The following is a 60,948-nucleotide window of genomic DNA, read 5'->3' as shown; positions in this document are numbered from 1 at the left end:
AGCCTCCTGGAGCAGGACGATACTTGTGTCATATGGTTAGTAAAGCTAGTAGCACTTCACGCTAAGCCTGTCATGATGCTTTGTCTTGCTCGGTATATAACAGCAGCACACAATACTTTTTCATAATAGCACAGTGATCGTAGTCGCAAACATCACTTCTGACCTTGGAAAACTGTGCCACAGTGCGATGTTGGCATTTTGCGGAAATGCAGGGCCGGGAATAGGTTCAGTTTGTCCTCGCTGTCATCTGCTCGTCTCCTCCGTATGGATGTGCTTGGAGGACTGATGTTCCGTGGACGTCTTGTCACTTGATCAATTTATCTGCGGATAAGTTCATGTGAATCGGCAATAAGTGGACAGCGGAGTCTGCGGTGACTTAAAGGGGTTATAACACGAAAATTAAACGGATCTATTATTCTTGAAATGGATTGCTCATAGACTACGTAGTATATACACCAAGTTACGCAATTTTAGAGCTCTGGTAATTGCACTATTCAATTTACGAATTCGTATCATTTTCATCTGGCGACGAGGCAACACTGCCCAAGTTAGTCACATCATGGTGCCCATAAAGCATGTGACCATGAACGCTCTTTCATTCTAGGGGCCCCCATGATCACCCAAGCTCTCCTCGCCGTGGTACGATCAGAACCGCTCGCGCAACTCGGTAACTAAAATGCTTTTCTCGCTCTCGCCGCCGGCCCGTTGACCTTCCACCCTGCATGCGCCTGCGAGATATTCCCGGGCGACAGTGACCACAACGAGTTCGTCCGTAACTCGCCGTCACTGGAGTTCGTCGCCAGCGGGTCGCAGTCAAAATGAACAGCTTTCAACATCTCTTGATAGCAATCATACTCATCGCTGCTGCAATCAATGTCGAACACTTTGACAAGGCGAGCGATGTGGTAGACGTAATCATCACAAACCGCATGCTCGAAACGTGGAAGGTAAACGAGAAAACTGAAGCTCGAGACGCCAAAATAGCCAAATCTGTCAGTGCGTGCAAGGAGACATCGCGCTGGAGGCTGGCTGCAAAGCCAGCCTCCAGTTTTGCTTGGATCCGCCCCTCCGAGGGATTCACATTTAAGTGGATTTATCCACGAAACTATTGCGCCATTCTCAAAACAAATCTAGCAGGGTTACAGGAACATACAATGGGTCCTAGCAGTATAGCTATCTTATATTGTATTTTTGGCATGTCATTTCGCGCCAAACATTTTTGTTGACGTTGCCTGCACGTCATAAAAGTGTTTCTCGTATCCAATTAGACATTGTCGAAGGAACGAGGAAACTGCATAATAATGTCGCACACTGTTTACCTTAACCGTTTCTTTTTTTCTTCAGTTTTTGATCCTGAGTTGTTTTTTCTATATTTATTGCACGTACAGCCCAAGCTGCACATGTCTCCACAATCAGTCGCCATCCTTAAAAATGTGTACAATAAAAAAAATACATGCTGCCATCTCTGAGCAGCACCGCATGCTCAGAGAAAAAAATACATGCTCGGAACAAGCCTGGGATGTCCAAAAAGAGCCAAGGGGCGAGGTATAGTGCGCGGATGAGTTACACCCATCCTAAACGGTTTAGGAGCCCTAGGTGGACGAGCGAGGCTCGTTCCAAATGGGTTAAGGTGCACCAACACCTTCCACGTTGTTGAATCTTATGTAGTAGCATATGATCCTAAATTACCAGACTAGGTTACAGAAAGTAAAGAGTAAGAGGAGGACGGGACGTCATACCTTTTCATGTTCTCATTTTTTCGCCAGTCCTGTATTAAAAGGTTTTCATAGTAAAAGTGACGGTTGTATTTTATCTACCCTTTTGTTTCTTGCAATCTCCTGCCTACCAACTCAACCAGCAAAGTAATGCCCCCCCCCCCCCCCCCCCCCCCAACACACATCCAACCCACAATAGATATTTTTGGATACAAGATGCCATGAATGTGCTGTGCATGTGAACCAAGCTGACGGCAAATTTGCGGTCTGAGGGAATAAAGAGTTACAAAACTGACAAACATGGCAGTAGCATACTTTTCACTTTTGCACATGTACAAGAACCGCTAATTTCTATTAGAAAAGCGGAAAAGCCCAAGGCTATCAGGTTACTCACCGACAGCAACTACCAGGAAGAGAAAGGGGGGGTCATGATTGTGAGGGCAGCTGGTTTGTAGTGCTTGTGCTTTTCTGAAAGTTGCAAGTAAGACTTTTAAAGAAAAATGACCCAAACTATTGCAACAAAATATTCTTTCATTTCATTTCTCATACCAAAAAGGTTGGCATGAGGAACTTTGCCCAACTGACACGACGCAGAATCTGGTACTCATCTGCGTCGAAAAGCTTCTGTAAAGACGCGTCTACCACGCCGCAATCACTTTGAATCTCCAATCAATCTTTCACCCAGCAAGACCTTTCTTGTGGCTGTGGTGTACTGAAGGCACAAGTGCAAAGTGAGTGGAGGCATCTCCAAATGCCACTTAGCGGGCCCAGGACTTCACCGCCTCCACGCCAAAGTCTCCTCGAGCAGGACCATGCTTGTGTCTCTGCCGTGGTTTGGTTTAGTAAGGCTAGTGGCAATTCGCACTAAGCCTATCATGGTGTTATGTCTCACTCCGCACGTAACAGTGGCGCACAGTTCTTGTTCAAAGCAGCAAATGTCGATTTCGATCTTGGACAACAGTGCCACAGTGTGGTCACAAACATGTTCGGCTCGTCCTGGCTGTCATTTGCGTGTCTGCTCCTTCGTGTGGATGCGCTTGGGAGACGGACGAACCGCGGACATGATCAATCCGTCTGTGGATCAGTTCGTTGTGTGAATCAGCCATCAATGAAGAGTGCTGTTCATTTTGAACTTGATATAAATAGCCCTTTTGCAAAATCCCCCAAGCACGAAGATTTGTGCGAGACTGTCCCTCGCTTAGCCGCTCTGCCTTGAGATTGCATTGCCTTGTCGCTTGCCTCCTCTTAATCCTCTGTTTTTCGATTCCATTACCTGTCCTTATCTATTCCAATGTATATTTTATTGCTTCTAAGCATAGGCGTAGACTTCGGGGGGGCATCGAGGCTCATGCCCCCCCCTGGTGAGATCCGCAGGGGGGAGTGGGGGGCAGGGCAGGGCCTTACCCTCGGGCCCTGCCCTGCCCCCCTAAGATACAGCGGTGAGCTGTATCTTAGTTAAGTAAGCGGCAGTCGAAGGCATACGCTACAGTGCGAGTAAATGGAGCGAGCGTGGGTGGCCAAATCACAGCGCTCGGCTCTCGCATCACGATAGTTGATTTAGAGCTGTGCCTATCCCTATGACATGTGCGCAACTCTTCATAAACGGCTCCTCTCGACTGTACGCGGGTCTAATTGAACCAACACAAACAGCTAACAGTGCGATAGGAATCTGTAGCAATGGTAGTACTCATACCGGGAAACGACGCGCGAAGCGGCGTGTTGTCCGTCGGCACTCCCATCGAAAAAGGCAAAATAAAGACACAAATACTATATATATACACAAGAAATATTGTGCACAGAAGAGAATAGAAACCCTTAGAAGCGATAAAAAATACAAATAGATAAAAATATGTAATGGAATCGAAAAACAGGATTAAGAGAAGGCAAGCGACAAGGCAATGCGATCTCAAGGCAGAGCGGCCAGGCGAGGACAATCTCTCCCACAATTCCTCGCGGGCGGGCCGGGGCGCTCGGGAAAATAGCGAATCGTCTATTAACTGAGCAGCACCTTTCTGTAGGATGGCTAACCCAACCTAAAACCCCTGGATATGTTTGTGTTAGTTTCTTAAGTGGTGTCAAAGTGCCAGTGCACGAGGCCCATGCAGCACTTGGACGCAAATGGCAGTGTAGCCCTGAAATGAAAGGCATTTGGAAGTGAGTTGCATGTGTCTCTCGCGTTCATACAATTCAAGCTGAACCGTATGTATGCGATTTAGCGAGCGACGGCAATGAGCGATGGAGAGCTCTCATTGCTCGGTTTTTGTATTTCTAGAAAGCTTTGCTCATCGCCTCGGTCGCTTGCTCCCGTCGCTTTCACGTGGCTTCCCTCGTCGTGCAGCTGATCGAGCGGGTCGCCATCACTTTTCTTGTTGCTCGCTAAATTGCTTACATGTGTTTTATACTTTATAGTTGGTGGCACTTGCCAAAATGTGAAGCATGCATTTTATTCAGGGCTTTGCCCTTGCTGACTCTCAGACTGCTGGGATAACTTTGGGTTCCAGTGAAATACGACCACGTGATTTCTCCATTTGCTTATGAGCTGAGGAGGAAGTAGTTTAAAACACTTTTTTTTTCTGTTTCTTTTGAACTAGTCAATGCGCGTTTTTTTTTTCTCCTAACCTTTACAGTGAAGTACTGCCAGAGGGTTAGTAAATAAGTGCACCATACACAGAATTTTTTTTTATAAGAAGTCAGTGCCCCAGTCGAGAGAGAACTCGTTTATACTCTTCGCAAGCAACATCATCAATACAGGCCTTACTTCTAAAGGCGCACGTCACGCAATGTTTCGAGTAGTGTCCGAGGACGAAAATCGAACTTGAATCTAACCTCGCACAGTGGAAGCGAATACAAGCGCCATCACACTAACGGGTACCTTTAGCGGTCATGGGTTCCGCAAAACACACCGCCTAGCTGTCTGGTACCAAGCCGCCACCCGATTTGCAGAAATCAAGCTCCCTGATACACTCACCAAGTGTCTCGCTTGGCCCCCCTTGCCTCCGGTGGGACCTTTGCCTTTGGTTGCGTTCCCGCAATCTGAGTGCCCGTGCAGTGACAGGTCGGTTCCGTGGCTTCCTTGGCAAAAGCTCGAGGGTCATCCAATGCGGAAATCACCTGTGCGACAAGGAACCGCACACGTTCGCTTTCACGCCGACTGCACACAAGATGATCACGTTATAAACGCTCCGAACAGAAAGGATTCAAAAAGTAAAACGAGTGAGCGAGCACTCACCAATTAGACTCATATCCACAGCTGGTTTTATGGGCACGCCGGCACCTAGGGCACTTCCTTTTTCCAAGAACGTTCTTCGATGTTTGTTCCTAAAGTCTGAAAGCGCCCGAAAGTTGCGAAAGTTTTGAAACTAGCTTCGTTTTTGAAAGTTTTTGTGTTTTGTTACGATGGCGATGGCGATGCGGCGATGCTCGTTGGTTCCGAGTTCCGACCAAGTTTATTTGACGCAACGTGAATTTGCTTCTTTTATTCGACTTAAATTAAAACTTTAAGATAAAAAAAATTGTTTAAGATTTATAAAATTATTTGTAGTAAAGCATGTCGAAGCGCAATGTGTACTAAACTGGAGCTTGGCTTCGTCAGCTTCGTTTCAATTTGACATGGCGGCGACCACTATTGTGCCGTGTACCGTGCTCGACCTATTTGCTGTGCATTGGTTGTCCTGTTATCCACCTCTTGCGATCCTCATCAGCCCCAAGCATGCTGTCTAAGTATTGTGTCCTCGCCGGAAAGAATATCCAGTCTTCTTGGAAACGTTGCTTGAATGTCGTCGGCACCCACGAACCGACTGGGCAAGCCTCACGTCGTTGCTTGGTTCCTCCGCGTTTCCGGCGATGGATCCCCCAGCCCTGGCCTCAGCCCGACAGGACGTAGCCGGTGAAATACAATCTACGACAACGCGGTGCCTTTGGAATGCGATTGCTACGATCAGTGGCTCTTAAAACCTCAGTAGCCCCCCTTCAATAGTGAACTCTGCGATGTGAACGCCCTTACCTTCAGTGTCCGGAGACTGCTGCAAACCTCCGACGAGAGCGGACGTCTTCTCCGGGCTCCGCAAAGCCCAGAGAACTGTACGCGACTGTACGTGATCCTGGTATAAACATCGCTGCGCTCCGTCGGCCCGCCGCAGCACGTCCGTCGAGAGATCGGTTCGCTTGAGTCTCGTTCTGCGAGCGGCACGCCCGTTTCTGCTTCGAATATGGCTACAGCCGACATCGCCGCTTCGCAGCTCACCAATATCTCTGCGTCCATCCTGAGACAGGACATGAAAATCTCTCTAGAGCGAGACGACCAAGGTGGGAAATGGATCACCCCTGGAAAGCCCCGCAAATCTCGTCTTCCGGCCGACTTTGACCCTGAACTTCACGTAGTTATAGTGCATCTCCCAGTCCGTCCTGCTGGCGCAGCTGCGCTGCCTCTTGACAGTTTGCCGGCGTTCTTGCAAGCCGCACAGCTCCTTGCTCATACATGTACCGACGTGTCGCTCCACCTCCTGCAAAATAACCGTCCTCCGCACCCATCAGGAAGCGATCGTCAACTGGCTACTTCGCATCACCAATATCACCTTACAAAACATTTCCCCTCCCGTCCACTCCTACGTACCACCGACGAGATCATCAATGATCTGGAGTCTTATCAAGGTGACATCCTTCAAGCAAGGCGAGTAGGCACAACAGGTTCAGCCATCATCACCTTCATCGGAACCCATGTCCCTTACATAGTGTACTACCGCCACCTTGAATTTCGCTGCCGTCCCCACAAACCTCGAGCCCATCATTGCAACAGCTGTGTCGAGTACGGACACCGCACTCTGGCCTGCCCGGGCAACCAGCGACGCTGCCCCCCGTGTTCCACCACCCTGGCCCGCCCAGACGAACCCCATCCCTGTACTCCCTGGTTTGCGTTGCCTCAACTCGCAGTGTGGTTCTCAAGCAGGGCACTTGGTCCCGAATAAGCTGCTGCACCTTCACTCACTCCATGAGACGCATCCCTGAACAGTTCTAGCGGCATGTAAAGCGTGGATGCAGGATTCGGTTTATGGCAGTCACCTTGACAATTGCTACAGTGGAGCACACTGCTTACAGAAAGGATCGTGCTAAGAACTGTAGGGGTGTGCTGGTCGTGGTACCTTTTCTACTACCCTTTTGGCGACGCCACGACCTGGAGCTGGAACCTCTCACAAGCATGGCAAGGGGCTGCTATACTGTGCATGCTACCTGGCTTCCGTGAAAGCTGTGTCCTATGACCTGCCCAGCGAGCCACTGGTGCTCATTAACACAATTTAATTAAATGTGTGCATACTAGACGTCTTCAAGTTGAGTCGCTCGGAGTGCAGTGTATACCATGGAACCATTTCCAGTGGCCCCAAATACTCGACAGTTCGACGGTACAGTGTGCTCAGTCCACTTGTTCTCAACATGTTTATGAATTGTGATCCCTGCAATCAACTCCACTGCTGTTACGGACGACCTGATACTGGTGCCGCTTATCAGGTGGCCCAAGAAACCACCAGGGTTTGCAGAACAACATCGACAAGGTCTACTATAAACAGCCAGCTATGCTTCCTCGCACAGCCTGATGACAGTTTTGTTCAAAACGTGCGGAACACTGGGTTTTGTACTTAGCGTGTCCAGTAGACCAGGCCATAACAGACTTACGTGCCTTTCACCAGTGGCGTACCAACTTGGTTTTGAGTGGGGGGGGGGAACTAAACCCCCTTCCCCTCCCCTCCTCCCCCCCCGGGACTGAGGAGCGGTGCCCTTGGTATCCCTTGTGCGCTGCCAGCCAGTGTTTGCCCTGCCCAGTGGTGGCTGTTTTAGGGGGGGGGGGGGGGCAAAACACATGACTTGCCCCCCCCCCCCCCCCACTCTAAGAACTGGGGGACAAGCGCCCCCCTTGACCACCCGGTTGGTACGCCCATGCCTTTCACAGCCCTGGTCCTGCCACACCTAAAGTATTGCAGCTCCATATGAGACTCCTGTGAGGTTGATCTTGTAAGATCAGTTGAAAGTGTTCATCGAAGGGCAACTATACACTATTCTTCGGCAGCCAAGCTCACTCCGAATCACTCACTGCTTTGACATTGGCTAGAATTCTGGCCCTTCAATGGACGACCAGAGTTGATCTCAAGTGTGGCCCTCCAGCGGGTTGTCTTATTATGCCTCCTAAACAGCGTTGTGGAACTGCAAGTTCATGAGACAGCACTGAAGGGAGTTGTTTGCAAGAATTGGGCTGGTGCCTTTCAACCGTTTCGTACTGTAGAGCAACAGCCTTCCTTCTTGGTGTGGTCTTCACTGTTCTGGCAATCCCTTTATTTGCACTCACGCAAAACCCCCCTAACAATCATCACAAGCTCGAAAACATCTGTAGACAGGAAACTCCCTACCTTCACTCCCACTGAGGTAGAGCAGTGCCTATGTGCTTTAACGTGAATTGCAGACTTTTACTTGATTTCTATTTTGTGTTTCCCCCCACTTTTATTTGTTCCTTTTGCAGGGTACTGCGGGTTTCTTGGTATAGTCTTTGGCCTCTTTACTATAACGAATTGCTCTTAGCAGGATTAGACGATAAATGCACTTCTAACGCTTTTATCCTCTACTATGGTACTCTTTGGCACACAACTGTACTATTTTATTCAACCTAACGAAAAACGGGTTTTATGTCCGTTAAGTAAGAAACGGACAATTCGTCGTAATTCTGACGGACATCCGTCAGAATTACGACGAATTGTTTGTAAAATTACGGAAATTTTTTACAGTGTGGCATGGAGTTCTCCGCGGAATCTCTTATTAATGCTGTCAAAGACTATTTGTTTCTTTACAATAAGCGGCACCCCGACCACAAGGATGGGGGCAAAAAGCGGCAGGCCTAAAACGAGATCGGCGGCATTTTCGGCATGGCAGGTACGTACAATATCACGGTTGAGGGAGCGCACATATAGCCGTTGTTTTACGTTCCGAAGCACCATTACGTTTTCTTGTTTTTTCCTGCTGGCACCATTGATCAGAAAAACATTTCAGCCGGCTGGAAAAGCTGTTGATTACTATCCATTAAGTTGGCAGCGAGCCTGGCGACTCGTTGGTCGCTCAATCAGGTGTGAACACTGGTGGTCGCCAGTCGCTTGTCGCTAGTCGCTCCAGCGACTGTCCCAAGTCGCAAGTGTGAACGGGCCTTTATACAGAGTTTCAGGGATCCGTTTGTGACATACCATCGTGCCGTTTCGGATGCGCGAAACCAGTTCTCTAAAACTCTCAAATCTGTCCTGGAGTATAAAATATATTTCTAACCTAACCCAACCAGACGGGACGACCACACACAACATTCTACTGTATCCTTTTTTTCCCCACGTAACTAAGAGTTTTTTTTTTTTTTTATTTTACAGCGAAGCTGTATATGACTCGTTGATCGGGTTTTTTCATGTCCATCGATAGAACGGTAGTCGATAGAATAGTCGACAAAAAACATCACGCGCACTTTATCAGCGTTCGGACGTGACTCATCCGTTATCATGTGGCTTTGACACTTGTTTCAATAGAAAAAAAACAGGTGTCACAATTACATGATTTGGGATAAGGCGCTCGCGAACAATGCGAAGCACGTAGCCCTCCCCGTTTGCGTTTCTCAGTAGAGGCAGCGGTCGCGTAGCCTGCAGCGGCAAAGGCAGAGTACGAAATGAGGAGTGACGTCACTAGTCCCTCTAACAATTCGAAACACGTAGCGCTCCCCGCATGCGTTTCGCGGTAAAGATTGCGGTTGCATAAGCTGACACGGCAACGGCAGCGTACGAAGTCTTTCGTATATAACAACGTTGTTGTAGAGTGCATTTGCTTTACTTAAGTCAATCATTTGGCATAGACCCCAAGCAGCACATAGTTGGCCAAGCATTGGCCAATGGCTGGCAATGGTCCTTTGGCCAGTGGCCAGACAGTGGCCAGAGTTTGGCCGATGACTGGCCTTTCTCTGGCCATTGGCCAATGGCCACTGACCATCTGCCATTGGCCAAGCGTTGGCCCATGGAAGGCCGCTCTTTGGCCACTGGCCACAAGACCATCCCCAGCCATTGGCCATTTCTTGGTCAAAATCTGTGCTGCTTAGGACGTTTTTTTTATGTTTACAAACATGTACTGCCATTTGCGTTTCTGTAGCTACTTTCTTGTCGCACCGTCTTTGCAGGCCTGTTGAGATTATTATGTCACCAGTGCTAGAAATTATAAATGCTACACGGACAACAAACTTTGAGATTTAACGAAGGCCTTCGGCTGTACGATATTACATCTTGGAGGAGACCAATTGGTTTACAAGAATACTCGAAACATTTTAACAGATCTCGCACTCCTTCATTCTGTTGGGGTCCCCCTTGAAAATTGGATGGCTGAATGCTTCATCTACATTTCGAGTAGCGGAATTAAGATGGCCTTAATTTCTTCATGATTTTCATAAAGTTATTTTGAACGTCAAAGACTGGAGCACCACCTTGTGGCGTTTGCCATAAAAAGGGTCTACAGCGCAGTGGGCAATCGTTGCCGCTGCTTCGCTGTCCAACCCTTTTCGCAGCGTGGATTGGACACTCAACGTTTTTAATATCCATCCTTTTAAAGGAATAATGTAAAAATAAACGAGCCGAACAATATAACTACTATTTGTCAAGCTTCAACGTGCCCCGAAAGTTCTTGAGATCACCTAGATATGGCAATTACTCGCTCCTGCCGGCTCCAAGCATCCCAGAAAATCATAAATCATGACGATACGCTACCCATTTCCATATCTTTAAAGAAAAATACAAAACAATCAAAGTTCGCACCACACCGAGGGCATCTCCGGCAATGGGAGGAGCGTATTCCGAAACCAGGACCCCTGTCAGCCAATAGCAAGCGAAGGATCCTCGCGCCTCCGACCGGTGGAACCGCAGGGTGGGATCTCGAATGCGCGCGGCTCGCAGACCATGCAGCCCGAACTACACTCTAAGAAAAAAAGTATGAGAAAGGTAGCAACAGCGACTGTTCTCCTTGTTGCGGAGCAGTTGCCCAGAGAAGGGAGGAACGGCGGTTCGGATGAATAGAGGAGGACGAGTCCCTCCGTGTTGAGTTGGCGCAGGGGTAAAACATCGCGCTACTGACCAAGTGGTCACAGGTTCGATCCTCAAAAGAGCGGGCATTTTTTTTTTTTTTCGTCAAGTTTTTTTTAATTTTTATTTACCAAAACACACATAAACAAACCCAGACCGATGAAAGGAAAATCAAAGTCCTTATTATTCACCGAGACGTTTTCCTCCTTCTCCAGGTAGACCGGAGAAAGCTTTCGCCCTCCCGACTTTCGGTTTCGTTTTTCGAGCACATCGCGCACGTTGTTTAATAAATTAATGTTGAGTTGATTGAGCTTCAGCGGCAGCGAAGGCCGCCTGTAATTCCGTCTTCTAGTCCAAACGTGCAGAACATTTCGGTTGCATTGACGTTTTTACCACTAATTTTATCAAACGAGCTAACGAAGCCGCTAAAAACAGCGAAGTTCCGGAGCAGTGCCAGCAGCGCTACATACACTGGGTAAGACAGCCGTCTCCGATTTGCGGGACACACGCGGAACTACAGCAGCAAAACCACAAGGAACTGTGTCGACGTTTTCGACATTTTGGAAATCGCGGGAACTGCGTCCAAGGCAGGTAGGTTTTCCTGCCGGCTGCCTGGGTGCCTTCCGTGCTGAGTTCGGTTCTGTTGTCCCGTGCCGAGTGCCAACCGGCGTTCAACGTGATTCTGTATTTCTGCGTGTCAGCAACATCGTCAACATGGTTCTGTATTTCTGCGTGTCAGCGACATCGTGATGGCAGTGTTGTGGGTTGTGAACAGAAGAATGGAATTATCACCGATGTGACCGTGTGTGGTGTAACAACCAGATGAGATGACGTAAACTGTCGGGCATTGATGCCGCTGGTCGGGCCGTGATCGGAGGGGGCGGGGTGTCGCAGGATGACATTCCGCTTTACATTAAAGAGTTTAAACCCATTTGAGGGATTAGGTGCAGTCGATCGACGTGTGGAAAGTCATGTTGGAACGCTGGTCTGAACGGTAAGCTCCTGCCGTACAGTGGCCAATGTGACTGTCGGTCCCCCAGAGCGATTGCGCTCTGGGGAAAAGACTGAACAGTACGAAGGTATGACGGAAAGTACGTATATTTACAATGGAAGTTTAGCACAAAAAAAACGCTATCCTTTATTTTACTGTTTAAATATATTACGGTTCCTGTAGAAACTGCCCTCCAAGTGGCGCGCTGGGATGAGCGCTAGACGTTTTCGAGCTCGCAACGGCGTAGCTCCGTACACTTAACAGTTGCCGCAAGTCGCGGCTTTGACTGCATTCAACTTGATCGAAAAGCGATTTCTCTGCCCGTGAAGCATCACTTCCAGCTGAGTGAATATCCTGTTGTGTCTTGGAAGTGGGACACCAGCCGAGTAGTAACAACAACTTGGTTTTATTGACAGCCAGCCGTAAGACCGCGCATACCGCTGGTCCTAAAACACTCTCCGTGTCAAAAGTCGTGCTGTGCTTATATCAGCAAAGAGGACGAGAGGGAAGGGGGGCGGCGCCCTAGCTTAGACACGTGGCGATGACATAGCTGATTGCTATCGGAATACAAACACTACATATCCGCTCTACAAAGATTAATTCAAGACGGCAATTGCAGCCGTGCGCGAACAGCACAAATAGAAAAACAATCACTACAATATAAATACTGGCTACGAAGGGCCGTGCGGGAAAACAAACTCATGGCTTCGAACCACATTGGAGCGGCTCGATTTATTGGCTTTCAAATAATTACGGCATGATCGAGCGTTTTCTTTTTAATAAGAGATTCATCCCCTGAGCCATTAAAAGTAGTCTCAGATGTATGACATCGCTGGAAAAAAATGAACATGTTCGGAATATATTTTATTGCTTAGGGAGTCACCAAAAAATTCCGTACGTTCAAAACGACCAGTATAAAAGACGGAAACGCAGGGCTCGGGAGTAGTGATCGGGGTAGTGTGCTGTTGTATTGATGTTTGTATGTGCGATGCCTGTATATGCGCTCAATATATGTTCACCTGATGCTTGTAGTGTGCGCGTTGAGTGTGCGTAACGTGTCTACAGGGATAGAGATTCCCGAAGAGAAGGAAACGCAATGTGGCGTTAGAAAATAGTTTTTTTTTTGTTGTAAAATATGAATTGGACGGTACCTAGCGCCACCTAGCCTAGCTACTCGCGATTACTCTGCTTGACCCTGCCATCTGGTGGCAAGCGATTTAACATCCTTTTACGCTACGCGGCTACGCCATAATTTCGTGTTACCGTGCTGAGATGAGCCAAGAGGTTGCTTCGGATTTGCTTTTTTTTTGAAAGCGGCTTTTGGTTTTGCCGGCCAATGGTTTTCACTCCTCCGTCATGTGCGGTTGACGCAACGGTTGACGAAGGAATTGTGGCTCGAGGACTAGCAAAGGTAAAACAAAGTGCGCGAACTGGTTGCCGTTTGTCTTCGTTGAACATCGCAGTGCTGGCGATGGGAAGACTGAGTGACTGCATGCATTCGAAACGTAAGTTTCTTTACCTGCAGGGGTAAAGAAACTTCGGAAATAAATACAGTTCGCGGAAAGCTCGTGTTACGTTTTTATTTGGTGCTCCTCTCGCTTCGTACAATAGACTTAGTGTTCTCGTTAAGCCTTATCGAGCTCGATTCGCTCGATTCGTGGCCGCCATAATGAGATGCAGTCGACGGAGGAACGTTTGCTCCCCTGCTTAAAGGACGAAAGTTTCTCCCTTTCTGAAGGAACATATGTGTCAAGAGCGTTCCTCCCTTTAGGGAGGACTATACTGACCCTTTTTTCTAAGAGTGTACGATCCAAGCCAGGGAGCGCGCGCTCGAGAGCCTGACGACTGCGCACATCACGCCCCCCGAAGACCAAAGCAAACATTATGCGCTGTTTTTGTGACGATGATTGCAGTATTATATTCCCTCTCCGCGAAAAGTAGAATTTTCTTTTAATATCATTTTTTGCTTTCTTCAGGTACTAAACTCTACACATTTTGTTCCTTGCATCGTAGTAGATGAAGTCGGAGTGCTCGATCTTTGATCGCTTTTTTAATAGGAAAAGCAGTCGCGCATCGTCATGATTCATATATCTCTAGGATGCTTAGAGCTCTCAGAGTGGGTTTGCGTCATATTTAGGGGATTTCAGAAACCTACTCAGGGCACCTTTAACATTATGACTACTTTTTATCGAAAGTAATTTGCCACAAGTAACCCATGAAACTAATTACAGTACAGCGATTGAATCGTCATATCTGAATTAGGACATCCTGAAGTAAAACGTGAGATGTAGATGCTTTTTCGCTGACAAGAGTGTTTAAAAACAGCAAAATCATTGGTGAAACCACTTGCAAGGAAGAAAAAGGTGAGCAAAAAAGCTTGTTTTGTGTTTTTGGCGGTGGCCGGTGTTGGTAGCGAGGTTGTGGTCCGACAGGTGTTGTGGGGCACCGGCGCAAGGCTGTGTAGATGACCTTGAATGCCGCTGGTGGCGATGCCTTGCCTTGCCAGGGTCAGGAAAGGAGCGGCAGCCTCTGCTGCAGGCGTCGTCGTGGCCAAGAAGTAGACGTCGGGTTCATCCGCGAATGCAACCCGATAGGTATTCACTCGAGGGAGAAATCCCTGGGATTTCTCTCGGCGCGCACGTATCACGAGACGAAAACGCGAGGCTTTTGCGCATTTCAAAGCATGATGTTTTTGTCGCGCGATGCGCCTGCCGTGGAGAAATCCCCAGGATTTCTCCCTCGTGTGAATACCCCTTAAAACAGCAGGTGCCCGCGTGTTCGTGGGCCCCGTCGAGGGCGACGACGGGGAACCGGTGACTGTCTGACTTGTTAAATCCAAATCACAGGGTCAACTGTTCCCAAGCTGTACTAGCACGAGCTGAGCACGCGCCACTGCGAGTCAGGCACGGGCTTCTCTTTTTTAGAATTCGTCCCCGTACGACAGCGGAACTCAGAATACAACAGCCTGTTTGTAAGCAAGGTCAAACTTTAATAAAACAAGACATGATTGTTCCGAATTACCACAAGATATTTTCTTTCAACTTGGTATAATTTGAATATTCGTACACAATCTGCACTTGTGCAAGGTGGCTCCTTCGATTTACATGCGCCTCCTCCACCAGCTGCACTCAGCGCACATTGCCGTTTTCAATTTACAGGGGTAGCCTATGTCAAACCACGAACGGAAGCGCATTGCTCTCCTATTTACTCCACTGTACTACACTTTTTGCACAGGTGCAGCCTTGTGCAGGTAAATCGAAGGAGCCTAGTGTCTTCTAACAACCCAGAATGGCAGACTCGTCGTCGAGTCGTCGTTTCAACCAACGAGATCTGGATTGATCCCATTTCAGCCCGTTTCGCTTTCTGGCGAGGAATATTTAAACTTTTATTTCTGTCTGGTCGCGCGTTATCGTAGGGAGGGTGCGTAGCAGTTGTCAACGGAACTTAGCAGCACTGAGTAACTCAAGGCGTCCCTACCCGTCTTACGATTTACGGGCCGCCAGAATAAAACAGAATGCACCTGCGTTCCCAGGGAACTCAATGTTTTTGGTACGGTACAGTGTTAATTGAAAGCCGGCATCTATCACTGCTTCTTTAATAACCTCTTCGGTGACGTTAGCCATGTTAAAGTCGGCGCTTGCCATAGCGAAACTTTTCAGACCACCGATACCACCCAGAAGGAACAAGCCGCCGGGTTTAACGAGTGATCCAACGTTCTTAACAACACTTCGAAAGGATTCGTGGTCCGCCGTGGCACCTTCCAGGCAGTTGCAGGAAAGAACGACGTCGAAGGTTTCTTTGTGTTCTTCGGGGAGCACTCCAGGTTCCAGGACATTGCAGGGAACCACCTTCCGGATGGAGGAACGCGTGCGCTCTATTATGTCCGACGCACCCTTCTTGACGTCGCTGTAAAGCAGAATAAGAACGTGGCGATGAAGTTGTATGTTGTTACCAGGGATGGGCAAAATACATGCAAATATGTATCGAAATACAAATACAAAATAGTTCGTCAAAATTGTATTTCATTACAAATCTAATTACAAAAAGCATTTAAATAAAAGATACAAATACAACCAAATGTATTTGGTCCCCTCCAAATACTTTTCCAAATACATTCCTCAAAATGTGCGTCAGCGACTTCAGGGCACAACGGGTTTTTGGGTATCTCATTTTAATTTTGCATCGCACACTCGGGAGTTAGTGTGCGAGGCTCTTGTAGCGTAATAGAAATATAATCACAAAAAATGTAATCAGTGAAAAAAGTACACAGCTTCAAGCAGCTTTTTTTGTCGATTACATTTTGGTATAGACCAGAGGTGCACAACATACGGCCCGAGGGCCGCATGCGGCCCGCGGCCCGGCTCAGTACAGAAATGCCCTTAAGCACGAAACACATGTACGACGAAACCGTCCGATCCGACGTCCGACCGCGCAATACGACGGTCGGAGGCGAAGCTTTTCAACGCTCTCCGATGCTACGAACACCCTCTCCCTCCAAGGCCATTCCGGCAGTCCGCACGTCGGATCGGAAGGTTTTGTCGTACATGTGTTTCGCGCTTTACTATGCCATTCTATCCATTGAGCGCCCGCTCCGCTTGGCAAGCAGCAGTGAAACCCTTTGACCTACTTCTTTGTCTTCGACGAAGTAACTACGATTTCTCAATTCACATTTTCCCTCTTCACTAATCCCGCTGAGAACAATAAAACAGCATGTGCAGCTGTCCCTGTCCATGGTGTAGATCTGTGTCAACATGTCTGTACACGGAACGCAAAAACTTGTAGCCCTCTCTCAGCAGTTACCTTCCCTTTTTCACCACGGACGCTATCAACACTCTCCTTTTTTGTTGGGATTGTTAGGGGTCGCATCGTCGGATTGGAGGTCGAGGACTACGATCCGACGATGAAACTGGAGCTTATCCATCTCCAGTGTCCACTAAAGACTATTGATCTCGAATTTCAGCTGCATGAGTTTCACAAAAACCTGGACAAAAACAAGTACGGAAACCTGGTGGACCACGCCTAGAAATTGTCGCCACATTTCGGGAGCACGTATGTTTGTGAGCAAACCCTTTCACTGATGACTCTCAACAAGAACCGCCCTAGATCTTCCATGACAGACATGACATTGCGAGATCTGCTGATGACGGCAACGAATGAGATGACACATGATATCGGAAGCCTGACCGCAGCCAAAATGTGCAAAACGTTGCACTAGGTGCGGCCCGCACAATTTTCTATAAGCCAATTTTGGCCCGCCTAAATTTTTAGTTGTGCATCCCTGGTATAGACCAACAAAAAACCGAGACGACCAAGACGCGCAGCAGTAGCTAGAGACTTTTTTATTGTTGCTACTCGCACCAGTTACAGAAATCGGGACGACCCGCGCATTTAGAATGTTCAAGGCAAAAATATGGATGGAAATCAGGCTGAAAAGCATCACAAGTTCTCACAGGCACTTTTTTAGCCAGTCTGCCTGTGAACGTCGATTTCGTCACTATTCTTGCCCTGGACTATAGACCATTCCATTTAGCGCTCTCTGGGCGGCACCATTTTGTTCGACAGAAGCGCCCTCTCCATACATCCGGGAAATTCAGCGGGTTCGGCGGGGTAAAACGAGAGAGAGGGCACGCGCCCGACTCCGCTAGCAGGCGACAAAACGGGAGGTTGCCATTTTCCATCTTTGGGCTGTACCGGCGGGCTGTACGGAGCATCGAACTCTCGCTCGTGGCTGCCCTTGTGAAGTGGTTCGCGTTCTTAGAATAGTTATGGCTACTTCAAAATCAGCCTATAGCTCTCTGTTGTTCTATTTCGGTAAATGGCCAACTAGCATATCTTTTTTTCCGTTACTTAAATAGTAGTTGAGCCAGTCGGCAGTACTACCCCCAACTACTGCGTGTATTACGGCAAAAGAGCACGCTTTTATTTATTATTTCAGACTTCCACTCATGGTCGCTAAAGGCCTACACCAGTACGAACTTTGTATAGTAAAAAAGGTACAGCCACCGGATTTATTTTTCGCCGCGTGAGAGCGGCCAATCTGACACAGGTTTCCCTATTTTTTTATTTGCACACAGGTGACAGCGCAATTGGACCCTGTTAGTCTGTGTATCTAGCATAGTATTACACGATAACTGGCATACTAAAACCTGCGCATCTGCGCTTGAAATTTCTAAAATGACGCGATTTGAAACAGAGTTTGCACGCCAGTCGGATGCTAGGTGCAGCCCACTCGGCGGAGCGGACGACATGCGGGGTGAGAGGGAGAGGGCTTTTTTTTTTCACTATCACCCTCTCTGCTATGACCCTAATGGAACGGTCTATACTCCGTTTCACCTTATGTTGTACCGCAGACAAGCCTAGAAGCGCGAGCTCATAGCGTTGGAAGCTGCTTTTTAACGCACGAGAGGTTGTGCCGCCGAGATGTGCCCTAGAGCAAGGAGCTCGCGCTTGTAGCCTTTCCTGCGGTACATCATAAGGTGAAACTGAGTATAGCACCGTAATCACACAGTCACTAAACGCTTGTGCTTGATTGAGGGACACTGCATTCGGTGCAGAACGTAGTTTTCTTCCTGCTCTGGGCAGTACCTTTAAAATAAAGCCGGAGGAGAAAAAAGAAAGCTCCATGGCCGAATAAAGGATGGAGACTATATGTTACAACCACATGCATAAAAACAAGATAAATTTTCACCCACAAAATTGTATTTAATTACAATTGTATTTTAAATACCCACGTATTAGTATTTAAATACACAGTCAAATACATTACCTAATTTGTAATTAAATACAAATGCAAAATACACAAAGTATTTGAAATACGTATTTCAAATACTCTGATTTGAAATACTGCCCATCCCTGGTTGTTACGATGCCTCACATTGGGCAATGATGCTCGCGGACATATCAAGAATTTCTAGGCTTAGGATGATTTTATATATATTAATATTACTGTGTTTTTTTTTAGACAACTTTAAGCCTCAATCGGCTTCCAATTTCTCTGCTGAAGATGTGTAATTTAGCCACTAAAGTACCATGGCTACCCTGGGGCCTTTTGCGCGCTTCACGCAGTAGTGATACACAACCGCACGCCGGTGCGATGCTCATTCATATCAAAATGGGCAGGGACGGAAATTAAACGGAATTTTTTAACGCGTTAGCCTAGAGCATGAATGTCGTCCCTAGACGTCCCTGGCACTTTCCTAGCTATCTTACTTGACACATGGCTGCCTCCTGAAAGTGAAGATAATATTGCAGAAACGAACATGTTTAAATATAGCTTCGAAACTCCCAAAGACTGGTTCAAGCTCAGCCTACACTGTCGTCATGTTTAGCATAAATTAAAACAAAAATTAGGTTTGTTCTAAGAAAGGAAATGGCGAAATGATTAGGGCCAAATAAGCCTCATCATTCGGAATTGAGCAACCAGTGTTTCTTCAGTGGCGACGAAGCCTAATGAAATGATGGCTGCATACTTTTTGTTTTATAAGTTAGCTGCAGGAAGCTCCCTTAGATTACGCGCACGGAAGAAATGCTTGTACGTAGAAAGAATATGTGGCCTCGCACAATAAAGACGCTGTTAGAAACCAAGTGAAACATTCTCCCGAAGTCGAAACAAATCCCTTTATGTGAATAATATTATAAAGACTGTGAAAGTTTTATCCTAAACTTTCTTACACACTGTTCAGACAAAAGTGATGGTATCGGCAATATATGGGACACTCGACCACTATTACATTTACCTCGGATGTTCACTGCAACAGTGAGGAGTCCAGTAATTCAGTTGTTGAACAGAAAAAAAATATAGGGCTGTTCTTTAGCAGGGTAGTGCTGCCAATGTTCGTATTAACCACGCGCCGCAGTTAGCACATATCTGGAGCACAAGGCGTGCTCCGGATATTGTTAGCGTTGGAAGCCTTCTGTCACTTCACGAATAGCCCCGAATCGAATATTTGTCTTTGGATGTCGTTTTGCCAAGTCCAAGCGATCCGGTCACCCAGTGATCACGTTTTATCTGTGAGCCACAATCAACCATCTGGAAAAACCTAGTAGGTTTTATATTGAGTCAAAAGCTTCCTGACTGATAAAAAATAAAACTCTAATACTGTTGCATAAATCCGATTGACCAAGAATGCGTAATGTGTTCCGAGTCGAGCTATTTGAATCTGTTTGAAAGTGTTTCGCTCGCTTTGCCCGTTTTATTTTAGTTAATTTGTTATTGATATCGACATATATGTACAGCGAACTTTTAGTTAATTTGCACTCTTCGAAGTATTATGGTACACTCTAAGAAATGCCTGAGCGTCTAGTTACCCGCAAAACACTCGAAGAGACAATCTCTGCGATTGACGAGATCAGCTCAGCGAATGCTGAGGCGGAACATCCCTCGAGAAATAAAAATTATTTTTATTTCTAAAAGGACGTTCTGCCTCAGCATTCACTGAGCTGATCTCGTCGATCGCAGAGATTGGCTCTTTGAGTATTTTGCGGTTAAGCAGACGAGCGGGCATTTCTTAGAGAGTAAGATAATATTTTTGCGACTGACCTACGACGAGTCACCGCCGCTGATCTTGAAGGCAGCCACAGCGGTTCGTGCTATCTTATGGTAAATGGCATGATTTTTTACGCAATCCATTACTATGGGCCACGTTGTCACTTTATTCGTGCAACAGTGACCACGTGGCATCACGTGATAATGCAAAATAACGTCACATGACCCCTTTAAATGACGCGATGTCATGCGACACAATTATTTTATGTCATGTGCCGTCACGAAAATATAGTTTCTGTGATATAGCCTATCATAATTATGTGCTCACGTAGCATCTGGTATACTTACGTGATAACGTGACCCCATATAACACCAGCCCTCACTGTAACACCATATTATTTTGCGGAAAGAAACAGCTGTAAGCACACTTATCCTATTCGCTCAACTGCTAAGCTGAAAAGTATCAGGCAACGGAGAGTGACGTTCGTAGTGCGATTCCTGGAGAGGCACAAAGTGTTCTTGTAAAAAGGCCCGGAAGAACCACAATGGTAGACCATGGTTTCTTACGTTTTATATCGTCCGACGTGGAAAATAACCCCATAATAGTCTCTGCGTTTATAAATGCTCATCAAGTGTTCTCTTTTTTTTTAGATTTCACTGCGGACGTCATTCTGGTTCACTATACCCATCTGCTCGTTTCTTGTGTTCCATTATTCTACTTAAAGGGATACTGAAGCGAAACTTGAAATACACCTATTATGGTCAGAAATAGGTTCAATATGATCAATGATATTCATAAATCATAATCGCGCGTTTGTATTTTGAACGGATGGCTATATTTTTCACCCTGATGGGCCCGATTGGGCGCGCGCTCAAAACTCGGCCATCGGAGAGCGCGATGCGTCTTGGGATATTGGACGCATTCGTGACGTCACTTGTGCCGGTCGGGAAAGGCTACGGCGTGAATGTTGTGGTTACGAGCGTTGCCACTTGGTGGCGCGTCGACGATTTACGACCTGTGACAACGTTGCCGTTTGAGATGTGCAAGGGCTGCACGCACGCTGCACCACGGGACCACGGCAAGTCGGCAACCACGGCAGCACTGACAAAGCGAATTCACGACGAAAAAAGTGCGTACGACAAATTTGAGAGAAAACCCGCGCTCTCGAAACGAAATTGTCGTAACCTTTGCGCAGGTTACGACAGAATCCTACGACAGCTCCGAAGCTGTCTTACGCACTTTTTACGATCAAATCAACAAGGCCGACAGCGTCGCTCAGTTACTTGGTATCGGCCACCAACGGACATTTATTTTTCTTCGTGACTTCTCGTGCGTCCCGACTTCAACCAGCAAGAAAAAAGGAAGGAGTACTTAAAACAGACCACGACGATCAAGAACGCAGGATCCACAAACACACGAGAAGAGCTAAAACAGCCACGATTCTACCGACCGAGCGAGCTCGGCAGAATATAGTAGGCCTAGCAGCAATATCGACTCGGCGCTCCGGCGGTCCTTGGCCAAGACCGTCTGTCCATGACCGGCTGGCCTGCTGAATGGAATATGCCCGCGCGACCCTTGTGGACCCTTACCGGATGAGTAGTTTGATCCCTGAACTAAATTTCAGAGGTCAATATTTTCCCCTTGTCATCTCGATCTCCTTGTTTTCCGAGACAGCGGTGACGAACGCTGTCGTCGAAAAGGGACTCTCACTGATTCTATCTCCTTGTTTTGTGTGATATAGAGCTCAAATAAACGCCATACGGATTACCTTGGCAACTCGGTATGTACACTCTGTTATTAGTATGCCATTTTTATTCTAACTCGACGCTACGTCAGTGTCGAGCTATAGCAGTTCGTGGGAGCTACGCGATGTCGGTCTAACCTTTCTTTGCCGAGTGTCATGTCAGTATCGAGTTGCAATCGTAAAAGATCGGTCCAGAAGCGCTTACCGAAACGCGGTCTAACAGAGCGAATCCAGCACTTCGATCAAACGCGCGTGTCCGCTCCCAGTGTGAACAGGTATTTGGCATTTGCGTGGCTCTTGCTGACACCCTCGTAGTTCAAACATATCCTTTTTAACGTCGGCTTGCAGCTCGCGACTCGCAGCAACTAATACCGGCCGTGCCAGAAGCATGCTCGGGCCGTGTCGTGCAAAGAGCCGCAACGAGAACGAGCTCACTGTGGCCAACTACGCTTTGGCTTTCTCCGCCAAGGCTTTGCAAACGCGTTCAGGCCTAGGAGAATTCTGCCGGCACGCCGTATTGCCGCAGAACGGCGCTGCTATTTTGGTACAAGTGATGTCACGAGAACTTCCCCCCATCCACCAGATGAGAATTTGAAATCGTTTAATTATGTTTAAAATTAGTTCTCCTGTGTTTTACAGCGCAATATTTATATTTCCGAGGTGGTGCCTGTCCCTAGCCCATATTTATGCAACAAGATCGGCGCTAAAATTTCGTTTCACTACCCCTTTAAAGTAAGAAATATTAATACCCCCAAACATTTTTTTTTTTTGCTGATGTATATACCTATAGCCTTCTAAGGCGGCGACTTGCTCGGCACGGTATGTCCAATCGATGGCATCTTCGCTTTTGCTCAGCCACTTCTCCAGCTCCTTCCTGTTGTCTTCGACCAAGTCACTGAGCACGATGTCGTTGAATCGATTAGAGGACATGAAAGAATACCAGACCAACGGCCCGACGCCCACTTCCAGCAGTGTCTTGCCCTGAGCCAAATCTGTGGAACGTACATGAGAGTTACACTTTGGTCCAGCTGAAGTTTGAGCAAACACTGATTTAATGATTATTCGTAATTGTGTGAAAAGTCCACCCCTAAGTTCTAGTATACCCTATTTTAGTGGTTACGATTAATGAATATGCCTACTCATTATATTCCTCAGGACAGACACTGGACACTTCGCGCAATCCAAATTCATTACAGGAAATAGGTTTTCGCTCCTATAACTTTGCCGAGAGCTATCGCTGGGGCAACCAGAGGAACTTGGTTATTCTAGAGAATCTGTGTTTGAAACAGAGTTAACTATAACAAATAAAGTAGGTTCTTTCAACCTGGCGTATTTCAGCTTTTTTTTTTTGGCAAACTAACAAACACGTCCTAATTACTTTTCATAATTTCTTACAACGCATATTGTACTTAAAAAAATTGACGATCGACCGTGAAGCGGTCTAGCCCTGCCATGAAATATTTATGAATCGGAGGCTAAGCCGGCAAAGAGCGATAAGTGATGTATCCCTCCTCCCTCCGCCGACAGTGTTAACGGCGCCGTTTCCACCCTTCCTTTAGGTTTGAATCCTTGTACAGGGGTGACATTTCTCGTCCCGTAGCGTGCACTTCAATTTATTCGTCGAACTTTCACGGTATGGAACTCGAGCGTGAATTCCCCATAAGCATTATATCGTTCAAAGTTGAAAACCAAGCAAAGAAGACGAAACATTTGACTTGTAAAAAATCTTATATCTAAGAAATACCTGGTCTAACAAAGGTATATAATCAAATAGGATTATATAAGAGAATTAAGAACCTTATAAAACATAAAAATACAATATAGCATAAGACGTTATCAAACCAAATCGAATCAAAGTTTATTCAGACTACCGGCGAGGAATACAGTTTTCTGGGGGCCGCCACAAAAGGCATCGGCATGCCTGATAAGGCGACAGCCCCCCCCCCCCCCCCCCCCCCCCCCTTCTCCACGGCCAGACAAAATGAAAGTCTCAAAGGACGAAAACTAGTTGATAATGAAAGATCCAACTTAAAATCCCATAAGCAGTGCAACACACTGTATACAAAGAAAAAAACAATGAAACTAAAACCAGATTGTCCCCCACGTTGGACAAACAACAACGACGCACATCAATTTTTAGGCCTGCACAAACACGGTAGACAAAGGGGCCACACACAACAACATGGTGCAGCCAGCCAGCGGTTGCTACAAAGATATTTCTTTAAGCCCGCAGAGAAATGCTGCACAAAACACGACATACGCGCACAACAACAAAAACATAATAATGAAAAAACGTGTTATTTTGGAAGGGACAATAGATAAACATTTATGTTTTTCTTTAAAACTGGTATAGACATACCTTCCAGAATAATGGTCATGAGATCAGCATGGTCATTCACAAGTACAGGTATTTGATAATGAAATTTTTGCACGCCATAGTTCGTGCGTATTTTTTGCTTTCTGTAGCTCGTGTGCCGAAATTTGTGTGGATGATATTTCCAAACATACGTACTAAAAAAAAACAGTTGGTTCTAATTTGATTTGATTATAGATTATTAATGATAACTTTTTATTTATAACATTTTGAATAGTTAATATTCGGTACTTTCTAAAGAGCGGGGCAGAGTGACTCCGGTACGGGGCATTTTCGACCAAGCGCAGGGCCTTTTTCTGTAATATATGCAGTGTTTCTATATTTGTTTTTATTGTGGTCCCCCCATACAAGGAGACATAGTGAAGACGTGAATGAACTAAGGTATAATATTGCCGCGCGCAGACTTGCAGAAGCTTCTCGTTTATTCTTGCTGCGAACATAACTTCTATCGTTTTTGTTGTTCTAGAAAGTGCGTGTTCATTCTCGCCCCAAACGCGCTACGCTGGAACGTTCCCCGCCGAATCTTCGAGATAGTGACTCATTCTAGATAAGAGGCCGCCCGCGACCTTGTCGAGTTAGTTTTCGCCCCAGCGCTCGACTCTGCTGTCTCGCCGACTTCGACGCCCGCGACGCTCTGTTATTATCTTTTGTACCCTTTTATTTTTGGCACAAGTTCGCCACATTAAACGTTTATTTATTCCTGTTTATTTCTTGTTTATTGGTCACCGCCCGTGACATTTTGGTGGAGGTGCGGGGTACCCGCATGCCCGTGCAGCGCTCCCCTCCGAGTTCCCGCAGTGCAAGTCCGGACCCAGCCTCCCGAGGACCGAGCGAAGACCAGATCGAGACCCGATCCAGTCGCCGCACCCAAGGTCTACCCCCGGAACACGGACTTCTGCCACCCCGGACCAGGCAGCCAACGAGGCCGACGATGGACAACCAGTCGTCGCAGAACCCGTCCGCCGCCGCCGTCGTATACCTTCCCGTCGCACCCCGGACTCCGACGCCATTCAACGGGGAGGTCCACGAGGACGTTGAAGATTGGCTGCAACATTACGAACGAGTTGCCCGCCATAACGCATGGACACCGGAGCAGTGCCTCCAGAACGCCTACTTCTCTCTGGAAGGCACGGCACGCACGTGGTTCGAGAACCACGAAGCGTCCATTGCGTCGTGGGAAGAATTCCAGGCCGAGCTGCGACGGACCTTTGCCAACCAGCACCGACGGCAGCGTGCCGAAGAACTCCTGCGAGCGAGAACCCAAGGGCCGACCGAGAGCGTCACAAGCTTCGTCGAAGACGTTCTTCACCTCATGAATCGCGCCGACCCAACCGCTCCCGAGGAGAAAAAGCTGCGGGTCTTGATGCGCGGTGTAAAGGAAAACATCTTCGGTGGTCTTGTGCGGAGCCCGCCTACCACCGTCGAAGCTTTCATCGCCGAAGCAACCAACATCGAGCGCGCACTTCAGGCACGTGCTTCCCACTACCAGCGACATCCAGGCGTCGCTGCACCCACACTGCCTAACGGCGAAAACACTCTGGGTACACCGGACATCCGGGAAATTATCCGAGAGGTTGTCCGAGAGGAACTGCGAAGGTTGCTGCCAACTACCAGCCGTCCGCCAACCCTTTCCATCGCCGAGGCTGTCCGACAAGAAGTGCATCGGGCGCTACAACCAGAGGTTCCCGTCACCACGGTGGCACCGGAGGAACCGACGTTGAGCTACGCCGCGATGGCCCGACGACCGCCGCAAGCTCCCCGTCAAGCCACGTCGCCACCCCGAAGAGACGCCCCAACGCCGCAGTACCCCCGACGACAGGAAGGTCAGGCGCACCCAGAGCAACCTGCGCCGAGGAAGACAGACGTCTGGAGGACGGCCGACCGACGCCCGCTGTGTTACCACTGCGGGGAAGCTGACCATGTGTACCGCCGATGCCCATACCGACGACTCGGGCTGCGCGGGTTCCACCCGAACGACCCGCGACCCCGTTATGGTGAACGCCCTCGGGAAATCGACGAGTACCTGCGACGACCTCAGTCCCCCGAGCCTGCGTTCCGCCGAGAGTTCCGGTCACCTTCGCCACGACGTCCAGCTTCGCCGATGCACCGACCCCGACGTGAAAGCCTGTCGCCCCTCGCTCCACGCCGGGGAAACTAGGCGCGGCAACCCCTGGAGGTGGAGTTGCCGAAGACGACCGACGCCAAGATCCTCCACGAACGTCGGAGGGCCCCCACTCGGACGCTACCAGAGACCGAAACGACGCCCCTGCAGCGGTGTCCAATAACCTAAATGTCGTCATTGACGGCCACGACGCATCAGCACTCGTGGACACCGGAGCAGACTACTCGGTCTTGAGTGGAAGGCTCTCCCGCCGCCTTCGCAAGGTCATGACGCCGTGGGATGGACCCCAAATACGAACCGCAGGAGGACATCTCATCACGCCCGTCGGAAGGTGCACTGCTCGCGTCGAGATTCACGGCGAGACGTGTCCGGTAAAGTTCGTCGTTCTACAGGACTGTTCCAGAGATGTCATTCTTGGCATGGACTTTCTGTGTGAATACGGCGCCGTCATCGACCTGGGTGAGAACAGACTGACACTGCGGAGGCCTGTTCCGCCTTCAGGGAAACCCCAAACAGGGTCAGCCGCCGTCCGAGTCGCCACCGACCACGTGAACCTGCCGCCGCGATCAAGTATTGTCGTACCCGTCGTGGCAGATACAGCTACCTGCGGCGAAGTTGTTCTAGAAGGCAACCTTCAATTGCTCCTGGGAAGAGGAATAGGCGTCGCAAGAGGGATAACAGAACTCCAGAATGGCCGCACTGTGGTCCTCCTGACGAACTTCCGAAACGAAGCGCAACACCTCACGAAAGGGGCAGCCGTTGGCCACGTCGAGGAACTCCGAAACTCCGCGGAAATCGCCGCCATTGCTGACGAATCCTCACCACCTCAGCAAGACAGTACGTCGCCAGCGCAGCTCGACATTGACCCTAAACTTCCGGGCCCGAAACGACGTCAGCTGATTAACCTCCTCGCCGAATACCGCGACTGCTTTGCGACGTCGTCGAAGGTGCGCCAAACCGCCGTTGCGAAGCACCGCATCGTTACCGAGGACGACGCGCGCCCTGTGCACCGATCTCCATACAGAGTGTCCGTCAAAGAAAGGCAGGTGATCCAGGAGCAAGTTCAAGAGATGCTGAACGACGACATAATTCAACCCTCAAGCAGTCCTTGGGCCTCCCCAGTCGTACTGGTTAAGAAGAAAGATGGGACGCTTAGATTCTGCGTGGACTACCGGCAGCTGAACGCAGTGACGAAGAAAGACGTCTATCCACTCCCCCGCATCGACGACACGTTAGACCGGCTGCGCCATTCTCGATACTTTTCATCGATGGACCTGAAGAGCGGCTACTGGCAGATCGAAGTCGACGAACGGGACCGAGAGAAGACAGCCTTCGTCACACCGGATGGGCTGTACGAGTTTAAGGTGATGCCCTTCGGACTATGCACGGCGCCAGCAACTTTCCAGCGTGTCATGGACACCGTACTGGCAGGACTGAAGTGGCAGAGCTGTCTCGTCTACCTCGACGACGTCGTAGTGTTTTCAGGCGACTTCGACGAGCACTTGCGACGACTCAGAGCTGTTCTCCACGCCATACGGACCGCCGGACTCTCCCTCAAGCCGTCAAAGTGTCGGTTCGCCTATGACGAACTGAAGTTCTTAGGTCACGTGGTTAGTAACGAAGGCATTCGTCCAGACCCAGAGAAGACCCGCGCCGTCGCAGCATTTCCAGCACCAAGAGACAAGAAGGCCGTGCGAAGGTTCCTTGGGCTATGTGCCTACTATCGGCGCTTCGTTCGAGATTTCGCAAAACTTTCCGCACCGCTCACAAACCTCACGAAGGACGCCGAGAAGTTCGAATGGGCCGAGGAGCAGCAGCAGGCATTCGACGAGCTGAAGCGACGACTGCAGACTCCTCCTGTCCTTGGACATTTCGACCAGGATGCGGAAACCGAGATTCACACGGACGCAAGTAACGCAGGACTTGGCGCGGTACTGGTTCAAGTACAAGAGGGTACCGAACGAGTCATCGCCTACGCCAGTCGGACATTGTCCAAGGCGGAGCGAAATTACTCCACGACTGAAAAAGAATGCCTTGCGGTCGTCTGGGCGATCACGAAGTTTCGTCCGTACTTATACGGAAGCCCGTTCCGCGTAGTCACGGACCACCATTCGCTCTGCTGGCTTGCGAACATCAAGGACCCGTCAGGACGCCTTGCGCGATGGAGTCTCCGACTACAAGAGTTCAACATGACCGTAGTCTACAAGTCAGGCCGCAAGCACAGCGACGCCGACTGCCTGTCCAGAGCTCCCATCGAAACACCTTCCGACAGCAGCGACGACGATAACGACGAGTGGTTCCTGGGCGCAGTGAACACCGACGACATGGCCCGACGTCAACGAGACGATCCTGAGCTGCGCGCACTGATAGAGCACCTGGAAGGGAGTGGGAGTGCCATACCACGTGTTTTTTCACGAGCCCTGCCGACCTTCGCCATTAGACAAGGAGTTCTCTACAAAGAGAACTTCGGCAACAACAACTCGACGTGGCTGCTGGTAATCCCGACCGACCTTCGAGAGGAGATTTTCCAAGCCTGCCACGACGACCCGACGTCCGGACACCTCGGTTACAGCCGGACACTGGCCCGTATTCGTGAAAAGTATTACTGGCCCAAGCTCCCCAAAACGGTCCACCTATACACACGATCATGCCATGAATGCCAGCGACGAAAGAAACCTCCAACGAGGCCGGCCGGACTCCTGCAGTCAATTCCTCCGCCAACGGCACCCTTCCAACAGATCGGAATGGATCTACTTGGCCCTTTTCCACCGTCGACGTCGGGAAATCGCTGGATCATCGTCGCCACAGATTATCTCACGCGGTACGCCGAAACGAAAGCCCTTCCTTCCGGAACTGCTGTGGAAGTTGCCAAGTTTTTCATTGAATCCATCGTCCTCCGGCACGGCGCTCCCGAAGTCCTGATCTCAGACCGTGGATCCTCGTTCATGGCCCAGCTGACACAAGAAGTCCTTCGTCTCAGCCACACCAGCCATCGTCGCACCACGGCGTACCACCCTCAGACCAACGGGCTGACGGAAAGACTCAACAAGACCATCGCCGACATGATTTCCATGTACGTCGACGTGGAGCACAAGACATGGGACGAGGTGTTGCCGTACGTCACCTTTGCCTACAATACGGCCGTGCAAGAAACCACCGGGGTTACACCCTTTCAACTGGTTCATGGTCGCAAAGTGACGACAATGCTGGACGCAATGTTACCCCACGAACCGGCTGTCGACGGAAGTGACGACGCCCAGGTGGTTTCCCAACGGGCAGAAGAAGTCCGTCAGCTCGCCAGACTCCGGATTCAAGCTCAACAACGTATCGACACTGGCCGCTACAACCTTCGTCGCCGGGACGTCCACTTCCAGCCGGGAGACAGGGTGTGGGTCTGGACACCGATCCGCCGCCGTGGTCTCAGCGAGAAACTACTGAAGCGCTACTTTGGACCCTACAAAGTGCTTCGTCGACTCGGGGATCTGAACTACGAGGTCATGCCCGATGGAACACGGACTTCATCACGCCGCCCTCCAAGACCAGAAGTCGTCCACGTCGTGCGCATGAAGCCGTACTACGCTCGATAGGACTGTGGACCTTATGTGTTCCAAATGACTCTTTAGTTTACCGTTATTTCTGTTTGCTTTGTTTTCGGTTTGTGCTGCATCGGGACGATGCGCTTTTAAAGGGGGGGATAATGCCGCGCGCAGACTTGCAGAAGCTTCTCGTTTATTCTTGCTGCGAACATAACTTCTATCGTTTTTGTTGTTCTAGAAAGTGCGTGTTCATTCTCGCCCCAAACGCGCTACGCTGGAACGTTCCCCGCCGAATCTTCGAGATAGTGACTCATTCTAGATAAGAGGCCGCCCGCGACCTTGTCGAGTTAGTTTTCGCCCCAGCGCTCGACTCTGCTGTCTCGCCGACTTCGACGCCCGCGACGCTCTGTTATTATCTTTTGTACCCTTTTATTTTTGGCACAAGTTCGCCACATTAAACGTTTATTTATTCCTGTTTATTTCTTGTTTATTGGTCACCGCCCGTGACAATATAGCTGTTTTTTACCCAGTGAGGCAGCAAATTTTTAAGTCTATAGACAATCCCGATAGATCGTGAGATTTCCATTCTTACCCTTAGCACATGGAAAGACCAATTTAGAGTTTCATGAAACAAAACACCTAAGAACCTATGTGATGTAACACGTTCGATGATTTCGCTTTGATATTGAATTTGAATCTCCTACTGAATACATTTATTTCATGGTCTAAATATAATATACTTTTTTTTCGTGTTTAATTGGATTTGGTTTACTCTAAACTACGATGATAAATTTTCAAGCCATGCGTTGGGTTCGCGCTCAAGTACTTCTAGGCTTGTTCCAGAAAAAAATATGATTGTGTTATTAGCATATCAAATTATATCTGGTGTTTGAGGTATTCTTATAATGTCATTTATATAAATTAAAAATAACAGAGGGTCAAGAATGGACCCTTGTGGGACACCGCATTCTATTTGACCCCTATTTGACCTCGCGTAATTAATGTCTGCATATTGCGAGCGATTTGATAAATAGCTTTTGATTAAACTAAGTGCAACTCCCCTAATTCCATATTTGGACAATTTTCCGAAAAGAATATTATGCTTGATTGAATCAAAAGCTTTTCTGAAGTCAAGAAACATCCCTACTGTATATAACTTTGCTCGAAATCGTCAATAATTTTATTTTTGATGTTTAGCAGTGCCAATTCAGACGATTTTTGCTTCTGAAAGCCGTACTGTTGCTCAGCTATAACATTATTTTGTTTAAAAATATTGTACTAGTTGTACATTAACAGCTCCTTCTATGAGTTCGGAAAAAATGGGAAGAACGGAGATTGGTATGTAATTATTTAGGTCATTTTTATCACCTCTGATAACATCTTCCATACTCTTGTATGATTTCTATATATATACTCATACGATTTCTTTTGATCATGTGCGTTCATCGTACCAATAACTTTCTTGGATCAAAATAGGGTTCTCAACGAGCGTTTTTTAATTCACCAAATAATTAACTTCTTTTGCCTCTTTCTATCGACATTCAGAGCCAACAACTTGTACTAAAGGCTGAGAAAACAGCAACACAAGTTCTCTTTCTGTTTCATTATATATTGACTGGAAAAGAACCTCTGTGAACAGCGCAACATTTAGTGCGAAGAGATGGCCTGTTTGTGTTTTTCTCTTCAAATAGAAAGACTGACATGAACCTGCTAGCTCGCTGGTAAGTCTCACGTAGAGCACTTACCCAAAAATCGCTTATGGGTAAGTGCTAAAATAGCTTAGGGGTCGACACTTTCCACGTGAACACGACATGGGGGATTTTTTAAATTTTAATTGAAAAAAGTCTCGCGCAATGACTGCTCGACACTTTCCACGCGAACACGACATGGGGGATTTTTTAATTTTACTTTGAAAAAATAACTGAGAGCCACAAATGGACGCATGACTCGAATGAAGTAACTAGAATCGATTGTCACTACTCAATCAAAAAGTAATTAAGCACATTACTTGTTAACTCGATTAAAAAGGAACGCGTTACAACTTGTAAGTAACGCGCTATTTTATCGCCACTCTGAATGTGTCGTTTCTTTAGTAACAGTTGTCGTTAGTGATTCCTTAATTTTAAGGCGTTCATTCAGGTGGCTAGACTGACATACATGGTGGGCATCTTTCTGTTGTCTATCTTTTGTTCCCCCGTTTTTCAAACTACAGGCGTGAGCCGGGTCGGAACTTGGTAGGTAGGTTGGGTACTTGTTTTTTACACATTGCGCTCCAGAAGTAACAAAATAATGCTACCTACTTGCTACTTCAACAAAAACAAAGAGAAATATGCTTTACTCTTTCCTTTTCTTAAAAGGTAACCCGGTCGCTACTTCATTAACAAAAAAGTAACTACCGGTAGGTGCCAGCAACACGTTGTCTGTAACGCTTTACGTACAAGTCTGCTGCGATAGTCATATTTAACCTGTTGTGCTTGAGTTCGAAATAACTGCTAATCCTAGCAGTTGGTGCGATTTGAGTTTTATAATATAAGAGAAAGAATAGGTACAATACGACGATTGTCGCGCAATCCAGATACTGCTACGCGAAGGAACCAACCAAACGATCGTGATGCTTCTGTTGCTGGCCGTCGAAATAACAAAGTTTAGTCGACTCACTAAACGAGTGATCATGGTTTGCTGAAAACTGTCACCATTACATCTGTTTTACGCACTCCTGAACACACTTGTGGTACTTATATTTAAAATGAAGAACAAAGGATGTTAATTCCATTTACAAGCTGCGCCTACAAATGTTAAACATCTAATAAAAAGATGTCAAAAAAGGCCTTCCTTAAAAAAGTCTTTCTTACAGGATTATATGATTTTGAAAATTTTCGGTCGGTGTGGAACGTGACGCTTTGCATAAAGCTATCGCAGTATCAAGACGGTTCGTTTACAAAGCATAAGCAACACGGAGAGGAGTTCTGTTTTGGCCTCATCCATTAGAGTCGATGGGCCTCAATGCGAAATTGTGCATGGGAATGGTAATAATACAGAGGCTAATCATTTTGATCACTGCGAAAGGTTATTAAGGAATCAGAAAATATTTGTGTGCATAGTAAAATTTTATTTTGGTATGCCCTAAGAGTTTCACGTACACTAATACTATCCTCGGGAATATTACGTTGCTTCAATATCGTGAGCAGAAATTAAAATTTTACAAGCGTGGTCGTTTAGAGGAAAGTAACGAGTCTTGCAATTAATAGGATGAAATCAGATTATGGGACAGCACAGCCGACAGTCAGCCCTGAGTTACAAATGTTAGGCTTTCCTAAATCGAGGAGGGATCTCACGCTGGTGCTTCGTAAAATATTTCTTTCCGCTAATATGTTTTAAACGTTCGATCTCTGATTGATCGGTTAACTCCGGAGAAGGAAATCTAGAACAGAGGAAGCTCGGTCATCAGAGCACTGAGCACACCTTACCTGATTGAAAAATGCGGTGAAGTTCTTGTTGGTGAAAAGTATTACCCGGCCCGTTCTTCAGGGCGGCATAAGATTTGCCCACGAAATTTTCTTTGAAAGTAGCGATAAGGGCTTGAGATTCAACGCTTCCCAACATGACCGAACTGTAATTCCTGCGAGAAAGAATTTCTGCGGTAAACATGTAGACTTGCCGACGTAGATGTCTTGAATATTAATATCGAAAAAAAAAAAAACATTGCAAAATTGCCTTTCAAACGCCTTCTACCACATTCGCACATATAGCTTTTACTGTGTGTGGGGCTTTAGGTAGCGGAGCAAAGACATAGCCATAAGACACTCTTTTACAAGTCTTCCTCGCCACCTACGACATATTTTAAGTTTAATATGTCTTGTTTGAACGTATATTTATGTGAAAAGAAGGCATTAATTTCAAAGTGTACTGTCTAATGGCGGCTGACTCGGCTATTCTTTCCCGTTCTTATGTAATTTTATGCCTTACAAAATTTCAGATATACAATTCTGCATGCTATATAAAAACACGACCCAGAACGGAAGAACGAATAGACTCAAAGAGCCGAATTTTACTCACCTAAGGTCAGAAGATAACGAAGGTGACTGATTGCTACGTGTATCTGGCAATCCGCACTATTGAGAGCCGAGTGCTGCACTTCGTCGAGCTCAGACCTTTCTAAACTGGCCGGATCCGATTATTTACCGCTCTGAAACATCTGTAACGTTTTTCTGAACCGCTTACACTGTTCGAGAGGCGCCGTTATGCAAATTACATAACAACGCCCGCTCGAATGCGCATTGACTAGGCAAAAATTGTGAATTCCTATAGGGCGATAGGAACAGTATGTTTTATAAACGTCGTTGCCACATGTGCACTTTTAGCGGCGGAAATTGTATTTCATTTCTGTGTTTTCAAAGCGCCCCATCTCCTTTCTCGTCCCCATGCCTCGTATCACATGTCTTACGATGCAGTTTAGAACACTTGAGTCAAAAAGAGGCCGAAAAACTCCTGAAGTCTAAATTTTGAAGTACATATTTTAAATTATTTTTCAAGACACGAACCGCGCATTAATCGTGAGCAAGCATTGGAACAAAAACGTGTCTGTGACTTTATCACACGTGTTCAAGTGTCAATGCTGGAAGGTGTGGACGGAGTTTTCAGTCATCGACCCTGTAGCGGAGTGGACACGGACCCATATGCACTCTTAGAAAAAAGGGTCAGTATAGCCCTCCCTAAAGGGAGGAATGCTCTTGACACATATGTTCCTTCAGAAAGGGAGAAACTTTCGTCCCTTAAGCAGGGGAGCAAAAGTTCCTCCGTCGACTGCATCTCATTATGGCGGCCACGAATCGAGCAAATGGAGCTCGATAAGGCTTAACGAGAACACTAAGTCTATTGTACGAAGCGATAGGAGCAGCAAATAAAAACGTAACACGAGCTTTCCACGAACTGTATTTATTTCCGAAGTTTCTTTACCCCTGCAGGTAAAGAAACTTACGTTTCGAAAGCATGCAGTCACTCAGTCTTCTCATCGTCAGCACTGCGATGTTCAACGGAGACAACCGGCACCCTGTTCGCGCACTTTGTTTTACCTTTGCTATTCCTCGAGCCACAATTCCTTCGTCAACCGTTGCGTCAACCGCACATCACGGAGGAGTAAAAATCATTCGCACGCAAAACCAAAAGCCGCTCTCAAAAAAAAAAAGAAAGAGCAAATCCGAAGCAACCTCTTGGCTTATCTCAGCACGATAACACGAAATTATGGCGTAGCCGCGTAGCGTAAAAGGATGTTAAATCGCTTGCCACCAGATGGCAGGGTCAAGCAGAGTAATTGCAAGTAGCTAGGCTAGGTGGCGCTAGGTACCGCCTAATTCATGTTTTACAAAAAAATACTTTTATTTTTTTACGCCACTATTGCGTTTCCTTTTCTTCGGGAATCTCTAACACATGTAGACACGTTACGCACACTACAGGTGAACATACGTAAGCACGTTACGCACACTACAGGTGAACATATATGAGCGCATACACAGGCATCGCACATACAAACATCAACACAACAGCACACTACACCGATCACTACTCCCGCGCCCTGCGTTTCCGTCTTTTATACTGGTCGTTTTGAACGTACGGAATTTTTCGGTGACACCGTAAGCAATAAAAAATATTCCGAACATGTTCATTTTTTTCCAGCAATGTCATACATCTTAGACTATTTTTAATGGCTCAGGGGATGAATCTCTTATTAAAAGGAAAACGCTCGATTATGCCGTAATTATTTGAAAGCCAATAAATCGAGCCGCTCCATTGTGGTTCCAAGCCATCAGTTTGTTTTCCCGCACGGCCCTTCGTAGCCAGTATTTATGTTGTAGTGTTTGTTTTTCTATTTGTGCTGTTCGTGCACGGCTGCAATTGCCGTCTTGAATTAATCTTTGTAGAGCGGATATTCACTCAGCTGGAAGTGATGCTTCACGGGCAGAGAAATCGCTTTTCGATCAACTTGAATGCAGTCAAAGCCGCGACTTGCGGCAACTGTTAAGTGTACGGAGCTACGCCGTTGCGAGCTCGAAAACGTCTAGCGCTCATCCCAGCGCGCCACTTGGAGGGCAGTTTCTACAGGAACCGTAATATATTTAAACAGTAAAATAAAGGATAGCGTTTTTTTTTTGTGCTAAACTTCCATTGTAAATATACGTACTTTCCGTCATACCTTCGTACTGTTCAGTCTTTTCCCCAGAGCGCAATCGCTCTGGGGGACCGACAGTCACAATGGCCACTGTACGGTAGGAGCTTACCGTTCAGACCAGCGTTCCAACATGAATTTCCACACGTCGATCGACTGCACCTAATCCTCCAAATGGGTTTAAACTCTTTAATGTAAAGCGGAATGTCATCCTGCGACACCCCGCCCCCTCCGATCACGGCCCGACCAGCGGCATCAATGCCCGACAGTTTACGTCATCTCATCTTGTTGTTACACCACTGATACGCGAACACACGGTCACATCGGTGATAATTCCAGTCTTCTGTTCACAACCCACAACACTGCCATCATGATGTCGCTGACACGCAGAAATACAGAATCACGTTGAACGCCGGTTGGCACTCGGCACGGGACAACAGAACCGAACTCAGCACGGAAGGCTCCCAGGCAGCCGGCAGGAAAACCTGCCTGCCTTGGACGCAGTTCCCGCGATTTCCATAATGTCGAAAACGTCGACACAGTTCCTTGTGGTTTCGCTGCTGTAGTTCCGCGTGTGTCCCGCAAATCGGAGACGGCTGTCTTACCCAGTGTATGTAGCGCTGCTGGCACTGCTCCGGAACTTCGCTGTTTTTAGCGGCTTCGTTAGTTCGTTTGATAAAATTAGTGGTAAAAACGTCAATGCAACCGAAATGTTCTGCACGTTTGGACTAGAAGACGGAATCACAGGCGGCCTTCGCTGCCGCTGAAGCTCAATCAACTCAACATTAATTTATTAAACAACGTGCGCGATGTGCTCGAAAAACGAAACCGAAAGTCGGGAGGGCGAAAGCTTTCTCCGGTCTACCTGGAGAAGGAGGAAAACGTCTCGGTGAATAATAAGCACTTTAATTTTCCTTTCATCGGTCTGGGTTTGTTTATGTGTGTTTTGGTAAATAAAAATAAAAAAAAAAACTTTACAGAAAAAAAACAACAAAAAAACCCGCTCCTCTGTGGATCGAACCTTTGACGTCTTGGACAGGAGCGCGAGTTTAACCCCTGCGCCAACTGAACAAGAAGGAACTCGCCCTCCTCTTTTCATCTGAACTGCCGTTCCTCCCTTCTCTGGGCAACTTTTCCGCAACAAGGAGGAACAGTCGCTGTTGCTACCTTTCTCCTCCTTTTTATCTCAGAATGTGGCAGGCTAAAGCCACTTTGGGCCCGGGAACTGCGCTGCGAAGACCGTTCATACGCGCAGGATCTGAATCTCCCGATTCACATGAGCCCAGCACGCTCCTATGGCTCTAGTCTTTCTTGTCTTATACGCTACAACATTCCTCTCTTCTCAGGCGATTGTGAAGATGTCCGGTGCTATGCGTAGTCTGGTCGGATACCGACGAACCGCAGTGGACTCTAACGGATGAGGTGATTATTCCAGGGCCGTGTCTGATGGATCTGCTTCTACCATATATTTACTACCATATATCTACCATACAGTACTACCCACACTGGTATAGATAGCAAAGGTTGACCTTGTGACGTCGGTGGTCGGTGGTTAGGTTGTGGGTATATAAGACATTGTGGAAATAAACGCAGTAGCTGAGTTTGAGACGTTCTTTTCCCCTGTCTTTCTTCTCCGACACCGTTTCCCTGCTTTTTCCACAGTCTCGGGTTTGCTACATTATGATCAACATCCGCCAGCTCGCCTGAGCACTCACAGTTTTATCATTTTGTCTCGAATACGCGTGCGACTTTAGTTTTTAAAACATTTATGATAATGACATTTGGCAATTCCTGAGTTTTAAGGAAGTGTAACAAAAAATGTTTTTACTAAATATTTTGCTTTCCAAATATAAAACAAACTTGAAGAGTAAAATAGCACGATAATTCTGCTCTCAGAGGTGGAGCCCCGCGACTCGCCGTGACTTCAAATGAAACTTGCCGAAGGAAGTGCGCCGGAGGGTCTATATGAAATAAAAAAGCTAACTAGAGCGCGCTCAAGTCAATGCAGGTCTTGAGACGGTCTTCAGCAAGTCTATGCGCGGCTTCAAGTTAAGTTACATCTGTAAATTTGGGGTGAGTGTCGGTTTACGCGGACTTTAGATGAGCTAATGACCCTCATGCTAAGTCGGTTTAGTACAAGTAGTGTTGATTGACTTTTTAATTATTGGTTTCATGGCTCATGTTGCAATTGGACTATTGATGCCAACCAGTGTTGCGGAATGGGCACCCCCATTCCATTCCAATTCCATTCCGGGGAATTAGAGTTTTCGATTATTCAATTCCTTTCAATTCCTAGGAATGGAGACACTGAGCCCATTCCCACTCCTGAAATGGCTAAATCGTTCCATTCCATTCTTTAATTCCTAAACGTAAAAATTGGCACTTGACAGCTACATTTTGTTGCCGGCATAAGCGGCATAAAGCTGACATTATCAAATGCAGATACAATTGCAAAAAAGAAAAAGAAAAAAAAGCTAAATTCCTTAAAAAAGCAATTTTTACTAAACGGACCGCTGGTGGCAGAAAGTGTTTATTTACAATGTACTGCAGACATCGAGAAAGCCCCTTGATATGTCAATGCTTGTTTAAGACATCGGTCTCGCGACCACGTCGCTCGCAACAAACGGCAAAACTTAAATCCACTCATTTTCTTTTCTTTTTCTAACTTTTTTTGCATTTGACTTTTAAGACATACGCGGCCAGCGTGTTTGTTTGATAAGACCATAAAAAATATCCAGTTCGTGCGTGGCGCAGGAATAAGCTATATTACTGTATTCTTCAAATACAGCAACACGGCTAGTACACTGCTGGAAGCGACTCCATGCACAGCGGCAGAACACATCCTCTGACAAAATGCAACCTCTGCGGCGCAGTACGAGGGACCCTATAGACCATGTCACAAAACCTGTTTTAAAACGCATAAGTTCACGCTCGCTTTACGAATCTCGATATTTTTTATCATATATTCAATTCAATTTTTGGCTGGTTCGCCTGCCCTTTTCCACCCTTCGCATACTCATTCTCGTGTTCCCTCTTCAGATGGCGAATAAAGTTCGATGATATACGCCGACTGCACCGTGTATAGTCTTGTTGCAAAACTTTCAGCGTGCAGCTTGTTTATTTTCTTCGCGACTAATGTGGAAAAATGTCTTCTACGATGCCATGAATCAATCTGTATTTATCTTGTCTTCTCGTCCGAATTGTGATGTTCCTCTTCGCGCTGATCGAGTGGCGGGTTCAGGCAGCAGACGGCACCAACTGATTCATTCTTCTACCTCGGTGTCGGTTGTTCGCGTAGTGGCGACGGGTCGGAAAGTCAGCGTTGACAAAGCTCTTCACATCAAAATACAATTAACGGGGTAATACCGCACCGTTCGAATTGACATTCCCCGTGTTTCCTCATTAACACCGTCCAACTGACTTCTCACCGCCTCAAATAGGGTCCAGGACAAGGAGCACGAATGCAGACCGGACAGCCGAGACGCGCGGAAGCCAAAACCTCAGTGGCATCTAGCACCCAGCTCTCCTTCTCAGTTGCCCTCACAGCAACGGTCGCACCTCGTCTGGCGCGGGACGGTCTTTCTCAGGTCTAATCAGTTCGGTCACACCAAGAGCGGCGACGATAGTCTACTTCACCTTACGATGAACCTCAACAGACAGCACGAGAGCCATCGAACCAATCCAGTGCTTTCTGAGTGCTGCGTCACCCTGCAGTCCCGCTCACGGTGCTCGATTGCCTAGGGTGACTCGAAGCGTCCGCAGCGGTCCATCGCAAGGTGAAACGAAGTACGCAGAGACTGAAGCCAAGGGAAATGAGCGGGAATCCGCTAGCTTGCTTGTAACCCCAACCCACTAAAACATAAAACACAGAAAACAAGCATCGGAACAAAGACCAAGTAATAGGCGGACATACAATACAAATGCAGAACAAAAAAAAACAAGCCTCGGAGCAAAGCGCAAGAGGAGATGAGGGAAGTGAATCTCGCTTTGGTTTTAATGCCGAAGCAAACCCACATTTCGCACTTCAAAGGAGTGCGCACGAATGAATGTGGAAGGCAGCAGGGTTGGCCGCCTGCTAAACAACGCGCCTCGAACTATAAGAAAACAATACCTGATCATCTTTCGACGGCGCCCAAGTCAACGAGTTATCAGAGCTCTGCGAGTTATGAGTCGCTTCCGTTCCCAGATCTCAGTCTGTGCGCGCGCGTGCATTCCCTCAAACATTCGCAACAACAAAAAAAACATGACAAGAAGTACGATGAGGAGTTGTGCATGGCGGTTTCTTTCTTTGCCGCTCCCTTTTCTTTTGCTTGGTGCTTGGTTGCTTGTTTCGCTCTCGTGGAACGCCATCGAAGCCCGACGCCTGCGCGTCCGTGAGAGGCGCCACGCTACCCCCTTTTCCCCCTTTGCTCTTTGACGCTTGTTTTTTTTTTTTTTTTTTGTATTGCATTTTGTTGGCGTATAAGTTTGTTAGGGCTCCTCGCGGGCTAGCAGTTTCCCGCTCATTTTATTTCTGAGCAACTGACTCACTGACTGGCTCGGTTTAGCTGACCGTAAACACTAAAAAAAAAAAAAAAGAACCGTGCCCATTCCATTTCCATTCCATTCCGGGCAAAAGAATTCCATTCCCATTCCATTCCCTTCAACGTTGCCGCCATTCCATTCCCATTCCATTCCGGGGTCGTGAAAATGCGGAATGATTCTGGAATCATTCCAACTCCGGAGGGGCAACTCCGCAACACTGATGCCAACCACTATTAGAGGCTTGAATAACCTACAGATTTTGCGAAAAAGTAAAAGTTTTTTGTTCAATTAGCAGGCTAAAAGCGCGAACAAGACGAAGACAATCAAGACACAAAGACGACTGAACAGACGATGACGAGGGCAATAAAGACACAGAGACGACAGGAGAGGGGTTCCTTAGATATTCATCGGTCAGATATTCATCGGTCAGGTTTCGCGTTTCCACTCCCGATTTCAATAATGCGAAAATCGGTGAAGAGCTATCCTGTGTGAATTATTTTTATGATTGACCATACGACTGACGAGGTTGAAGCGCAGTATGCATTCCGAAACTCGGGAAGCAGGCGATCCTGGTCTGCGCTCGTCGGCAGTTACCAGGGCAGTAGAGTGAAATTAAGACGCCAGAATCACTACGTAACGTAAAGAGAGTACTGATGCATGGAAGTCAGGTTAAATTCCACTTCATCTGAATAAAACCTTTTTCAGGAAAGCGTTTAAGACCTCGTGGCGTCTCACACCTTGACGCCTCGCTGGCAAAAGCCGGCGTGCGTCGTCTACGAGGTGGGCGCCTGGAGGCATTGTCGGAGAGGCTCATGTTTAAACAAATAATTTATCAACAAAAAAAAGAAAAGAACCTTTCTAATTTTTTATATGTCAAACGGATGATTTAAGCTTTTGGATATTCCGAAAGTAACCGACACCGTTGGTCACACTGCCTTTTCTGGCTCTCAATATGGCCGTTTCCGCATAAACTATAGTTTTTGTCATATAACTAAGACGCAGCAAAACGAGACGATTATTGCAGTATTATGTTCCCTTTTCGAAAAAAAATATTTTTCGACTTCTCCTTTTACATACTTCTATCATCTACAAAAACATACACATTTTGTAGTAACAGCGTTTTTAATCTCAACCAAATGTCGCGTTTTCATTGGTCGCATGCCGTCCTGGCTGCCGGCACGATGCTCCTCCCATGGCTGGAGTTCATTTCGATCTTTGATTGTTTTTTTAATACGAAGATTCTAAATCGGATGCGCATCGTTATGATTTCTGCACTTCTAGGATGGTTAGTGCCCGCAGAGTTAGTTATCGCCAAATATAGGCCATCTCAAACACTTCCTCTGGACACCATTAAACTTTGTGCACATATAAAGCCTCGCATATCAGTCGGGCATAAAACCTTGATCCGTTAAGCTCTGGATGAGTGCGATGCGTATGCTATATTACAAGAACAAAAAAGTTACTGCGCATGATCAAAACGAGTCTCATGGCCCAGAAGCTAACCATGCCGATATTGAGATTTCGATTTTTAGAATAGTCTAGAAGCAGAGCGTTACGCTCGGCTACGTGTTCAGAGCGAACAAACCAACCTGCGTAGAATATTGCACTCCCGTGTCAGTGCCTCATGAAGCAATAAAAAATAAAAAAAAGCTAATCTGGGTGCACAGATGGATGAAGACAGGAAAACATTTGCGATTCGTTTTCGTTAGCTGCAGCCCTGGATGGCCGGAAACAGCTGAAGCGGATGACAAGAATACAGGCAACCCAGGCTTATGAAATGTTCTGCCGAAAAACAAAACAAAAGAAAAAACATGGTGTTTTCAACAACAACAAAAAAGTGGATTCCAAAGAAACGTTTAAATAGTTTTCCTTTGACTAAATACCGTCTGGGCTCATTCCTCGACGTCCATTGAACTTCAGCGTTGGTTGTTACAGGACATGCCAGATATAAACGAGAAGAATTACTCTCCTCACCCCGTGACCAAGATTTGCCTGTCTCGTCTTCTTCTGTCGGCTGGTACCCATACGTTCACGTGCCCGGGTTGCCCATGCTCCGAGCACGTGATGGGTGCGTGGATTATTTTAGCCGTTAGAGTCACCACCGCCCAGAATGATGAAAGCCCGAACTCTGGGATTCTGACGTCATCCCTGTGAGATGGAGAAAAGACCCCGATTGGATACGAGTGCAGCGTCAGTGTTCGGCAGTGACTCGTGTCCAATCGGAGGGGCGCGTCGAAAGACGCTCCGCAGGTGGCACACACTGACTCTGATGACGGTCTATGTAGGAAGAGGAGGTCGTTCGCAGGTCTTTGGATATTCTAGGTGATGTTGTCGAAGCTCGGTATTCCGAGGAGAGTCGTAAGCTGAATTTAGCTGATGTTGATGGGCGCCTTTAAGACCGCATAGCGAACGCCACCGAGTGGACGCGCCCCAAAGAGGCGCTTGGCGTCCTTGGAAGCTTGTCAACTGACTTTGATCTAGTAACGTTGGATTACAACACACTCCAAAATAAACACTGACGCGGACGTTAATGCAAAATCGTGAGTCATTTTTTGTGTGACGTCTCGAATGTACAGGCCTCGTACCCTCCACTTGGAAGTTCACTCAACTTCTTCCTTCAGCACTTTTAAAAGGTACGCCATTATTTTGGCACCTATGGTCTCAACTCAGATAATCATAGGAATCAAAGTTGCCAAACGGAATTTCGAAAACGCTACAACTTTTGTTCAAATTTTGTTTAACGGGTACTTAATTAGGCAACTAAAATAACTTGTTGAATATTTTGTTCAATATTTTATTATCTTGTTCAACAGAGTTGCTGGTGCCACACCGTATGGTTACAGTGCCTTCGTTTTGTCAGAATGTGTGTCTCATGTGGCTGGTTGGTATATATCGCACAATTACTGCTAATCTGCGACCGGTATCTCTTTATTTTGCAAACACAGATCCCCTGGTGTATATACTGCTTTAACTTCGATGCAACGATACTAGACCTGCTCAACTGGGAAACTCGCCAGTGTGACGCGAAGCCCTCACCCCTACCAGATCCGATTGGATTACAGTGATACCCGTTGGGCGATCAGTTTGTTCTTTTAATTTGTTGGTTAGTTGGCGATACATAACCTATACGGCGGCGAAAACGGAGCTATTCCAATATGTCTAGTTCGCCTTGAAAACACGGGTCACGTCCAGTCCTCCAAACCACTTTTATTTTGGTTTCGCAACTCAGTTGTTCTAGAAACGTTGTTGCAGAGTGAGCAACCGGAAACTCGGCGCAGCTGCGCGATTCGGTGGGACGGCGTATTCCACCAGATGTGAGTATTATACCGATAGACTCGCCAAACAGAGCAGTTAGATTCGCATATCCAGGATGCTCATAATTTACAAGGGTCACCGAACAATAGAAGCGTGCCACCCTCGCTGCGCTTGGTCACCGCTGGGACCTTGTAGAGTTTACTCCGAATCACACGCACAGTCTCAGCGGAGTCGATCCTACGATCCAATAAGAAGCTCTTACAGCTGCAAAAGATTTAAGGTTCATTACTGCAAAGCGATCACTCGCAAAACCTTGTTTTTTTATAAGAAATTGTTGTTTTTATCAATTTTTGATTTATTTTGCTTACGACCGGCTCACTTCTGCCAACATTTAACACACCCTCTTCCCTAATATTCGTACTCCTGGGGCCCGATGAGATGAAAATAAAATGAACGACTGAACAAATTAATTAATTCAAAATTGAACACCCACCGGGTCGATAATTAAGGAACTTCGCACACATCTTCCGGCCCCGACACTTGAGCACGTGTGATAAAATGTCAGACACGGTTTCGTTTGAATGCATGCTAACGATTGCTGCGCGGTTCGGGTATTGAAAAATAATCTCAAACCTGTCCTTCTAGTTTAAGCCTTTATGCGTGTTTCGGCCTCTTTGTTGCGCAAGTGTTCTAGAGTGCATGATATGATATGTGATAGGGGTATGGAGGAGACGAGAAAAGAGTGTAGGCGCTTTAAAATAACAGGAATAAAACACAATTTCTAGTTCTAAAAGTAAGCATGTGTCAACGGCGTTTTTAAAGACATGCTGTTCTTGTAGGCCAAATCAGCGAAGGAATTTAGGATTTTTGCTAACTCGATATGCATAACAACTAACATAACGACGCCCACTCTAGCATTGCAAACGCTTTGGAAAGACCCACAGATGTTTTAGAGCAGTACAGGGCCGGAAGCGACCACATTAAAAGGGTTTGAGCTCGACGAATTGCAGCACACTCGGCTCTGAATACGAGGACGTAGAAATAATCCACCTTCGTTATCCTCTGACCTTAGGTGAGTGAAATCCGGTTCTTTTCTTCCAGTTGATCTTCCGTTGTGGAACGTATTTTTATATCGCAGGCAGAATTTTGTGTTTGAAATTCCTGAGCGCATAAAATTACATAATAACAGCCAAGATTAGCCTAATCAGCCCTTATTAAAAAGTATACATTGAAATGATTGGCTTCTTTTCACAGAAATATGTATTCAAACAAGATATATTAAACTTTAAAAAAGACACCTAAGACTGCCTACGTGTAGGGAATGCGAAAACATACCTACACGCAGCGCATTCGTACCAGCACCGCGCCACGTCTTCATTTTTCACACGGCGCTCCGGCGGTGACGTCACGCTCTCCCACTGCGCAGGCGCGGTACCGCCTCCGGCTCCACGGCTTCCGTGACGATGCATCTGAGTTGCTGTGCATTTCTTTGGGTTTTATTTCGGAGGCGCGTCCGCTTTGACATTTTAGCGCCCCGCCGGCTTTCGTGAAGAAACATTTGCGTTTATGTGCTTTTGGCCAAGGGAACTTTAGTCACCGATTTGATCAGCCAATGGGAACTTAGGTGCCGTTTTGTCTCTGCTACAGACAACGCCAGCTTCGCTCCATGGAACAGTTAAAGAGGCAGTGCAACAATATGCAATCGGAATGTTTTTTTGTTTTTTTTTCACTTTACACGAGCTTACATGCACTAGTGGGACTCAAGGGTACTCACACGCAACGCAACTGGCAGAGAAACTCTTTTGTTGCTGTGTAATTTCAATGACAAGAGCAAGCGTTTCCATCCAATTTCTCCTTCACGAAACTTTGCGACGTAACTGGTGGATCGCAGTATCCTCCAGTGACGATATTTGAATGCGGCTCATAAATTGCACCAGACAGGCACGTAGCCAGCATTTTGGTTCGCAGGGGCCCGCCCATGACAAAATGCTGTAGGAGGGGGGGAGGGGGAAAGGAGGTCCCAGCAAATTGAAATATTTCGGGGGGTCCCCCGGCTACTTGCCTGGCACCTGAGCATTGCGTGAGCACTCCATTTGGGCTCATGATAATCGATTGTTTGAGGACCATTCGGGTTTTTGCTTCGTGTCTAATTGGTGCAATGAGGACTATAGCAGAACGGTAACAAAGTATGGAACACAGCGCGTGTACTGTGCCTTGCCAAACCCAGCGCATGACAATGATGAACATTGGCGGCACAAAATCGGCTCCAGATCACGTGGCCGCTTCTTCTGGATGCGAGTTGAGGGAATGAACGCTGCTCGTTTTTCTTTAATTTGTTCTGAGACTTCGATTGCGTGGGATGGAAACGGACGGCTGTTTCCCAAGTCCCTAACATCAAGTTCCATTCTCCCCTTTAATGGTTTCGCTTTAATACGTCGTAGCTAGCGAGGAAGACTTTAAAAAGATGTTTAAATGGCTATGTCCTTGCTCCGCTACCAAATCATCTGCACACAGTAAAAAAAAACAAAAAAACTGTGTGTGAATGGGATAAAAGGCGATTGAATAACAATTCCGCCACGGATTTTTATATATATATATTAATATCCAAGTAACTCCGTCGACAAGTTCACACTTTTACCGCAGAAATTCTACCTTCCAGGAATTACAGTTCGGTCATGTTGGGAAGCGTCGAATCTCAAGCCCTTGTCGCTACTTTCAAAAAACATTTCGTGGGCAGGTCTTATGCCGCCCTGAAGAACGGGCCGGGTAATACTTTTCACCAAGAAGAGCTTCACCGAATTTTTCAATCAGGTAAGTTGTGCTCAGTGTTCTTAGAACTGAGCTTCCTCTGTTTTATATTTGCGTTTCCGGAGTTAACACATCAATCAAAAAAGGAACGTTTAAAACATGTGAGCGGAAAGAAATACTCTACAAAGCATAAGCGTGCGATCCCTCCTCGATTTAGGGAAGCCTAAGATTTGTAACGCAGGGGTGGTTGTCGGCTGTGCTGTCCCATACTTTGATTTTATCCGATCATCTGCACAACTCGTGCCATTAAATAGACCACGTTTGTAAAATTTTAGTTTTGGCTCACTGTATTAAAGCAACGTAATATTCCCGAGGATAGTATGATCGTACGTGAGACTCGTAGGACATACTAAAATAAAATGTTACTCTTTATATAAACACTTCCTGATTCCTTGGTAACCTTTCGCATTGATCTTAATTATCAGCCCCTGTAATGTCACCATTCCCATGCACACTTTCGCATTGAGTCCAAACGACTGTAACGGATGAGGCTAAAACAGAACTCCTTACCACGTTGGTTATATGCTTTCAAAGCGAACCGTCCTGATATTGCGATAACTTTGTACAAAGCGTTACGTTCCACACGCACCAAAAATGTTCGCGATCATTTAATCCTGTAAAAAAGAGGTTGTTTTTTAACGAACGACTTTTTTACACCCTCTTTAACATATCTTTAACGTGTGTAGGTGTAACTTGTAAACAAACTTAGCATCCTTGGTTCTACCCGCTAATTCAGGTACCAAAACCGTGTTAAGGCGCGTGTAAAACGAATGTAATGGTGACAGTTTTCATCACACCCATGGTCAATCATTTATTGACAAGACCAAACTTTGTTATTACGACGGCCAGCAATAAAAACATCACGATCATTTGGTTGGCTCCTTCCCGTAGCAGTATCTGGATTGCACGACAATGGTTGTATTGTTTATAATCAATTCTGAAAGCTCAAGTAGAAACTACTGCTAGGATTATAAGTGCTTTTTTTCGAACTCAAGCACAAGAGGTAAGATGTGATTATCGCAGCAAACTTGTACGTATCGCGTTGCAGGTAACCTGTTAATGCACCTATAGTTACTTTTTTGTTAATGAAGTAGCGACCTAGTTGTCTTTAAAGAAAAGGAAGGATGAAAACATTTTTTTAATTAAATACGCAACAGCTACTGTCTAATGAAAAAAAGAACGACGCCTTCGGAGCAGCAAGAAAATTAAGCTTTACTTGCAAGCTGAAGTAATGCGTTGCACTTTAATAACGTTAACGAGTAACTTACTTAACTACTGTTTGAGGGAGTAGCGAGTAACGGTGTCGAGTTACTTCATTTCAGTCCCTTGTGCATGTGTGGCTTGCAGTTATCCCTTCAAAGTGAAATACAAACTAAAAGTGCAAACGCATAATTCATTTTTGGGTATTGCTCTCCGTGAGCCATCACCAGCGAGCAAGTAGGTTTTTGTCAATCTTCCTCTTCGAAACGAACAAAAACAGATCACCTCTTCTTCGCACTAGTGTTGCGCACTTTATAGAGTGTTTTCTAGTCGATATATATACTTCTTTAACAGAAAGGGGACTTCTGTTACTGTATTTTAGCCCTTGAGACAAGTTGTTGCCTAAAGGGGTCGATAGAAAGAGGTAAAATGGGTAAATTATTTGGCGAATTGAATAAACCTTGGTGCAATACCTATATTGTTCCAAGGAACCTTTTGGTCCAATAAACGCACATAATCAAATAAGATCATATGAGTATATATACGAATAATAAGTGTATGTAAGATATTATAAGAAACTGGTCACAAGTTTCGCATAACGTCTTATATAACATTTTATGGTTCCCATCTCTTTTATAAGGTTCTTAATGCTCTTATATAATCTTTTCTGGTCATGTACGTTTTTTGAACCAGATATCTTTTTTTGCATGTCACAGTTTTCACCAGGTAAATGTTTTTTTTTTTTACTTTTTTTACATTCAATTTTGAGCGACGTAATGTATATGAGGAATTGACGCTGGAGCTTAATACCGTGAAAGTTCGATGAAGCCATTGCAGTGGACGCTACGGGACGAGAAATGTCGCCCTTGTACACAGTTTCAAACCGAAATGTAGACCGAAAATGGTGTCGTTATCGCAACCGGCAGAGAGTGGAGGGATACATCACTTAACGGACTTTACCGGCTTAGACTCCGATTCAAGCCGTGTGCAAAGATGACACTTCTCGTCCCGTAGCACCTACTGAGTATTTCTTTTTTTTTTTCAAATCAATACTTCATGGCAGGGATAGGCCGCATCGCGGTCGAGGGTCAATTCTATAAACACAATATGCTTTGTAAGAAAAAACGACGAGCATATTAAAACGTTTTCGTTAGTTCGCTAACTAAACTCTGAAATACACCAAGCTAAAACAACATAACCTATTTGTGATAGTTCACACTACGTTCAAACGCAGATTCTTTAGAATCACCAAAGTTTCCCTGGTTACGTCACCGATAGCTTTCGGCAAAGCGAGAGAAGCCAAAACCTGTTTACTTTACTGAATTTGAATTCCGCAATGTGTCCAGTGTCTGTCCTCAGGAATACGATGAGTATGAAGATTCAGGAATCGTGACCACAAAATAGAGGATACTAGAACTTTGGGATGCAGTTTTCAAATGATAACGCACAATTGTTAAATCGGTGAGGGTTCAAGGTTAAGCTGGACGAAAGCGTAAATCTCATGTGCCTTCCACAGATTTGGCTCAGGGCAAGACACTGCTGGAAGTAGGCGCCGGGCCGTTGGTCTGGTATTCTTTCATGTCCTCTAATCGATTCGACGACATCGTGCTCAGTGACTTGGTCGAAGACAACAGGAAGGAGCTGGAGAAGTGGCTGAACAAAAGCGAAGATGCCATCGATTGGACAGACCGTGCAGAGCAAGTCGCTGCCTTGGAAGGCTATAGGTACATACATCAGCACAAAAAAAGACACGAATGTTTAGGGGTATTAGAATTTCTTACTTCCCGTAGAATAATGGAACACAAGAACGAGCACATGGAAGTAAAGAGCCAGAATTGCCGTTCACAGGGAAATCTAAAAAAGAAACTCTTGATGAGCAATTATTAACGAAGAAAACGTTCTAGGGCTATCTCCTATGTATAACGATATAAAACGTAAAGAAACCATGCTCTCCCATTGTAGTTCAACCAAGCTTCTTTAGACAAATACTTTGTGCCCCTCCAGGAATCGCACTACGAACCACAGGCTCTTATGTCTGAAACTCTTCACCTAACCAATTGAGCGAATAGGATGAGTGTGGTCACAGCAGTTTGTTTCCGCAAGACTATATGTTGTTCCAGCGTAGGCAGGTGTTATGTGGGGTCACGTTATCACGTAAGTATACCAGAGGCTACGAGAGCAAATATTCAATAGAGGTTATGATATAGCATAGACTATATTTACGTGACGCCACGTGACATGAATCCCTTATGTCACATGGCACAGTGTCATTTAAACTAGTCACGTGACATTATTTTGCATTACCGCATGACGTCATGTGGTCACGGTTGCACATATAACGTGGCAACGTGGCCCATAGTAACGAATGACGTAAAAGGTCACGCTACTTACCGTAGTATCGCACGAAACGCCGTGGCTGCCTTCCAGAGAAGCCGCGGTGGCTAGTCATTGGTCAGTTGCAAACATTTTATCTTACCATAATACTTCAAACAAATCCGATTGACAAAAAGTGCGACGCATCTTTGTGTCAATTTCCCTAGCAAAAAAAAATAAGCAAAATTAAAATAGGCAAAAGGAGCGAAACAGTTTCAAACATATTCAAACAGCTTCACTCGGAACACACTAAGCATTCTGCGTCACTCAGATTATAGCAAATGATTAAGGTATTTTGTTTACAACATCAAGTGTTTTTTTGGTTCAATGCTGAACCGACCAGGTTTGTTCAGAAGGTTGATTGTGGCTCACAAATAATACGGGATCTCTGGGTTACTAGATCGCTCGCACTTGGTAAATTTACATCCATCGACCAATAATCGAGTTGTGGCCAATTCATGAGGTGGCAGATGACTTTCAGCGTTACCAGTATTCAAAGCACGGTTTGTGCCCCAGATATTGGCTAACTCCGGCGCGTGGTTTGGATTAACCTTGGCGGCACCACCCTGCGAAAGAACAGCTATACTATTTTTCTGTCCAACAGTTGAATTACATTGACTCTTCGCTGTTAGAGTAAACCTGTGGGGTGGATGTAAAAGCGTTCGCGTGTCTCATGCACTGCCGATACCATCGGTTTTGTCTGAACAGTGTGTAAAAAGTTGAGGATACACCTTTTGTAGTCTTTTTAATAGCTTTCTCGTAAAGTGATTTGTTTTCACTTTGGGAGAATGTTTGACTTAGGGTCCAAGATCGGCTCTAATGCACGAGGCAAAGTGTTATTTATACATACGTGCATTTCTTCAGTGAGCGTGATCCAAAGGGGTTTTTCGCAGCTAACTTTAAGAAGAAATATGCAACCATCAGTTCATTAGTTGTCTTCGCCATGGACGAAACGCCACGCACAAAACTAAATTTTAATTTATGTTAAACATGACGACAGTGTAGGATAAGTTTAAAGCCCCTAATGGGAGTTTTGAAGCTACATTTAACTACGTTCGTTCCTGCAATATAATCGTATTTTCCCCTTTAAGTGGTGAACATCTGTCAAGCAAGATATCTAGCAAAGTGCCGGGGACGTATTGTGACGACCAGCATGCTCAAGGAACTAAGGAATGCTTTAAAAAATCCCGTTCAATTTCCGCGCGTGCCCGTTTTGATATGAATGAGCACTGCACCGCCGTGCGGTTGCTTATCACAACTGCGTTATGCTCGCGAAAGGTCGCAGGCTAGCCGTGGTACTTTCCTGGATAAAGTTCTCACCTAGAGCGGAGAAATCAGAAGCCGACTGAGGCTTACTAACCTCATGGTGTCAAACAAAGAAAGCAGTATCGTAATTGATATAAAAAAATTACCTAACCCCAGAGATTTTCAATATGACCTCGAGCATCATTGCCCAATGTGAGGCATCGTAACAACATACAAATCCATTGCCACGTTCTTATTCTGCTTCACAGTGACCTCAAGAAGGGGGCGTCGGAAATAATGGAGCGCACACGTTCCTCCATCCGGAAGGTGGTTCCCTGCAATGTCCTGAAACCTGGAGTGCTCCCCGAAGAACACAAAGAAACCTTCGACGTCGTTCTTTCCTGCAACTGTCTGGAAAGTGCCACGGCGGACCACGAATCCTTCCGAAGTGTTGTTAAGAACGTTGGATCACTCGTCAAACCCGGTGGCTTGTTCCTTCTGGGCGGTATCGGTGGTCTGAAGAGTTTCGCTGTGGCAAGCGCCGATTGTAATATGGCGAACCTCACCGAAGAGGTGATTAAAGGAGCAGTGGCAGATGCCGGCTTTCAATTAACACTATACCATACCAAAAACATGGAGTTTGGTGGGAACGCTGGCGTATTCTCGTTTATCCTCGTGGCCAGTAAACCTAAAGTCGGGTAGGGCGCCATCAGTTTGTCTGTGCGGCGTAGTTCCTTTAACAGCTGGGCTCCATATTTCCTTTGACAGCTGCTACGCACCCCTCCCTACCACAACGCGCGATCAAACAGAAATATATGTTAAATGGTTCCTCGTTACAAAGCGAAACGGACTTAAATATGACCGATCTGGACCTCGTTAATGGAAGCAACAACTCGTAGACAAGTCTGCCATTTTGGAGTGCTAGGAGACACTGGGCTCCTTCGATTTACCTGCCCTAGCCTGCACCTGTGCAAAAAAAGTGTAGTGGAGTTGACTAAATAAAAGAGCAATGTACTTCCGTTCGTCTTTGGGATAGGCTGCACCTGTGAATTCAAAACGGCGGTGTGCGATGAGTGCAGCTGGCGGACGAGGCGCATGTAAATCGAAGGTTCACTGGCACACTAGCAGTTTGGGTACGAATGCTACAATTATACCAAGTTAAGAAACAAAAAAAAAAAGAACGTTATGCTTATTCTGAAAAAAAAACAAAAAAACATATCTTATAATAATAAAGTTTTCCTTTGCTCACAAACGAGCTTTTTTTTTCTGACTCTTTCTTTGCGCATGATTCGACCGAGGGCTTTGCAATAGGGTGTCGAACCGAACCGGAACCCGAACCGAAAACCGGATCAAAACCGTTATTTGTGACCGAACCGGAACAAAACCGAAACCGAAATCGAACGCTTCATACTGAACCCGAACCGGAGCGGAACCATAATCTGATGTGGCGGTTACCGGTTCAACGAAAACGGTTCAGGGCCAATTGTGTCAATAATTGGTCTAAATGGGAAAAGTTGAGGGCGTATTTTTTTTTTACGTTGCCAAGACTAATCTTGCATACTGTGAGATATTTTTACATTTCGTTTTTATTGCAAACGTAATAAAAAATACATCATCGTCTGGAGAGCTTCAACTTTACTTTGTTTCTTGGATCGACCCTGACGGCGCGCTAGCGGCGGCGGCGATTTCAAAGCACCGCTTGGCCACTTGGCTACGAAATGTCAGTGTGTCGGAGAGGATTGCGCCACTCTAAGCACGGAGGCCTACGCGTCCGCGAATGTTTGACCTCAAGATGGACCGCAGTTGCAGTCGACGAGCCATTTAGCCAGTCGATCACCGAGAGCGCACCACGTGTCCTTCCGCCTTCCGCTTGAGTGCAGCGTGGCGACACGCCGAAGGAGGGTGGACCGCGCTACATCGGCAGTATAGTTTGTAGGGTCGCCTGTGGTCCATTTCAATGAAAAACAATCTTTTTTTCAACTTGTTCGGAGTGTTACGTCAGAAAACGAAAGAAAAACGAAAAAGATGGGCCGTCGGAGACTAGGTTACTCGGCGATGATTCGCCGACGCGCCGCGCCCTGGAAGGAGGCCAGGGGGACGGGAACGGGGGGGGGGGGGGGGGGGGGGATAATTTTTGTTTTGATGTACGTTTGTCAGATTAGCAAGGTCAGCATGTCGCCTGTTCAACCATTTTCTCATTTTTGTTTGAAGTCCTCTTTCATCGCCTTCAACTGAGCATTCCAGAAACGTTGTTCGCTGCGGTGGCATTATCAGAACTTTGTTCGGTGGCTGACAGTTTCAAATGCGAGTGCTGTTATAATATTATGACAGACGTAACGTTAACAATCCATGCTATGTAAGTGTTTCTGAGTCCCTCAGACCGGGTCATTTGCATAGAGCGTTGTTTGGGATAAAAAGTCAAAGTGACTAGACAAAGCATCGCCACCAGATCTTTAGAACAGCGTTTTTCCGCCGGAACCCGAGGCGCTGTTGGCACTGTCAACATGTAGTCCCATTTCATTATACGTGTGCGCTTACGTGCCCGGTCATTGACACATCGGCCAGTCTGGCCGATGTATACACGACCACAGCTTAACGGGATTCGATAAACTACCCCAAATGCGCACTCGACGTCCCTGTTTCTCTGTTTTACGGCACAATTGTTTCCTCTCATTCCCCGGTCAGCCACTTAGGGGCATATCTGTGACATCTTACTGGGCGCCGAAAACAGGTAGCATACATAAAAAAAACACGTGTCTCCCGACCAATACAAACAAAAACGTATAAAGGGCAAGCATTCCAGCTAGATACCTTTTTACGGTTCACAAAATCACAGCCCAGCGTGCGATCTCCACAGCTCAGCACGTGCGTGTTTGTCACTTCGGAAAGCAAGCAAAGCACGCGCTATACGCCCGAACACTAAAAATGGCACCGGCCACAAGCTCAATTTTTGGAAAGGTCTATAGACCCATCCCGAAAATAGGTCCTCTTTTGGCAGAGTTCGAACTACTGCGCAGCTGCGTGCGCAAAATAAGGCATAAAAATGGAAAGCAGATCGCTTATATATATAGTTCCCATAAGAACAGTAATATACAAGTAATAGCCTTGCCACATTAATGGTGTCTCTTGCGCACGTCACTGTGCAGGGTTTTTATATCTACCTGAAGAGGGAGTAGTGTTGGGATGGGTCTATTGCAAGTATCTCGTGACTAGAAAAGGCCGCAGGAAGTGCTTGGTCAATATTCGAAGGTCGAGTTGGCAACGGATTCGAACCGGTTCGCGCTCATTAAAACCGGTAACCGGAGTAATATTATGTGCACTACCTAAACCGGAACCGAACAGGAACAAAATACAATGCCACTCAACCCGAACCCGAACCGAACCGAAATAATGGCCGGTTCGACACCGTGCTTTGGAGTTTTTAAAGACTCTTGTCAAAAGAAGCATATACATCTTAAGTTTGACTTTAGCCTGCCATACTTCACATCAAACGATTAAATGTGTTTACTGTAATTAGTTTCATGTGTGATTAGATTACTTATGGCAAATTGTATTCAATGAAAAGTAGTTATAATGGTAAAGGCTCCCTGAGGATGTTTCTGAGATCGCCTAAATATGGCGAAACTCACACTTGGAGGTCTAAGCATCCTAGAAATTCATAAATCGTAACAATGCGCGGTCGACTTCCTTATTTAAACAAAAAAAAATTTAAGACGCTTAAAATTCTCTGTAATGCCGAATTAGAGCGCAGCTCTTGAGTAGGAGGGGGGAGGGTACGGAGGGGAGGGTATGCCCCACCTCCCCCTACGTACCCTCCCGTCCTCCTGTCCTGCTCCCCTTCCATTTAGCAGAAACTTTTCGCTACATTTTTCGCTAAATTAAGCGGAATTTTTTCCGCTAAATTTACCGCTGAATTCAGCGGGAAATTCACCAACATTTTCAGGCTAGATATAGCGGGAAATTTCACTAAAAGTTTCCCGCTAAATTAAGTGGGGAGACTGAATTGGTGTTGAGGTCACGTGATGTCCCATGTTGACGTCATATGTGAGGTAACACATGGCGTCACGTTTGACGTGACGAAGGTAAACTTTTTTCTGCTAAATTTAGTGGGGAAATTTTTCCGGTAAATTTAGCGGAACAATTTCCCGCGAAATGTAGCGAAAAGTTTATTTTCAAAATTTAGATGGAAACTTTTACCTTCGTGACATCAGATGTGACATCATTACGAGAAACGTCCTATAATGAAACGCGCAGTTACGCCGACGGTGGCGCCGACGTCGGCACCGCTCAATCAGGAAACGAGCGCCTAAGAGCTGCTGCTCTAAAAAGCAATCAAAGATCGAACACACCGAACTGATCTCAGGCGATGGGGGAAACATTGTTCCGGCAGCCAGGACAACGCGATATCAATGAAAACGCGACATTTCATTGAGATTGCAAACGTTGTTACTAAAAAATGTGTATGCTTTTGTATATGATAAAAGCAAATTACAGTAGTCAAAGATAATTTTTTTTTTGCGGAAACATATTAGCACCATAATCCTCTCAAGAACAGCGCACTATGTTCGCTTTTGTATTCCGCGGTAGTGGTGTTTCCGGACGTCAGCTCTCGAGCGCGCGCTCGCTGGCATGAGTCGTAGTTCGCGCTGTATTGGCTGCTACCCGCACTCATCGAAGGACTACTCCGCGGTTCCATCAGTCGGAAGGGCGTAAATCTTTCGCTCGCTATTGGCTGACAGCGGTCCTGGTTTCGGGATATGCTGCTCCCATCGCCTGATATGTGTCCTCGGTGTGTTGCGATGATTGATTGCTAGGATGCTTACAGCCAGCAGAGCGAGTTATCGCTTTGGTTAGGTGATCTCAAAAACCTTCTCAGGGCAGCTTTAAGCTTGACAAATAGTAGTTATATTGTTAAGCTAATTTCTTAATACATTAACAATTTTTAATGATGTATGTTAAAAAATGCATGCACGCCCCGCGGATTACGAGGATACAGAAGATTGTTGTGTGTGGTTGTCCCGTCTGGTTTAATTGGGTTGATTTAGGTTAGGATAAAAATATATGTTATGCCCCGGTGCATATTATTTCGGACCGATCAAACCGATTATCCGATCAAATAGTGCGAAATGTTGTTTGTCGCGGTGCTCGTTCTTTTTGGGGATTTGCTATAAAAAAAAAAAATAAAAAAAAAACAATAACGCACAAAAAAAAAAAAAAAAGTCGAAGGATGATTAATTTTATCAAGAGCTTTCTACACAACCGAACCTTTGAAATCTCATCCGGAGCACAACAACCAAATTTTTTTCAAAATTCTCGTGGTGTTCCACAGGGTGCTATCTTAGCTCCTTCCCTTTTTAACTTTGTGATGCGGGATCTGGCAAATGAACTCAGGAAAATAGAGCACTTGCAGCTTACGATAACGCGGATAATATAACTCTCTAGGTCGATTCCCGCGATGCGTCACTCGGTACTCACACCACCATAGCCACTGTACAAAAGGCCCTCGACACCCTCGACCGGTGGTTACCGGCTACAGGAATGAAGCCATCACCAGAGAAGACTGCGGTCCTACTGATTGGCGGCCTTCCTCACCTCCGGGCGCAAGTTAGTCTGACCCTCGCAGGGAAACCCATCCACCGACCAGAGGAGCGCTGGATTCGCATTCTCGGAGTTCCCTTTCATGAAGAAGGAGGCGCCGGGGAATGGCTCAGGCAACTTCAGGCTTCGTGGAAACAGCACCTCCGTCTCATCCGACGCATCGCCACGCGTTTCGGGGGAGCAGGTACCCACACTATTCGTATCCTCACACAGGCAGTACTGACATCCAAGGCCTGCTACGGAGCTGCCTGTTTTGACCTCACAAAAGCGCAAATCTTCCAATTGAAAATACTCCACCGCGCGTGCCTCTGTGCCATTACGGGCCTCCCCCGTCACGCTCGGACGGAAGATCTGCACCGCTATGCCGACCTTCCTCCCATGCAAGCGATAATTGACACTCGCAACGTGGGCCACCTCCGCCGGCGGTTGTCCTCTGTGGCTGGACAGCTGCTCCTGATTCCCCAACATCAAGTACCTCGCCGTTCTCCACGGAGGCCGCAAGACCCAATCCTCAAGAGTGTCCCTCCATGGGAAGACTTCATGGTGCGTCTCCCCATGCCTCTCACCCGAAGAACCAGCCGGGAAGAGCATCGAGGGGAAAGAGCATCCCTAGCCGACCGCAAAGATAGAACACCAATAGCCATCTTTACAGACATTGCCTGGTGTGAAGCCACCCAACGAGCCACCTTTGCCTGGGTCACTGGCACTGACGCGCATGCCGAGACATACCACTACTCACAAGACCCCAGCACCTGTCGCCTTGAACTAGATGCCATTCATCTGGCACCATCTGAAGGCCAACATACCTCAAGCCAGCTCCCCTGAACCCATCCGGGTTTTGGTTTATACGGACAGCAGAGAGTCCGTCACTAGGCTTGGGCTCACACCCCGTCAGGGCTCCCTATGCCAGCGCATCAAAACACTATGCGCTGAACTGCTCTCCACCCACAACATAGAGGTGCGGGTGAATTGGGTACCGGGACACGCGGGCGGCCGAGGCAATGAGGCCGCTCATGCGTGAGCGAGCACGCAGTCAAGAATCCGCTCCGACCCGGATATTTCGGTCCCACCTGCACTACTCGACCCTGATCCCTGGGAAAAAAGGCCGCAGCCAAGAAGGCGGATCGCCTTAGTCTCCGGGAGCAGACCCCAGCCAACCCTTCACCCCTACCGAGAGGTCTGCCTAGAGGTGCACAAGTGCTCGTTCATAAAGCACGCACCGGGGCGGCTCTTACTGAAGACGTTCTGGCCCGATGGAGAACCTACATTCCCAGGAGAGGGCGCCCGCCTGCTACAGAATACTCAGGCTATAGATCCACCTCACACACGAGTTCCCACTCCGAGTCAGCGCAGTCAACCGAGGCTCCCAGCCCGGCGGTGACCTGCTCTATATGTTCTACAGGCGTTCTCCCTACGGTCCGACATCCACTGTGGGAGTGTGCGGGGCTCCAAACTGAACGGAATAGTTTTCTAAACCCCAATGTGCGTATTTACGAGGACTGGATTAACCCCAAGAGTAGTGCCTGTGCGAAAGAGACGCTGCTGTCCCTCGTGGACTTTGCGTGTGACCTAAGGATATAACCTTAATTTTCGCTTTCTTTAATCCCCCCCTGTAAACCGTCCCCTTCAGGCCGTCGCGCCATCCTTATCGTAATAAAGTGTAACAACAACAACTATAAAGGACTTATTTTTTGCAGGCTCAATATTTCGCGATTCAGGTCAAATCTGAAGTTTTTGAGTAATTCGAGGGTTATAATTTTCGCAACGCGGTGGGATCTCAATATAGATTCCAATATGTTTGCATTTTACCGGAATGGTTCGCGGGACCAATTTTTCGCGAATGGAAGGCGATTCGCGAAATTCACGAAAATTAGGTCCTCGCAAAAATTAAGTCGTTAACAGCATACAAAATGTCGATGTCAAACTTCTGACATTTTTTTTTTTCTTCTTGTGTTGTTTTAAAATCGTCACTCGCGACACGTTTCAGACTAAATGAGTACCAGGTTTTCTTTTCCGCCAGTTCTGCATGATGGTCAATTTACCTCGTTTCTTCAGACTGGCTACTGCATGTCAGGAACATCGATGGTTTTGTTAGAACCCAGTAGGATAGACATCTGAGAATTCTAACTTATTAGTTAATACCCTAAAGGCGACACGTACTCAGTGAATGCATGCAGCGATGTAGGAGTGTGGCAGATTTAGAAAAATATTTTTTTATTCTAAGCCGGACCAATGATTCCAACTAAGTATTCTTAATACTAAAGTTAGATTGAACGAAAATGTATTACCAGATGCACCACTCACTCACAGTAACTCTGTCAAATGGGTACGACATTTCAACATACCTCCTCCAGGTCATACTTGAGGAAAACTAATATTTTTATTTTTCGGTTAATATCGGTTAAAACCGGTTACCGGCAAATAATTTACGGTTACGGTTACGGTTTTTATAAATTTCAAATAACGGTTTCGTTTTGGTTACGGTTAATGAACAAATTCCGTTCCTAAACGGTTTTCGGTTTCAGTTATGGATACGGTTTCAGTCCCTGCTTTTAGGGAAGGAGCGAGGCCAGCGAGAGGACGCGCGCATTGTGTGATGTTTACGGCTCCTGAACAATGGGCATACGAAGATTTGGATTTACCGCTGCGCTGCTACTCTAAATGGTGAGACCACAACGGTTCCTTTTGCGATAGGCGTAAATGCGGTTTTAAGGAAGAACAGCCGAAGGAAGAAAAAGCGGTCGTCGATCATCGGGGACGAAATGCGGCGTAAGGAGTGACTGATGTAAAACGTGCTCGCGGTGGGTCTTGTCGCTTCTGTTTCGAAACGTGGAGACAAATAAAATGTTTTGAAACATACACAATCGTTATCGGTGACCCAAACGCAAGTTCCAAGGAACAACACAGTTATGGCTACGCCCATCGACGCCGGTCGTCCGCTACATTTGATGGTCGACGCCGCCACAAAGCAGCCACCAATAGGGGATTACAAGATTGGTAGTAGAGATCGAGGGAAGCCTGAAATAGCACACGTAAGTAATAGGTTATACCGGTTATACAGTCTTACGGGATACAAAAGTTCGACGCAGACTTTGAAAGGCGCAGAAAGGTTTCCAAGCTAGGTGGCGCACGCTACCGACCAATATAAGGGGGCACAGCCGCCAGCATTGATCTATTCACGTAGCCACCGCCGGCAGCTCCGTCGCCGCTGGTTCGAACACTCCTCCGCCCCCACACCGTTTCGTTTTCGACACGGCGCCGACGGCGCTTTCGCCGGGACGGGGCGACACGCCGGCTGTGCGAATGAGGCCTTAGGTTGCACTGGCTCAAGTTTAGGTGCGTGAATACAAACAAAAGGTTATAACGAAAACATACCGACACGACAATTCTCGTGCGTTTCACTCTGCTCTTATCGCATAAGATACATCTGACAAGTGTCAACGAGCGCCTCAGTCGCACTTCGCAGAGAAGACTAGCTGGGGCGGTGGTCTGGCCGGTGGAAACAAAACCACAGGCAAGCAGGTATACGTGATCACATGATGGGACAAACCGAACCAGACAATCGAGCTTCGAGGAAAGTGCATACTTGTCTAAACAACACATAAATCTAAATAATTTGCCCTTCGTCTCGTATAAAACAAAGTTGTACTCATATTTGATTTTTTTTCCAAATGAAGCTTAGTGAAGCCGCGATCGGATGGCTCCCAGCTTTGAAGCAGCGCGAAACGCCTAGAAGAACG

General features: G+C 46.7%; 2 protein-coding genes across 2 annotated transcripts; one reads left to right on the top strand and one right to left on the bottom strand.

Moving 5' to 3' along the window:
- Positions 1-15,262: 15,262 nt before the first annotated feature.
- Positions 15,263-33,833, bottom strand: LOC115309426 (indolethylamine N-methyltransferase-like). Its single transcript, XM_040218912.1, has 4 exons — positions 33,799-33,833; positions 33,510-33,661; positions 22,795-23,002; positions 15,263-15,686 (listed from the first exon to the last, which is right to left on the bottom strand). Exons 1-4 carry the CDS (start codon positions 33,831-33,833, stop codon positions 15,263-15,265), a joined length of 819 nt encoding a protein of 272 aa, XP_040074846.1.
- Positions 33,834-46,448: 12,615 nt separating this feature from the next.
- LOC115318482 (indolethylamine N-methyltransferase) lies at positions 46,449-52,312 on the top strand. The gene is made up of 4 exons (XM_040218913.3): positions 46,449-46,497; positions 46,628-46,795; positions 49,509-49,716; positions 51,880-52,312. The coding sequence occupies exons 1-4, from the start codon at positions 46,449-46,451 to the stop codon at positions 52,310-52,312; spliced, it is 858 nt and encodes a 285-aa protein (XP_040074847.1).
- The last annotated feature ends 8,636 nt before the right edge of the window (positions 52,313-60,948 follow it).

Source organism: Ixodes scapularis, unplaced genomic scaffold (genome assembly GCF_016920785.2).
Source record: "Ixodes scapularis isolate PalLabHiFi unplaced genomic scaffold, ASM1692078v2 PGA_scaffold2__306_contigs__length_199485367, whole genome shotgun sequence".
Taxonomy (NCBI): Eukaryota; Metazoa; Arthropoda; class Arachnida; order Ixodida; family Ixodidae; genus Ixodes; species Ixodes scapularis.
This window is presented reverse-complemented; position numbering and strand designations above follow the sequence as displayed.

Bases quoted from the DNA above. Each gene is read 5' to 3' on its own strand.
- LOC115309426 (XM_040218912.1), bottom strand. From the start codon at position 33,833: ATGTCTTTGCTCCGCTACCTAAAGCCCCACACACA. The intron at 23,003-33,509 runs GTAAGGTGTGCT...TACGTTCCACAG, and splicing joins TCACCGCATTTTTCAATCAG to ATTTGGCTCAGGGCAAGACA. The intron at 15,687-22,794 runs GTATATACATCA...TCTGCTTTACAG, and splicing joins GCCGCCTTAGAAGGCTATAG to CGACGTCAAGAAGGGTGCGT.
- LOC115318482 (XM_040218913.3), top strand. From the start codon at position 46,449: ATGTTTAAATGGCTATGTCCTTGCTCCGCTACCAAATCATCTGCACAC. The intron at 46,498-46,627 runs GTAAAAAAAAAC...CTTTTACCGCAG, and splicing joins TACCAAATCATCTGCACACA to AAATTCTACCTTCCAGGAAT. The intron at 46,796-49,508 runs GTAAGTTGTGCT...TGCCTTCCACAG, and splicing joins TCACCGAATTTTTCAATCAG to ATTTGGCTCAGGGCAAGACA.